Genomic DNA, 51,388 nt, shown 5'->3' on the forward strand with positions numbered 1-51,388 from the left:
TGGGAAGGTTGATAACCAAATCATCTGCTTGCTATTTTGCACAGATTCTTTCTTATAAAAATATTCCTGCACTAGATGGTAAAAGTTTTACAATATCAGATGATAAGTGTTTTGTTTTCTGACAAAGTAGATAGCCTTATATTTTAACTGAAAAGTTGTCAGCACTGTGTTTGCCTTGTTAACAGAAGGAAGCTAAAATACCAGCGATGTCTCAAATTAGCTCATGGCTTTACGGAAATATGTAAAAACAGATCTGCACAGAAAAGGTATTTGAATAAATTCCATTAACTTGAACCATTTTGCTCAGATAAAAACACGAACGGTGGAAAGAGCAAAAAATGCAGTCTATTAGACAGCAGAAAATATTTCAACATAAGCCTTTTCTGATGTACCCGACATTTCATCTGGCTGGGGTCATCTCACTCCAGCGCCCTTTCCTGCCTAGGCAGGGGGTCAGACTTGATGATCTGTTGAGGTCCCTTCCCACTCTAATGTCTATAAATCTATGAATTTCACCACCTGGAAACTGATGTAGTGATTTTTGCAAAATGCGAGTCTCAGTAGAGGCCATAAGAGAAACATCTGACATCTCCATCTTATTTTTGTTGCATAGCATGGCTACATTACACTTTACGGCACTTGATATGCAGAAATTGCTGTGTTTCTTAAAACATCTGCAACCCTGTGAAAAGGTGTAATATACAATATTATACAAAATTTAATATACAAAACCCAAAAAAACCCCACCCAACTTCTAGCTCACAGAACAGTGGTTTACAACCTTGTTAAGACTCAAGGCAACCCACAGAAAATGCCAGCCTGTTTTCACTAATTCGTTGACTGTAGAAAAACAACAGAGCTGTTCTTCTGTTGCAAAGAACTGAGAGATAACAGCAGCTGTTTTAATGCTAGGGATTTCCATTTGAAATCTCTGGGTTTATCTTGTGAGTCACGTTTGCGCAGCTATCAAGTGACACCGGGAGAAGATCTCAAGGCACCCTGAAAACCACCACCCACTGTAGACCAATAGGACATGACGGCTGGAAGGGATCTCAAGAGGGCACATAGGCCCCTGCTGTATTATGTATATCAGGCAATTAACTAATTAATCTCAACATAAATTTACGCTGACCACACCCACGAGACAATTGTCAAGCCATAACAATCTCCGTCCAGCTATACAAAGAGCCAACCAGCTTCAAAGTTAGTGCTTGCAAACTTTATAGCTGGTTTCTATCCAGTTTTCACTGGATGTGGAGTCCACGATCCCTGCCCAAAGCAACCGACCCAAGCGCAAATGCGCAGCAACCACCCGCTTCTGCAGCTGCTAAACCCTGGCCACAACCAGGACCTAAACAGGAAGTGCAGGAGGCAGCGAGGGGGCACTGTCTGTATGCTCCCCACACCAGGAGCCATCATTAGCTCCTCTCAGCCCCAAGCCCAGAAAGCGACGGGACCATCTACCGTTATCTTCGAGCTGACAGGCCTCAGCACCAGCGCGCATGCGCCCGCGTGAGGCCACGCGGCCGCTCCTGCCGCGAGATCTCGCGAGAGCGGGTGTTCTCGCGAGCGTTCATCGGCACGGCCTCCTGACTGGACTTGGCGGGAGCGGTTGCGGCGGTTGGAGGTATCGGCGGTTCCTGCTGCGTCGGGCCGGTGGAGGTGGGGGCCGGGCTCAGCCTCAGCACCCTTTGGGTCGCCCTAGGGGGTGGGGGGGGGGAGGGGATAGCGACTCTGCGGCTGCCTTTGCTGGGCGGTGCTCGCCCCTGCGTGACTGGAGGCCGTTTGGGCCTCGTCCATCCCCGCGCCTCGCTCGTTTTGGGGCTGTGGGGGGTGCCGGGCTTCACCGCAGCGGTGCTTAGCCGGGCCGGGAGCCTTTGAAAGATGCGAAGTGTGCTAGCTCCTGCCCAGGAGAAACCCAGAGGCTGCCCAGCGTGTCTGTGGTAGCCGTGGTGGTCCAAGACAGAAAGAAATGCAACAACCTTGAACTCTGGGTTCCAAAATGATACCTCTCATTATACCAACTGGGACGTGGCAAAAAATATCTTTTTCGGCAGTTTTGGAAGCTGCATTTTTGTCAAGCTTGAAAACTCATTAGACCACCTGAGAAAAGTAAAAAAAATATATATTTTTGAGGGTTTCCCCCAGAGGTGGTACAGTCACCCATCCTGCCGATCTTCAAAAAACATCTTGATGCCCGCTTTGCTGTGATCATCTGACCTCAGCGGTCTTTCCTGCCCAAGTGCAGGGGGGCTGGGTTGTTGGGTTTTTTTATTTGTTTGTTTAAACAGCAGTTGCAGGTTAATTGGCTCCATCATTGTTGAAACACAAGGAGTCATGTTAGAGATATTAGTGGGGGAAATATATATTTTCTCCAAAGGAAATGGTGATTTTTTTTTTTCTTTTGTCAAAACTTAAGTGTTTTCAGTTTTTGGTATTGTAACAGAGGGGGAGGCACGCCTCGTTAGCGTGGAACTAGTTAGGGGGCTTCTGGAGGGGCTGGACGTGTTCAAGTCAGCCGGCCCGGACGATCTCCATCCTAGAGTCCTAAAGGAATTGTCCGAGGTCATTGCAGGACCCCGGCACGGCTTTATGAGCACTCGTGGTGCTCTGATGTGGTCCCAGAGGACTGGAAGAGGGCCAACGTGGTTCCCATCTTCAAAAAGGGGAGGAAGGAGGACCCAGGAAACTATAGGCCAGTTAGTCTTACCTCGGTCCTAGGCAAGCTGAGAAAATTGTGCTGGCACACGTCCATGAGGGGCCAGCAGGGGACTGCATGCTTAGGGGCAACCAACACGGGTTAGGTCCTGTCAGACCAACCTGGTGGCCTTATATGATCAGATTACAAAGATCATTAGATGCAGGGGTAGCAGTGGACATAGTCTTCCTGGACTTCTGGAAGGCATGCGACACTGTCTCTCACCCTGTTCTCAATTAAGAAACTGGGGGACTATGGTGTCGATGCCCACACAGTCAATTGGGTCGCCAACTGGCTGGAGGGCTGCACCCAGAGGGTGGTAGTGGATGGGTCCTTCTCAACCTGGAAGGACGTGGGCAGTGGGGTTCTGCAGGGCTCGGTCCTTGGGCCTGCACTGTTCAATATCTTCATCAGTGATTTGGACGAGGGGGTAAAAAGCACCTTGTTCAAATTTGCTGATGACACTAAGATGTGGGAGCATGTTGGCACGCTAGAAGAAAGCATCAGGCTTCAATCAGACCTAGACAGGCTACAAGGGTGGGCGGATGTGAATAGAATGGGATTCAACACAGACAAGTGCAAGGTGATACACCTCAGGAGGAACAACCGGCACCATACCTACAGGCTGGGGAACTCCCCTCTTGTCAGCACAGAGGCGGAAAAGGATCTTGGAGTCATCATTGACTCCAAGATGAACATGGGCCGGCAGTGTGGGGAGGCAGTCAGGAAGGCCAACTGTACCTTGTCCTGCATCCACAGATGCATCTCGAGCAGGTCCAGGGAGGTTATCCTCCCCCTCTATGCGGCACTGGTCAGGCTGCAGCTGGAGTACTGCGTCCAGTTCTGGGCGCCGCACTTCAGGAGGGATGTGGACAGCATCGAGAGGGTCCAGAGGAGGGCCACTCACATGATCAGGGGACAGCAGGGCAGGCCCTATGAGGAGAGGCTACAGGACCTGAACCTGTTCAGCCTTCAAAAGAGAAGACTGAGGGAGGATCTAGTGGCCTGTTATAAATTAGTCAGGGGGGACCAGCAGGCATTGGGGGAGTCCCTGTTCCCCCGAGCACCGCCAGGAGTGACCAGGAATAACGGTCACAAGCTGGCAGAGGGCAGGTTTAGGCTAGATATCAGGAAGCGCTACTTCATGGTCAGGGCGACTAGGATCTGGAACCAACTTCCAAGAGTAGTGGTGCTGGCTCCTACCCTGGGGGGTTTTAAGAGGAGGTTGGATGAACATCTTGCTGGGGTCATTTGATCCCAGTATTATTTCCTGCCATGGCGGGGGGTCGGACTAGATGATCTACTCAGGTCCCTTCCGACCCTAGAAACTATGAAACAGTCCTCCATGGAAAGTAGCTTGTCTGCAAAAGCATTTGCTTGGAAATTAGTTCTTCAGTCTGTCTGTTCCCTGCCTCCTCTACTCCCCACCCCCCCAGTCCCTCATAAAAAAACTGAGCTGTAAAAAATGTTGACTAGCCTTTTGTATCAGCCTTTTGTATCTCAGTTTTAGACTACCTGGTGACATCTTGTAACCCACACACCCACTGGCAATATTCTCCATGAAAGCAGATATTTTCATGGCAAAATATGAGTAGCTTGTAATAGGCCATTTCCTGTATGACAGTCTCTTCTTCTTAGTACCCTTTCTTCTTCAGTGATTTGTAAGCTTGATATTCTCTTACAGGGGAAATAGCTGCGAAGATGGTAGATCCAGTAGAAGACAACAGGCTTGATCTTCCTGATTATGAGCATACAGAAGATGAAACATTTCCACCTCTTCCACCACCTGCCTCTCCAGGGAGACATTATGATGAAGGGGCCCTAGCAAATGAAGGTGTGTATTTACTAGAGTTACAGAAACCTTCCTCACAACATGGTTGGCTGTTTTTAAGATGCTTTTTTCTGTTGATTATTTCTTAACTCTCTTATGTACACATTCTTTGGTTTTCAAATTTTCCCTTTTTTGAACTAAGAGTAGAATGTTACTGACTAGAAAATACAGTGGTTTAGGTAAATGCAGAAACCTTTGTATGTGATAAGGAGCTTCCAACTTGATTTTCATAGACATTTGGGCTGGAAGGGACCCTGGAGGATCACTGAGTCCAGCCCTCTGCCCCATGGGCAGGAAGTCAGCAAGGATCATAAGATCCCAGCTTGATAGACATCCAAATGTGTTTTGAAGGTGTTCAAAGTGGGTGCTTAAACGCCTCTGGTGGCAGTCTATTCCAAACCTTGGGGGCTCAGACAGTAAAGAAGTTCTTCCTTATGTCCAGCCTGAATCGGTTGTGGTGGCATTTGCAACTGTTTGATCTATTCATCTGTTGGGGTGCTCTGGTGAACAGATGTGCCCCCAGATCTTGATGAGCACCCCTGATAAACTTATAGGTAGCCACTAGATCACCCCTGAGCCACACTTTTCTAGGCTGAAGAGCCCCATGGCTCTCAGCTTCTCATCATAAAGTCTGTTTTCCTCACCTCTGACCATGCGCACAGCTCTCCTCTGCACCCTCTCAAGCTCTTACACATCCTTTTTGAATTGTGGAGCCCAAAACTGGACGCAGTACTCCAGCTGCAGCCTCACCAAGACCAAGTACAAGGGGAGAACGACGTCCTGGGATTTGCTTGAGAAGCATCTATGGATGCAAGCCAGCGTTTTGCTCACTTTTCTAGCTACAGCATCACATTGAAGGCTCATTTTCATCTTGTGGTCAGTCATGACCCCCAAGTCCCTTTCATCTGTAGAGCTAACCAGCGTAGCACTGCCGAGCCTATAAGTATGCTGCAGATTTTTCCTCCCAAGGTGGAGAACCTTGCATTTTTCGGTGTTGAACCCCATCAGGTTCTCATCTGTCCATTTCATGAGCCTGTCAGGATCTGCCTGGATCACCCTCCTGTCCTCCAGTGTGGATGCTTTACCCCAGAGTTTGGTGTCGTCGGCAAACTTGGCCAGTCCGCTTCCGACACCAATGTCCACATCATTGATGTAGATGTTAAACAGTGTAGGCCCTAGCACAGAGCCTTGAGGGACCCCACTCATGACCATGCACCAAGACGATTGGCTTCCGTCAACCACCACCCTCTGGGTCCTACCACGGAGCCAATTCCCCAGCCAGTGAATTGTGGTGGACCCGAGGCCGCAGTTAGCCAGTTTTACCAAGAGGTGCTCATGGGATACCAGATCGAAGGCCTTTTTAAAGTCAAGATATATGCCATCAATCTCTTCCCCCATGTCCAGGTGGTAGGTCACCTGGTTGTAAAAGGAAATGAGATTGGTCAAGCAAGACCTACCCACAACAAACCCTTGCTGGGTATCCCTAAGGATCTTGCTGACAGCTAGTCTGTTAAGAATGGCCTCTTAGATAATCTTTTCCAAGACCTTGCCCAGGATAGAGGTCAGGCTGATGGGCCTGTAATTTGCCGGATCTACTTTCCTCCCTTGAAGATTGGCACGACATTGGCCTTCTTCCAATCTTTGGGCACTTCACCAGAGCACCAGGAGTTTTCAAAGATCCATGCCAGGGGCTGAGCTATGATGCTTGCCAGCTCCATGAGTACCCTTGGGTGTCAGCCATGGGGGCTGGCTGACTTGAAGGTATCCAGCCTGTCAAGGTGTTCCTTCACAAGGTCAGCTCGATGGAAGGTAATGAATCTCCCTGGTTCGGGCCTCCCTGACCCATAGTAGGCAGGAGCATACCATGGGACTGGTGAAAAACTGAAGCAAAGTACCCATTTAGCAAGTTTGCTTTTTCATGGGCATTGGTTGTCAGTTGTCCTGTCTGGGTTAGCAGGGGTCCAGTATTGCCCTTGCTTTTCCTCCGGCTCCCTGTGTATCTGTAAAAGGACTTATTTTATCCTAGATATTTGTAGCTAGCTGGAGTTCCATCGTAGCCTTGGCTTTCCTGGTTTGCTCTCTGCAGGTCCAGGCCAGAGCAGAGTATTTCTCTTTGATGGTGGTTCCAGTCCTCTATCCTTTGTAGGTTTCCTTTTAAGATGCAGGAGGTCCACCAGTTCCCTGGAGAGGCAAGGGGGCTGCTGTGCCCTTTTGCTGCCTTGCCTCCGAGATGGGATGGACTTTGCTTGAGCATCCAGGATTGCTCCTTTGAGGAGCAACCACTTGTCCTGAACTCCCCTCCATTGGGTTTTGGCCCTTTAGGGGCTGACTGACAAGCCTCCTTAGCTTGTCAAAGTCAGCTTTCCTGAAGTCATGGACTTCTGTATTATTGACTGACTTGCTAGCTTTACAGCAGATGGTAAAGGTAATCAGCTTGTGGTCACTGTCACCCAGCTTCCCTTCGATCATTAGGTCGCTGATTAGGTCGTTCCCAGTTGCCAGTGTGAGATTGAGCAGCGCTTTACCTCTTGTCAGCGCATAGACTTCCTGCATCAGATATAGAAGTCATCCACACACAAGAGAAAGCTTTGTGACTGCTGGGATTTGACTGAGTGCTGCTCCCACAAGATGTCTGGGTAGTTAAAGTCTCCCATGACAGTCATGCACTGGGAGCACACGGCCTCAGCCAATTCCCTAGCAAACTCTTAGTTAAGGTCTTGCCCTGTGTAGGGGGTCTGTAGTAGACTCCCCCCATAGTATCCTGTGCCATGTTCCCCCATGGATTTTAACCCAGAGGGACTCAAGTTGTCCATCCTAGGTGCCAGTGTCGGCTTGCTGGGACACGTAGCTTTCCTTGACATAGAGAGCTACACCTCCGCCTTTTTGGTCTGCTCGATCCCTCCTGTACAGGGTGTAGCCATCTATACCTGTGGCTCAGTGATGGGTGGAGTCCCACCAGGTCTTCGTTATCTCTACGACATCATAGTTATTTGCGTTTAGCAGAAGGACAAGTTCCTCCTGTTTATTCCCCAAGCTCCTGGCATTTGTGTATTGGCATGCAAATGTCCCCTTGGGGGCCCTTGCCTTGCCTACAGATTGTTTCAGGGCTGGGGCAGGGGTGGGATCCCTTAAATGCCTTGGCCTGCTGGCCTTGCAAGGGTTGCTCAGCGGGCCAGCAGTGGCAGTAGTCCCCGCATCCTCCGGTGGGCTTAGTTTAAAGCCCGGTGGAGCAGGTCAGGCAGTCTGGCCGAGAAGAACCTCCTCCCCAGCGGAGAGAGGTGGAGGCCATCCCTTCCCAGCAGGTTGCTGCCTCTCTTGCCAAAGAGCGGACTGTGGTCATGGAAGCCAAAGCCTCCCTGATGACACCAGTGCTGCAGTCTTTGGTTAACTACCTGAATCCTCCTCTCTCTCCTCAGCCTGTAGCCCAAGACAGGGAGGATCAAAGAAAACACCATCTGCGCCCCCAGACCCTTAAGCCCCGCTCCCAAATCCCTGAAGTGCCTCATGACCCAGCTGGGAGCGCTCCAAGCCATATCATTGGTACCCACATGGATAAGGAGCATGGGATAGTGGTCAGTGGGGTGGAGGAGTTTAGGGATCTTCTCCACAGTGTCTTGGATGTGGGCTTCTGGGAAGCAGCAAACTTCCCGGGTTAAGGGATTGGGGCAGCAGATTACCCCTTCAGTCCCCCTCAGGATGGAGTCTCCCATGACAAACGCTTTGCGTTTTGTCTTGGGGAGAGTGGGGGAGGTAGCTACAGTAGAGCCTGTGTTGCCTGCAGGAGCTGGCAACTCAGCAGGCTCTGCTGGGGCTGCAAGAGGTTCATACCTGTTGCTGAGCTCCAGCGGGGTGGGCGCCTTGGTGCAGCAGGCCTTGGGGTCCTTGACCACCTTGGTCCAATCTCGTGGCTGGACAGAATGGGAAGTCCCTGAGACCTCCCTTGTCCTGGAGGGAGACCGTGGTCTACCCTCTGTCTCCTGAGGGAGAAGGGCCTGGCAATAGGAGTCGATCTCCTGCTCACAGTCCCTGATGGCACACAGTCTCTGGACTGCAGCCTGGAGCTCCGTCTCCTTCAGCTTGCACACCAGAGACTCCAGTAGGAAGCAGACCTCACAAGGGGAGGTGGCCATGCTCACAGGCCCCAGAGCCTGAAAAAGCAACAGGCAGCCCCCGCAGCTGAGAGCCAGAGGCGTGGAGCTTGGAACCATGGGCTCTGTCTGGGTGGTGGTCTCTGAGGTACTAGAGGGGCACCGCAGAAAATGCCACATCTTTTGATATTCAAAAGACCAAAGCATGTAGTTAAAGAATTTGTGCATCAACTTTGCCCCCCATGCTGTGATGATGGCTGCTGTTCTTTATATTCAAGCCAAATAACTTACTGTTACTTGACACTTCTTCCTTTACTTACCCTCATGCCCACATGAATATTACGTTTAGAAATAGACTGCTGCTTTTTTTTTTTTTTTTACAATCCTTAATGACCTCTTCATATTGTAACATATCCAATTTCAGGCCTCCCTCATGTGAGTGTAATAGTAAATCCTATTATATAATTTCTGATATGTTATTTCCATATATATGGCTGTGTTCTTGTGCCTTTATTATTTTGGCTCCTATAAATCTCCTTAATAACTAACTGCAAATCTAGCAGATGCTGTCAATGTTCTTTGATAGTCCTAACATCTTTACCAGACTTTCATATTTAATTTCTCTTTTGGCTTTTATAAGTGTGTGAAAATGGGATATTTACAAATCTGTGCAAATTTAGAGTGAACACAAGGTGTACAGCCATACACTGGTGTAAGTCACTTTCTGCGCTGGGATAAAATTTCCCTTGGAAAGTCCTGAGTGACTGATGTACAGTGATGTAACTTACACAGGTGTGTTGGGCTTGCTTTCATAGCACTAGTTAATTTAATCTTAAGTAGGCTTTCTCAATGCCTGCATTGCTCTAAAGCTGCCCAGAGTAGGCATCATTCTGGAAAACTGGGATTTGCCGATGTAACTCCTCTTGGTGTACAAACCAGTATATGTTATGCTACTGTAAGCATGTTGTATGTTCACACTAACACCTATTAAGCAAATTCCTAAGGAATGTTTTAGTTTATTAATACAGTGCTTATTTTTTCACTAGATGAGATAAGTCTGTTAGTTTGTATTTTATTATCTCTTTTAGGAGACTTTAAAGAAAATGAGGACAAAAAATAATGAAAAATAACTTAAATTTGGCTTCTTGTGATCATATGAGAAGCCCTATGCTTACTTTAGAGCAGGAATACTGTCAGAATACTGTTGTGTTGGTTATACTAGCAAAACTCTGAATTTAAATGTCATGGTCATTTTTCAAGTGCTGATAAACACTTCCTGTTTTGCCACTTACTTTTTTGAATCATGCTCATCTCAGTATTGCACACTTGAGGAAGATTTCTCTCTAAATTGACAGCAACCTCATATGACTTAAATCAAAGAGCGCTTAACTTAGACTCCAGTCCCACAGGGTGAAAACAGAAGTTACATTTCTCCCAGGAGAAAGTCTTTTGTCTTGGGAACCTACACATGTAGAAACCTATTGTCTTACTTCAAATACTGGGAAGTATGCAAGATATAAAATGTGCTAACACTCCTCCCTGGACAATTGCAGCATATTTGAATTAGTTGCAGCTAATTTCAGGGGCAAGTTGCAAGCACAAGGGCTCTGCTGCTCTTCTTTGATCCATGTCAGAACCTGGCTGAAATCCGAACAGCCTTAAATGCAATGTCTGTTTTTACCCACAAAATTGTATTCATGCTCCAAATTGTACAGGTTAGTCTTAATTGCTTTTAGCTTTTTTGGTAATACAGCTACTTCCTCCCCTCTTCCTAAGGCTTCTACAGAATTCCTGGTACCATAATTGTAATTGATAGCTTTCAATTTTGCTGCTAATGTACACTCAAAATATCTTTTTTTTAAATTGAGTTCAAGATACCAATTGAGAAACTAATGGATTTTTTTTTAAAGAAGGAAGTCATTCTTAAAGTACCAGGAATATTCCTTTCTTATTTTATGCTGTTATAAAAGTAGATTTTTGGAGGTAGAAAGACAAAGCACAGGCATCAGTTATTCACAGTAATACATATACAATTCATTAGTAGAGCTAGATTGGAAAACTGGCAATGGGTAGAATCAAGGAGATATTGGGAGGTCATATGTCAAGATACACAAGTTTCATGTTTTATATTTTTGTAATGCTAGTTGGTATCAGATAGATTATGGATTGTATAATGTGTTTTATTTTTCAGAGGCAGATGGAAATGCTCCATCAGAAATAAAGGATACTTCTGTGACTGCCCAGAAGACGGTTAAAAGGCCAAAGCCTAAACTAGATGCACAAAGGTACTGGTTGCAGAATATTCATCTTTTTGTGATGCTTTGGTGTTCTAACAGAAATGAATTGGGGTGTGGCTGCCTGGGAGAGAGTTGTCCAAGGTATTTACTTCACCATTATCCATCTGGGACTTGTATTCCAAGTTGTAAGGTTTGGATTTTGAAGGTAAATACTTAGCTCTGTGTAGGCTTGTCTTCTTGCATTCATTTGTGTAATATTACTATCATATTCATTGTATTAATTTAGTTTGTTTGTTTAGTTTGGAAATGCTTCAAATTGAATTTGAAGCTACAGATCTCTTCCTCACTTTATTCCCAATCTCTTAAAGGACAGTAAAATGTTACTTTGGTTTTTTTAAAGGATTATATAAACTATTCTTATTTTAGTATAGCTAAGGTGTGCTCTTGAAAGGGATCATTTCCCACTGAAGTCAAAGCAACTCCTAAAACACACAAGGACATATCGTGTTAAGATATGTGTTTTACCTCTTCCAAATCAATTATTCCAGGATTTCACTTGTTTTCCTTCCTTGTAAGCATTTAATAATAAGAGCCCTTTCTTATGTGTGGATTTGAACTGCGCTTTCCTTTTCTGTTTCATGTAGCTTGTGAAGTAGAGCAGAGATGTTTGTATGATGTATATCAGGAGGGAGGGGAGCAACCTTTTAGGAAAGGAAAGCTGCAAATTAGCCCTGCACCTTTCCAGAGTGCCACTGATCCCCATTCCTTTGCCTCATCTGCTGCTCTTTGTGCTCCTACTCTGTTCTCCCGGCACACAGGTTGGCTACCCTAAAGTATAGTGCCTAACAGTGTTGCCGTGGTCTTGGTTGGAGGATGTTGGAATTTGACCACATCAGTAATTAAGCTTTTATTAAATCCAAAGGCTACATTACTTTAAGTGAGCATTCTAAAATACTGCAACAAATCCCGAGTAGCTGTCCTGTACTGGTTCACTCCAGTCAATCAGCTAACATTTAACAAAGAACCCCTCTCTTACTCTGTTTTAGGTCTAGATTTCTCATTGCATCATTTTCTTTTGCATTCTAAAATGTAATTAGATTTAGCCCAAAACTTCATATATACTTAACTCATTTCCCCCAAAACAGTGATATTTTCTTTATTAATTCTTGGTGAGTTTTATTGTAGACCTCTGAAAGCTAACATTTGGGATGCTAATCTGTCACTAGTTTACCCATCTATCCTGCATTAGCCTGTGAATATCTTCTTTCACTCCTTCCTGGAAAAAAAAAAAAAAGATAATCTTGCCTGTCTCTTAATTGCCTGCCTGTCCTCTATCTCTCTCAAATCATGGGTTCCCAGAATTGTCACACTTACACTTGATATGATAAAACATCCCATCGTGTATTGCGTAATTATATTACTTTTCATAATTCCTACAAATGTTTTATGTTCTACAGTGATTGGGAGGGGGGAAAAGCACACGCATGTTTCAAACAGCAATATTATTTGTAGTTTACGTTGCATCTTCTGGAAGAACTATTCTTAAAAACCATATGATTTGCAAATAATTTGCAGTGCTTTCTATTCACAGGTTAATTTCAGAAAGAGGACTTCCAGCCTTACGCCATTTATTTGACAGTGTAAAATTCAAAGGTAAAGGGCATGAGGTAAGATGTACTAAAAATTCTCATTCTGTTTCATAGGGACGTAGTTTGGACTGATGTTTTATTCATCCTATTTACTTGGAAGGAGTAGAGCAAAGCCACAGAACAAAATGTATTAGGTAACATTTGAAGGCTAAAACACAGCTAGGTAGTGTTACTAAAATGTGTCTGATGGGACTTTGACTGTACCTGAAGTCAGTTGACAGATATGATCTGAAGGATATATCTTGATATTAAATTACCTCCCTCAAGCTAACAGATAAAGAACCATTGTGCCTGAAATTTCTCACATGTAGTTGTTGACCACAGAGGGATTGTTCTTGAAATTTGTGAGGGTGTTAAGGCAGGCATAACAGTTTACTTTGTTCTCAAGAAGTACAGAAATTATCTTTGAAAAATTTGGTGAATTAGCTTCATAATGTTGTAGTTTAGACTAGAGATTACATGTACAGCAGGAAATTCACTTATGGTTTCCATAGTAGCTATGACACAAGACTTAACATTAAGCTATCATGCGACTAGAATATAACTTACTACATGTGCAAATAGAGTTATGGTTGCTATGGGAACAGTCAGGTTCCTTGACTCTACTGTTTAAGGTCTCAAAAATATTACATAAGCTTTGGGTTTTTTGGGAGCCATTTTAAATTGAATTGGAACATTTACAAGGGAATTGGGGAATTGACCAAAGTGGTTTGCTCCAGTCTCACCCCGGTGCATCTTTCATGTTATATGCTGACGCTTGAAGTGGTAAAAAAAGCGTGTAGTACTTGGTGGATGAAGTCCAGTTGAAATTCCCATTGCGTTAGTGGAGCAAATGATCTTCAGCAAAACCGATAATCTGACCTGAAATGTTTATAGGAAGGAGTTATTTCAGGTGAAAACATAGCTGCCTACTTAATAGTATGTAATGGAGCTAATGGTGCATGCAGCAATTTTTTCACAATTCTGGTTTAGTTTTCTGTTCTCTCTTTGGAAATTTTTTTACAAAGAACCCTTATCATTAGTTTGCAGACTTCTGAAAAGTGCTCTCATATCCATGCAAATGTGTTTCCAAATGTTGTTCACCATTCTTATTATGCATGGCCTACCCCTACACTCTGACCATAGTTACAGTTGAAGCTGGTAGGTTGCTGCTGTGCAGTTTTGCCAAGAAACTTACCTTTGCAACTTGCTAATGCTGCTTGTGTTTCTGAAATTACTTCTCCCTCTAAAATTTGATGACTTACCCAGCTGTTGAATAGAATGTCTTGATTTTTTGGTCCAGGTAGAGGACTTAGACACACTTATGAGACGCATGGAACACTGGGCTCATAGATTGTATCCAAAACTGCCATTTGATGATTTTATTGACAAGGTAGAATCTTTAGGAAATAAAAAGGAAGTTCAAGTAAGTGCTGGTCTATTCTAATACTGTAAATGCCTAAGTCTGTCTGTAATGCTTTATTCACACTCTGATTGGCTGATGGAAACAGCCAATCAGAATGGTCCAACCATGGGGGAGTCCCGCAATGATTCTGAAGCCGCACCAAGGACTTGAGGCAGACTGAAAGTATTAAGCAATGGGACAGAACAGTGGTGGCACTCCATCCCAGGCCCCTAACACCCCCCCCCCCCAGTCATTTGAGATGGGCAGCCTGGCTAGTTTTCTAATAATACTATATGTTCTCAGGTACAGGTCTGGGAGGAGAAGACTTAAGTTATAATTAGGGACCTACCCAGATCACAGTTTGATGGAATTTACAAAATTGGCCGATCTCTGCAAAATCTGCGAGGGGGAAGAAGACATACCAAAAATAAAGTGCCGATTCCTTAGTGGAAGCCAGCTGTTCTCCCGGCCATGCAGACACTCGGGGAGGAGGCGGGGGCAACTGCTGGCATGAAGGTCAGCAGGCAAGATGGCTGCTGCCCCTCTCTGCTAATTGGCTGAGAGGGCTGCATGTTGTTTGGCCCTGCCCCTTTCCACCAATCAGCATCAAGAGGCCGCAAGACAGAGCTTTGTCCACCAATCAGAGGTGGGGTGGGGTGGGGCCACTGCCCCTTCAGCAAATGGAGGCATTGGGGAGAAGGGGGAAGCAGCCATGATAAGCCCTCAGAAATGGTGGCTAGCCTCCTGTAAAATGAGCCGGCTGCTGCCTCCAAGTTGGGTAGACTTCTAGTTATATAATGCACTTCTAAATAATTTAATGCAAGTGTTTAAGTGAGCTATCACTCACTGTTGAGTTAATTATTTAGGATGGCAATATATGTTGTGCTTTATGTGAAACAGTGCTTCAGACAATCTGTTGTGACTAGTAATTAAGATATGACCAGAAAAATTAGTTATGTTGGAATCTTTTTACACATCCATGTGCTGTTTACTGTGTCTGTTTACTGTGTGCTGTTTCCTCATTGTCAAAATCAGAAACTTACCAGTTACGTTTTAAGGTTTTGCATTAATAGCTTTAAGAAACTTGCTTTCAGTGAGGTATCGCAAAGATGCTCTGGTGAATACATGATCTTGTAATACACAGCATCTCTTCTCATTTTCAGACCTGCTTAAAACGAATTAGACTTGATCTTCCCATTTTATCTGAAGATTTTACAAGTAATGAAGGCATGTATGCTTTTGTGCAGTTCATCACAATAGTTAGCTCTTCAGAACTTTCACTTTCTCTCGCCTTTCTTTCTCTGACAGTTAAGGATAATGGGAACATAACAAATGCATCCTTGTAAGAATTAGGCTCATCAAGTTCTATTTTTAAAACACTGTTACTAAAGATTTATGCAAATAAAGAACATTTGATCAGAAGTGTACTGATAACACTAAACTGCATTCTGATCAGGCTATATAAATCCCTAGATTTGGTATGAGTGGTTTTCAGGAGTGGAATTGTTTCTTAGCACAATAGTATCCATTCTTTCCTGGAAAACAGGTATATATGTAAGTTAATACTGAAGCAAGGCAGTCATAGTAAAAGGCTTTTAAGAAACTCATCTGTAGAGGCAAGAACCTTTGATTTTTTGCAAACTGACTCATCTGATTGGGAACTGAAAATGTATTTAGTATGCCCAAATGATTTGTTTAAGTTGTATTGTTAAAATGAGAAGTCAGATTCTTGTCACCACTGTGTTTTATTTATCTTGCATATACATTATTACCTTTTTGTTCCATTATCTCAAAGTCCATATCTTTCTCCTTCTCCCTCCTTGTGCACACTTAATTCCGTCAGTTGTTTCAATCAGTGTTTTCAAGTGAGTCAGATATTAGTCTGGCATATACTCTGTACATAACTTCTGTTTAGCAAAAGGAAACAGGATTCGGTTAGAATTACTTTCACAGTACTTCCTAATACTCCAGAAGAGAGGATCCAGACCATAATTTCCCGTGGGGTTCTTGTTACTGATGAAGAAGATGACTCATTTGATGTCTTCCCTATTTCTCTTTGGTAGTTTGCTGAAGAACTGGCACAGCAAGTTACAAGCTTCTTTGGTTGCTTCTTTCATTGAGGTTACAACTTGATTATGCTAGAAGGAGTCTCTAGCAGAAACCCTGTAGCTACTTTTATCACTTCTGAAGTATCTAGATTGTTTTGAGTTCCACACAGATTTGTTTGAATTGCACTGATCAGTGACTGGTGCCCTCATATCTCTTACTGTAAACAAGGCAAATCCCCAGTCTAGGCAGTGCTGTAGTGCCATGCAACAAAAATACATCACTAGAAAGCTGTGATCGTTTTCTGCTTCGTAGTGAACTAACGTTTCCTTCTTCCTCTCCTTTCCTTAAGTTTGCTGGTTTTATTCTGGCCTCCTATCTTCTGCCTCCCAACTGCATCACTCTGGATCAGCTTGAGGGGAAGATACTACCATTGAGGCATGTCCTTAGCTAAGCTCCACCTGCCCCTTTTTGGGAAGGGTATGTTGTTGATATTGAGTAGTGTGTTCTCCACCTGAAAATGGAACAGAGTTAAAATATATTAAGGAGGGAAACAAACTTGAAAAAAAAAGCTAGAAAACACTGACAAATTAATGTTAATAGTCTGTTCTGCATTAGTTTTTTACACCATGCTTATGATTATAGATTTGAGTGCTTTCCAGTAGCATTAGCCATGGGACTAACATGAGTTGTGGTGGTGGTCTCTGAGTCTTCTTCCAGGGAAAGAAGCATATGCTTTGGAGCACCTTGTTTTGGCAGAGTTTTATAAATATGTATGTTAGAGAAGGCAAGATCAAGTAATAAGGTTTGCACTTGGAAAGGAAAATAGTGAGGTTTGTAGTGGTCCTGAGTTAATGGAGGAATTTATTCCCTTGATTCAGATCAGTACTTAAAGTTCCCTCTCTCACAGAACACTTCATTGTTGGCCTTACAGAAATTTCTTAATCAGGGATGCAAGATTGTCAAGCACTGTCTTTAATGCTGGAGAGTTAGGTGGCCTCTTACGTATCTTTAACCCCAACTAGGAAGAGTCCTTAAAATTAGCCAAGCAGCAACTTGTTTGATCATGTCCCCAAATGGTATATTTAATTTAGAAGCATAACCAAAAAAATTCTGCCTGTGGGCTGTTTTGTGATCTAAATCAGAAATATAGAGGGGAAAAAAAGACATTGATGTAGAGACTATCTTGGGTTTTTTGTTTATGTGTTTGTGTTTTTTGTTGCAAGTCATGCATTCACATCCAGCCTTTTCAAAAAGAAAAGACAATAGGACAGTGTGTAAATTACTTTGTACCTTAGTTATTCAGATGACTTGGCATGCAAAATAGTTCAGGGAACAAGCTGGATAGCTTAATACAGATGTTGGCAACCTATGGCCTGCAGAGCCATTTGATACAGCCCACAAAGCCAGGGGGTTTTGGTAGGGTTCCAGCAGTTAGGGGGCTTTCTGGGCCATTCTGGCCTGCAGCTGCTAACAAAAAAGGAAAAAAAAAAGGGGATTGCCACCTTCTAGTCTAGTGGTTAGAGAATATCCTTTCATGCAGGGCACAAGCACAAAACCTGTATGCCAGTGTACTAATTGGTGTGGCTGGATTAAGTATCGGTTGCATTTATCAGTAACGTAATGCAACCTTAATCAACCACATACAGTAAAACAAATGGTTCCTGCCGACAGGGTCTGTCTAGTTATCAGACTTCCTGTGCGATGGCTCCATACACTCTTATTTAAAACCATGTTAGGTGTATTTGAGAGACTCCAACTTTGGCACTGTAGACCTCTGTGATAAATGCCTCAATTTGTAAAACTAGTATTAAAAAGGAAAAGAGTAATTTTAGTTTGTAACCTTAGTTTCAAAAGTCTTTTGTAAGTTTACTTTTTGTTTACAGGAGTGATGCTTACAGTTTTGGTTCTATGGGCCAGACAAATGGCCTTGTGCTGCCCCTGCTGGGCCAGCATTAGGCCCTGTGTACCTAATCTAGTGCAGAGGACCAGGGCCCACAGGTGTCCCCATAGATCTGCGAGAAGGAGCCCCCTGGGCTGAAAGATATGGCACCAGGGGCCAGACCTGGCCTGTAGGCTGGGGGTTGAGCAACCCTCATTTAGTGCTGTGGAGATCCAAACATACTTGACCCATCATTTTGGAAATGCATCCAATTTTCCCCCTGCTAGAGGCAGGAGAGTTTGTCTGTAATGGAACATGGTGCTTCTGAATTTTAACTCTTTGTGCCTTTGGGCAAGTAAGTCCCTGACCATCTCTGCTTCTGCCCTGAATATCTATAAAATATGGCAGTTGTGGCTTTCTAATTATTAGTTTGTTCAATAGGACACAGATTCAGTTAGAGTTGAAATGTTCCCAGACGGCCATTTTTTGGGGTTTTTTTTACATGCACCAAAGGGAAAATCAGTATGGCAAGTCAGTGCGACAAGAAATTTATTTCTCTCTTTAGTTTTTTCTTCTCCTAACCTTCAAGTGTAGCTTATGGATATTGGTTTAGTGCAGCCAAAAAAAAAGGTATGTTACACTCAGAACTCCTTTAATGTTGCATTGTATACATTTTGATTCTCTGGTCAACACTAGCTTTGACTATCATCTACAAAGATCTAGAAAAGCTGCTGGCTAGCTACAGTTTAAAGCAGTGAACAACTTTCAGTTACCAATACCATTTTCAAATCTATTTCCTAACACATTTTTTACAATCTTAGATGTATATTAAAACTTTTTGCCTTTCTAGGTGTGCTAATAGCAAATTATGGGGTTCAAAAGTGCTGATAAATTTTACTTGTTAAAACAGATGGCAGAGGGGAAAGTAACAGGCTCAGTATGGTTGCTGAAGATTTAGACATTTTTTCTGAAAATGCAAAGGAAGAATTTGATTCTCGCTCAAGTAGCACTCTAACGGAGGAGCAACAACAGCGAATGGAGAGAAACCGTCGACTGGCCTTGGAACGCAGACAGGCAAAGATACAGTTTACCAGCCTTTCACAGCATGATGGTAAGTAGGGAATGCTTAAATGCTGACACATTGCACTGATAGCTCAGAAATCTCAAAATGCATATCATCCAAATGAAAAAAATGTGCTTCCAAATGCCATACAAACCAGTTCAGTTCCTGGTGGGGCGAGTTTTAAAATGCTTGTTCTTGGCAGTCGCTCATTCTTTGGTATATGGAAGAAATATATTGAGCAGTTCTTCTGTTGCAAAGAACTCAGAATGTTTTTGACACTATGGATTCTTATTTGAAATCTCTATGCTTATCCTGTAATGGCTTTATTGTGTGTAAGTGTTCACAGACGTAGTAGTACTAATATGTATGGCAGCCTGGTTGAGAATCACTGCTGTTCTTTGTCTATTTTATCCTATGCTGACATGGTATGTTTCCAGAGGTTTCTGGGCACATGGGCGACAACCTGAGGAGGAAAATCCTAGCTTTGTGGTTCCAAAGATAACCCTCTAAATACTGTCTGTTATGACACGGGTTGTTTTCTCCACCCACCCCCTCCCCCAACCTGATACAGTGGAGAGGCAAATGATTAGCTTTACTCTTAAATTCCTACTAAAGCTCAAAGCACCTTTGGAACTAGTCTGCCTAAAAGCAATTCCATCTCTTCTATTCTGGAGCCATGTTTTTTCCACTGTCATGTAGGAAGGAGTTGAATTCTCCTTAAGATATGCTCTGCCTCCTTTTCACCTAATTTGCATATTAAATCAGCTTTAAAGACAGAAAACTAAAGTGCATATCTGCACTTTGCACACAGCTGCATAAAAACTTTTAAATAGTGATTAAGTATTTTTCATAATTTTTCACATTAAATGGTGGCATTTTTGTTTATTTCAGAAGTGACTATTCAAACCTCATAGTACAACTTTACTCTTTGCAGTACTCTCTTGCCTCAGGAATCATAGTCAGCACTTCTTTCTACAAATTCAAGCTTGTATAAAAAGAAACTTGAGATTGGAATATCTTTATTCCCTCTCCCCACCCCATATAATCATTATTCCATAAATACGTTTATCATCCTGCAGATGATCGTTTTGACCATAATGACTGTCCTGAGGCTGGCTACTGAGGTGATCCCAAGCCACAGAAGCATGGCTGATTAAGTACTGTTACACTACCGGGGTGTCATAGGTAATAACGATCTATATCTGTGATCTGTTTTTTGTTTTTTTTTTTAATAGACCAATCTGCAGGCCACTCAGATGAAGAGTTTAACAGCACTGGGACTCAGAATCCTGACAATCTGATAAAATTAAAAGACACTCTAGCTGCTGAAGCTGGAGTTGCTGAGAGAGAAGCCATGGGCAAAGATACACAATTGGAACCTGTTGAAGAAGAGATCCAATAACTTTTGACAATATCTGGGTACAAATAATCAAAAAAAAAAAAAGAGACCAGGCATACTGTAGTACTAGCAATATCTCTTTATAAGTATTGCTGTCTTTTTTCTACTTTCCTTTTTAAACTGCAAGGTTTACGGAAATCTTAATTAAAAGTGTAGATGGCCAAAATTTTCCCTGTGGGGGGGAAAAAAGAGCAGGTGTATATGTTGTTTTACAACAGAGTATCTGGTAAAAGGAGACACCATTTTGCCTTTTCCCTATACTTGAACCTTACTTTTGTCACTGTTGAAAAAGCATTGCTGATACTAGGTTTTCTGAATTATATACAAGAGTGATGGGGTTCTTTTAATCCCCCCCCCTTTTTTTTTTTTCAAACTTAAATTTTGAAAGTCACTTGGAATCCTGTTTTAGGAAAGGTTTTTTTATAGGGAATAAGTGATAGTGAAATGTCAGAAATGTCGTCTTGTATGTGAACAGGTATCTCAATTTAACTGTTCAGAAACATTTTGTAACCATACTAATTTCTTATGAAATGTTTGTATTTCATTATTATACAAAAGTTACTAAATTTTGAAAATAAAGTATGAAACGTATGTAACAGCCTTACCTAATGGACAACAGGCATCACTGAAGCAAGTTGCTACCTTTTCTGAACTGCAGCTCAATTTAATCATGCGTTGAGACAGTACTATGCAGATTCCTTTGACAACACTTGAGGTAACACAAGTAAGTAGCTCAGGGTTGTGAAAGCAGCCTGAAGAGATGATATTCGTAGAATCATAGAAGTCGGGTCGGAAGGGACCTCGTAGATCTTCAAGTCCAACCCCCCTGCCTGGGCAGGAGAAAATGCTGGGATCATCTGAGCCCAGCTAAGTAGGCATCAAGCCTCCTCTTAAAGACCCCCAGGGTAGGAGCCAACACCACTTCCCTTGCAAGCTGGTTCCAGATCCCAGCTGCCCTGACCGTGAAGTAGTTCTTACGGATGTCTAATCTAAACCTACTGTCTGACAACTTGTGGCCGTTATTCCCTGTTATGCCAGGGGGCGCGAGGGGAAACAAGGTCTCCCCCAAACCCTTCTGGTTCCCCCTAGTGAGTTTACAGACGGTCACCAGGTCCCCCTCAGCCTTCTTTTGTGAAGGCTGAACAGGCTCACCCTGCTGCCCCCGATCATGTGAGTGGCCTCCTCTGGACCCTCTCCATGCTGTCCACATCCCTCCTGAAGTGCGGTGCCCAGAACTGGATGCAGTACTCCAGCTGTGGCCTGACCAGTGTTGCAGTAGGCCCGTTCAGAAGCTGAACTACACTTGATTTAAGGATTGATTGGAAAGGCTCCTGCCTTTCACAGCAACTATTTACTTTCTGTTCTGCCCTCCTGTACTTTTGAAACTGTCCCATGTTTCTGTTCAAAAGGTAATAGCAGGTTCTTTGAATGTCTCATTTTAGGAAGAGAATCAGTTCAACAATTGAGTAATTCTTACAGTATGGTAGTACTGCAGAAGTTAATGAAATGAACATTACATACAGCAGTTAAACAACACCTGTAAGCAGACAGTCTCTTCCCAACTTACTGACGTTCATTTGTGACATCTTTTCATATTGATAGTGGACCCAGGCTTCCTAAACCTGCCCTTTGCTAGCATGTTGTAAATAAATGGGTTTCGGCTAAATACATGAATGTTCTTTAAGGCTATGTTTATCAGTTACAGTGTTTTATTGGATAACTGACCTAGGTAAAACAATTAAAAGCCACTGCGCAATCTGCAGAAACCTTACATGGACAAGTAGCATCTGTACTAATACGTTCATCACTGGATATCGTTATTTATAAACAAATACAAAACTGACTTAGATTCCTTTTAAAAATCTAGTTAGAAAAATAAATTCCAAGTAGCTCTTAAATCAGAATCATGAGTTTTTCAGTAAGATGAATCTCTGACGAGGTCATTTAAGTCTTGAATGCGACAGTTCATTGTGCATCTAAAACACAAATTCAAGTTTGTTTTCATCAGGTAGAAATATTACCTTTTATCTAAAATAAATACCAAAAGTTTCTCAATTTCCTAAAACATCAGTTTTAAAGATCAGTACCTCCTTTTTTTAAAAAACAGGATTTAAAATCGAGTGAAGCTGCTGAAGTGGAATACAGCAGCATGCAACAAGACCATGTTACACTTCATGCTCTGTTACCAGCTGATACATCTAACAGATCCAGGTCTCTGATTTCCTCCAGTAGTTGATACAGGCTAGTTCCCTTTGTTTGGCAATATTCCTGATATTCTTCCTGAATTATTTCAGCCCTGGCTCTTTCTTGGGCAAGCTGAGCTTCTTCTGCAGACTTGGTTACTTCTTTCACTAAGTCACTTTTCATTACATGGGAATTCTGAGAAACGTCAGCGTCCGTTGTCTCGTACGGTGTGTTGCTAACTATCTCGAGCTTGAGGGTGTCAGCGTGGCATCGGGAAGACTGCCCAAGTATTTTTACCTTAGAAAGAGAGTACAGAATGTTATTTCCTCCCCACAAGTTGTGCACTTAGTAATTCCTTTAATTTTCTTCTAAATGAAGACACTTACTGTGATGTGTTCAAACAGACTCAGTGTAACAGATTCTCCAGCAGTTGTAGTGGAGGTAATTCTGTTTTGGAAGTGCTGGAGAAAACCGGGCTTCCATTCACAACTCCCATCAGACTGACAAGAGATGACTAAACCCTCCTTATTTTTCAGATATGCAGGAGCTTTAATTCCATACCTATAGGATAGAGAAAGTGAAAGTAAGAATTATGATTTTTCATACAAGGAATCAGATCAGCAAACTAATCTTATTCATAAGTTTATTCTAACTATACAGACCAGGGATTTGGAAAGGGAAAGATACAAAACTGAAATAGGTAACCACACTTGCAGAATTTTTTTTGAAGTGGAGTTTATTCTTGCTTCAATATCTCTTTGTCGTCTTACCTTCCCCTAGTTAACCAATGTGGAAGTCTACCTCACCACCTCTATAACCCACAATCAGGGAGCAAGGAAAATCATCAGCTAATCAAACCTAATTTTCCAGTTGAGAGAGGAAGAGACCAAGTTATCCCTGCAATTCCAGCAGCTCCTGGTCCTTTGGGGTGTTTATACAAGCACTCTGGGAATGGCAAGGGGGCTCTTTAATTGAAGTGGCTCTGAGACCTGCTCTAAAAGCACCCAGAGTGTCCCCGTGCTGAAAAATGGTGGTAGAGGTGCTTTAACTAAAGCTCATTGAACAAGTTTTAGTTAAAGTGCCCCTGCTGCCATTTTTCAGCATGGGGGCAGTGATACGTGAGAAGCAGAGTCAACTGAGTCTACTCCAATGCTCTGTAATTACAGCACATCAGAGCATCCTCGCTGCTCGTGTACAGACACCATTTGGGGCTGGGAAAAGCTCTTCTAACAGTGAAAGGCAGAGCTGTCTACTGCATAACAGCAATTCTTATTCCTACTCATGCAATTCAGTACAGCTGAATTATGCTAAAAGCAGAACATTTAATAGATTAACTTAAAAATCTTGATGTAGTGCAAAAAGCTTAAAAACAGTTTCATATAAGGACTGCTCCACAGCACATGAGAGACTGCTGCTAATTACAAGCTGAAGGGTTGACACAGATAAGTGCCTGTCTATATTTGTTTCTCTATTCTGGTTGCTCTCACAGGATCTGTTCTATGACTAGCTGTTGGTCCACATAAAATGAGCCACAAATGCTTTCAACTGATATATGCTGGATTTTTGCTTGTAGCCATGTTAGTCTAAGGACATAGGCCAGCAGTGTTCTTTGGGTGAATCTGATATCTTTTACTACACCAACTGAGTAGTTGGAAACAAGTTCTTTACAAGCTTTTGGGCACAATCACCCTATATGTACTATGCTTTCTCTACCCAGAAATACAGATGAGACATTGCAAGAAAGGCACAATTGCCATCCTCACTAAGAACATAAGAACTGGGTATCAGCTACATGAAACAGCTTTAAGGAAATGAATTGGGTGCAAAGTAAGAGACAGCTAAGGAGGGTGCAGCTTTAAACTGTTTCCTTCCCTGAATACAGACCTGCCTTTTGTTCGATTCCCTTTCTGCTGCTCAAAAATATACTTGGAGTGAAACACTTCAATTCTTTTCTTTTCCTGGGAGAAAGTGAGCTGAAAGGGGTTGCTATGACACAAATTGCTCTGGCAGTTGCAAGGATAGCGAGGCAATGGAAGGCAGTCTGACCGCTCTTTTAAGTTAGACTTTTAAGTATTCAGAATAGGTAAATACTATATTCTGTAGCCTGAATTAATGGATAGAAAGTATTGCTTCCAACCAGAAACAGCTGAAAGTGAAACCTAAGCTTGCTGCAGTTGGAAAAGGGCTGTGCGAGGTAGTTCAGCCTCTCAACCAGCAGTGTCCCTCCAAAACCCCAGTGACCCCATGTTATTTCTAGACTAATTATAAACTCTAATCAACTTACCTCGGTACAAAAACAAGCACACCATTTGTTCGAATTGAGTAAATAACACCATCTGCTACACAGCGCTCATCAGCTTCAGCAACTTTGTCTTTGAAATACATACACTGGAAAAGCTCAGTAGATTGCTTCTGGGCACGTTGTGCAGCCTGTGAGAAGGGAGAACCCCCATGAAGAGTTTATGATCATAATAAATCAATGTTGCAGAAGATGATTTGGCTTTCAAGTTATAAATTTCTAGAAGGGTCATTTCATTATTGTATTTTTATAAAAATAGACTTATCTACTCCAAAAGCTGGCAACCTTTTGCTGCAGCAAGCTGCTGCTGGCAACCCAGCTCCCTCCTGTGGGCCACAAACCTAAGCATCCCCCCTGGAGTCAGCAGATGGTGCAGAGGGAATCCAGCGTGACCCTGGGGGTACCTCTGCTGCTCTGGCCACAGGGGGAAGAGCGGGCCGTACACCCTAAGGACTCCTGCCCAGCTGCACCATGGGGCTGATTCCCTGAGCTACTGTTGGCCATATCCCGTCTCTTCCACAGGCTGCCATCCATGTCCCTGCCCCAAGGTGGGAAGTACTACATGTAAAAAAATGCGTGGTCTTCAGCTGCAGCTGTCTTAAGGAGCCTGTTACGTAAATACCACGTTCCTGGTGCAACTAAACCCTATCTAAGGAGCAGCCAATCTGTTTAACAGTTACATTGAGAAACAGAAGCAACAGAAGTGTTGCAAGTCCACTGGGTTAAGAAGCAAGACTCCTTGGATCTATTCCCACCCATGCTGCCTACTGATATTTGCCTCATGTTTTATCTCTGTAAAGCCAAAAAGACAGATACGCTTTCATGTTTGTATAATAGTACTACTCGGATATAACGTGCATTGTTGACTCGGATATAACTGAATATGCTGGTAGGGTCAGGTTGACAAGTGGTTAATTCTGCTTGGTTTCAGGGAAATCTATAACAGATCCTTTTCCTTTCTGTTTGCAAAAGGAAGTCTTTATTTCCAACTCCATTCCCAGGGGAGAAGCTGGACTAGGTGAATCTAGCTGGAGCAGAGGATCAGGATTGACTCCACTATAATCAATCTACAAAGCTCCTCAGGAGTCCCTCCTTCAGGAAGGCCGTTTCTGCCCCTGCTTCCACCCTGACCAGGTTCCTTTTCTCAAGCTCTGTATCTTAGACTGAGACTGGTTTATGCATCAGCCTATTTTTAGCTAGAGTCTGCTGCAGGACCCAGCCCCTGCTGCTGATACAGAAAAATCACTGGAGGAATAAAAGGGCTTCTTGCCAACAGAAAGACAGCCAGTCCCTGCAAGACATCCCCCCCAAAAACCCCCACTCAATTTATATTCCCCTTTACCATCCCTTTTCAAAAGTGATGCAAATTCAGCTACCCTTTAAATCTAAATTACCTATTTGTCCCTTACAGATCTTATCACACTATGTCCCCACAGATTTACAACTTCATTAGTTGCTCTGTTAAAAGCTCAAGAACAGGAAAATTTGCTTATATCAGCAGAACTTGCCTGACCTAACTTAGACTCTGAACTGGCAAAATGAAACTTTCATTTCATTTGAAGAAGTCGAGCATGTACATATAGGCAGGGGCACTGAAAGGTGTTTTTTGAAGGTTCGTTTTTCAATTATTTAACCCAAGGTTGGGAGAAGGCAACCTATTCTAAGAATCAAGGTGTACATATTTTTTAAAATTCTTAATACTTCAAATGCTGAGAGCTCTCAAGTTTTAGAAATGAAAGTTTTCAGTTCTGGTAAAATAGTCGAGAACAGATGGAAGAATAAAGTTGTTTCATCAGAGGAAATGAAGCATCTTTAACCCTCTCATAATGGAAATAATTAGTAGTGCAACAGCTAAGGAAAGGAAACAAAGTAATTAATAAAAAGCCAGTCTCTCCTCAAATACATGCATGGCCCAAGCCAGAAATACCGGTGTTTACTAGACTGGAACATGGACTCCAGACAGAAAGTTCCTGGCTTCTTAGCACATCAATATACAGAAAAATACAGGGAAAGAAAACATGTTGGTATTTTTAGTCTGGCTTTAAGTGTCTCTTGCCACTGATGCTGCTTGCAGTGCACAATCAGCTTGCGCACTGCTACTGCACTGTCAAAATACTGAAGAGCTCAGACAACAAGAGAGTGCCAAGCTGTGCTGTGGGCTTTTCAAGCCCTTCTGACTCCAGAGCCTTCGATAAAAGAAACATATTTAAACAATGATAGGAGATTTTTAATTAAGCATGTTCAAACCTAATTACTTCTTAAACTATTGGAGAGGTCCCAGGCAGCATGCAGACGTATTAAATGGCTGTTCTGTACAGGTGCAGGAAGTAATGTCTTTGTTCCCATGCTTCCATCTGCACTCAAGTGGGCTCAACATCTGCATGCCTGGTTATGCATCATTTTTGTGTTTTATGGCCCAACCAGAGTGACAATTTCAAGTTTTACTTGTATTCATTTGATTCCTATCTAATTTTGTATTGAATTAAATTATTTTAATTAGAGGGTAACATGAGTGTATGTAACTGTTGCCTGCAGGGGCCCCAGTCAGGATCATCACCCCACAGGAGATACTGTACAAAACCCTGCCACAAAACCCCATTTGCCCATCTTACCCTGTTTCTGTTATTAATATAGCTGCACAACTCATCAAGATCTTTGTTGCTGAACAAACTGTCCTTAATATTTTCTTTTGTGTCCTTTAAAGTGGCTGCTACTAACAGTCTGTGGACAGCAATATCAGCATATCTTCTAATTGGAGAAGTGAAATGGGTGTATTTATCTAGGGCAAGTCCTATGACAAAAGACAGCAATGATGAGAAAAAAGGAGCCATTAGAAACTCAGCATTTAAAAACTACATGGAAATGTAAAAAAGGGACAAGCAATAGGTACCATAGTGATGAAATTCTTCTTCAGAACAAGAGCCAGTGGAAAAGTAGAGTGCATTGGACATAGCCTGAGTAGCCATCGATCGCAGCAGTTTGTTCACAATTGGATCTAAGGGATCATTTGCTCTATCCAGAGAATCAGCCAGGGCTTTATTAGACCTACCAAAAAGAGTTAATTCTGAATAAAATAATGCCATTGTTGAATATTAGACCATACAATTAAAAGCAGCAAGGCAACATGCCATTTATGTAGCATTAACCAGATGGCATTCTGCATCATTATTAAAACTTCTCTACAAAAAAAAAGTTCAGGAGCAGCTTTGGGAAGCCAGACTTCATTTCAACATTTCCTCTCTGCGCCTCGTGTGCATAATATGAGGAGAGGAAGGAGTGGAACACAGGGGCTGCTCCACTCCTACTTTGACAACAGCCTGTCACAAACAAAGGCAGTTTCATGCACTCTCAAGACAGTGCATCCCCCATAACATTCACTTGGCAGCACCCTGGTTGAGAACCACTGGTGTGCTGCTTCAGCTGACCTCACTGGTTCTCAGCTGGGGTGCTGCTGCCACCACCGCATCCACGTGAAACAGCCCACGTGCATTGTTCACAGGCAGGTATGTCTAAGATAGGCAGAAGCACCCACTCTTGCTGAAGCCCTTCCTGGTCTGCCCCCACTTCCCTCCCACACTCCTCCTGGAAACAGACGTGTGGGACAGTTCCCACTTGCCTCTTTCCACAAGGAGCATGGGGGAGCAGACCAGGAAGTGCCGCAGCAATAGCAGGCGCCCCTGCCTGCTTTATGCTTATCTGGCTAGGCACAATGTGAACGGGGCAGTTGCAAGGGCTGCCACAGGGGTGGCACCTGTACCACAGCACCCCTAAAAGGGTCTCACAGCACCCCAGTTGAGAACCACTGCCGCACACCTGTCTGTAGATGGCGAGGGATAAGCTACAGTGCCACTAAAAGGAGGCAGCTATGGATGCATAGCCTCTGCTCCTGCGAGTTCTGGAAGAGATGACATACACAGCTCTGTATTTCCTCCTGTAAGTTAGACGTAAATTAAATCTGCTTAAATACTTATATTCCACTGAAAATTCTTTACTCAAAGGAGGACAGACTTTCGGACCAGCACTGGAGGAACCAGGGTGCAAATGAGGCTCAAATACAGTTTTAAATTTCAGTATAAACTAGTCTGGCTCTTTCACACTGACTGGATGAATAATGTTTGACAATTAAAATGCTTCTGTACCATTTTGGTCTGACCCATCATTCATCACCAGACTGGCAATCCCAAACTGCTGAAAAGCTATGTTAAAAAAGCTACAACTATTTTTAAAAAGCATTATAAAATACCTATTAAAATTCTAATTTGAATTTAATCATTGTATATATCCAGCTCTGGAGTTAAAATAACTAATCACTGGAATTTTTCTTCAAGCACTTAAATTAAGAGAAGTAAACGGTACCATGTGTCTATGACAAAGCCTTTAGCACTGGCACATTCTCGAAGTTCAGAAAAAAACTCTTGTCGTGGAGGAGGGTGCTGACGTAACAAGGCTTGTTGCGGAAATTTCTCCCAAATCTTCTTTGCCACCCAGTGGTTGGCAAGAATCATGCATTCAGCAACAGTCTCATGCACCTCCAGTGGCTGCTTAGGGATGAGGTCGTGAATGTTCTTCTTATCATCCAGCAGCACTCTGATTTCCACTCCTTCCAATTCCAGCGCACCACAGCTGTCACGTTTAGCCCGAACATGTCGAGCTATATCAGTCAGCTTCCCTATTGCCCACACCAGTTCATTCAGCTTCTGCTGTCTAGTTCTCTCATCCAGTTCTTTGAGTTCTAGGATCTCATCAACACCACTTAGGTCTCCATCTAATAATCCTTGGGCTGCCTCATAGTGCAGTTTGTATGCAGATCGAATAATGGTTCTGTTGTACCAGACCCTCTGTATTTCATAAGAAGTTTTATCCAGTTCCCACATGACACTTACAGCATACCTGAAAAATAAAATCACAATGTATTTATTTAACAGTACTTAGTTTTTACTCAACTTGAACTTGAAACATATCCAAGTCTGCAGATTCTTTTACATTTCTTGTACCAAAAATTCTCTTTGACTTAATAAAGCAAACGGGGCATCAGCAGTGTCTTTGTTTAATGCATTTGCCTTTCACCCTTCAAGATGGTGTGTAAAATAAATGAAGAGCAAGCATATTTAGTATTCTATTACTCAGCTACAGCACTCTGGTGTAAGGCAGAGCTCTCCAGCTTCTGGCCTGCAAGCTGTGTTTAGCTGCTGTTTCCTGCCACTGCTCTGCCAGGGTCTCTGGGTCCCCTGCTCCTTCCTCCAGCTTGTGCTTTTTGTTCCTAAGCCCCTGGAGGCAGGGCAGCATAGCCTGGGAAGCCCACAGAGCCCGCAGCCCCCAGCTGCTCAGAAATTGGACAGCTTGCAGTAAGGCATCTTAGTGAAATGTGCAAAACATCTTATTCTTTGTCACTTTTAAACAGGAACAAAGAAAGAAATCTATGCTCTTACAATAACAGCTTTGTCAGCATTAAACATATCCAAAAAATCTTTTTTTTTTTTTTTTAAACGGAGAGAGGTGGGAATTACAGGAATTCTCCAAAGAAGATTCTTAGGTACCAACAACTGTTTATTTCAGGAATAAACTTTGACAACATAATGTTGCAGTTTGACTGAATGCTAAGCCTCATTTCTTCCAAAGACTTGTGTACGTGCTCAACTGGTTAAAAGGATTACTATTAGAAAATAAACTATTTCACTACATATATAATTCTTTGAGGATCAGGGCATGGACCAATATTTCCACAAATGAAAAGGTGACTTTTTCAAATGCATGCAACTCTGCAATTTTGTTATTTAGACAAGTGTCTACACATGCATTAACATGCTTTAATAAATGCACATTAAATCTAGTACCTCTGTTGTGAGGTATACTAAGAAAATGAGCATTAGCCTATCTTAATGCGCATTAACTACACAGTATTCAAGTGATGCTTAACGAGCATTAGCCTATTTTAATGCATATTAACTAAATAGCACATTTTTATTGATGTTTTAATGTACATTAAAATAGACTAATGCACATTAAGGCACACCTGTGGATGTGCCCATTAAGTACTAAACCATATGCAATAAAAATACATCTTAAAAACAACCAACCAACCAACAAAAACCTAAGGAAGAATTCCTTACTGGTTTCACAAAATTACTTGTACTCTGCTTGTGATCTTTATGTGTGTGCTCTCAGAAACGTTATTCTTGGAGGTCTGTACAAGGGATTTACTCAGGTAACTACTGGTAACAATAATGAAGTTACTCGTATAAATCCCACATTAGTCATAAATATTATGAAAGTCTTACCTATCAACTCCACTAAGAAGAGAGCATATGTCAGCACTCAGGACAGAGGGTAGCATGTCATAACGACGATCGGCTAAGTAATAAGTTGTCGCCCTGAGGATAAAGCACATTTATTGTTCTCTTCAAAGGGACTCATTGGTGTACATCTCTCAAGCAGTCTGCAGCATAAGCACAGCTTCAGCAAAACAAGATACAAATCTCAGCATGATTTTAACAGGTTAGTTTTACACAATACACACAAGAGCAGCAATGTACTCAGGTTATTTAAATATTCATTTACAAAATATGGGGCAAATCCTACTTCCCTCATGCACCATCAACTTTCATTATATTTTCAGGAATGAAGCGATAAGGCCTAAGCAGTCACATAAAACAAACTATTCAGAGGCTCTATCTAATGCACTTCTGCCAATTATCAACTACCTTACTACTCTGCAGCTGCATAAAGCAGTCTATTTAAAAAAATTAGTTCCAAAACTAAAAAAGGACTGCCGTATGTGGGAAATGAAAATCCAGTCTCAATATCCTCAGTTGCAAATTTTTCAACTAGGACAGAGACTTTACTGTATTCATGTAATGGGGGCTTTTTTCTACCTTCTGTAAAGATACATTCCTTCAAAAATAAACAAGGGCTTTCTAATTATATCTAAATCTTGATAATTGAAACAGAACAATGACCAAGACTTAATCATATCAAATACTGCTAATTAAGGATATATGATTTCAGGAAATGAGAAAGAAGCATTTCATGCATAAAGAAGCAGCTAAGCCCACCAGAAGATATTTATTTCCACAACAAATCCTTTCTTCCCCCGAGGCAAGCACCAGGTCCCTATTGGCCAGTTCTTTGTAGGGAAGCCTACCGTACTACTTCATCTATTTATTTTGAGGAAGCTATTTTTATAGTCACCAACTCTTTAAGAAGAGCAACAAGCTTCTTATTCTCAGTAATCTTTTTACATGATTTAGGACAGCCTCAATATAAGCTTCCAAGTTCCCCTCCTGCAGTATGCTCTGCACTTCACAGTAAATAAGTTACCTTGCTCTAGCCTCAAGATCAGTGTAAGAATTTACTGGCACAAAATGGGTTACATCTGCAATATGGACACCTAGCTCTAGGTTCTCATTGGCTAATGTTCTAACGGAGAGTGTATCATCCACATCTTCACAGCCTTTTGGGTCAATGCTAAATACTAAATGCGTATCCCTCAAGTCAACACGTTTCAGTTCCTCCTCTGGATTCACCCTCCACGGATTCTCCAAGGTGCTGACTGGCATCTCCGACATCTGCACAAATAGGATATTGGCAATTTGTAAACGTATTACAGATAAAGGTTACACTATATTTAAAATGAGCTTTTTCAGTGACACAACAGTAGCTGCATTTATGAAGTTGTTGTAATTTTTCATCCAAGAAAGGCAACTCTTATAAACATGTTTTCACTGCATTCTCCAAGTCCGCCCATCATGTTTATCTTATAGAATGCATCAATTTCCTTGTGCTTTAAAATAGTGTTCCTGCACAGTGATTTTTGGAGACAAGTACCTAAGTATTAATGCAGTTCTGGTAAATATGAATGAATTTGGTCTTTTGCATCTGTCTACTGTGCTTAGTTTTAAACTACTATAAATATCAAAAGCGAATCAAAACTTCACAGGGCATTAACCCCTTCCCTAATAATGTAACTTGGAAGTTTTGACAGTTTTTAAAGCACAGATGTATAACATGCAGCCCACCACAGCAATCCCAATGGCCCTCCATATTTCTGCATTAACCACTGTATTAAACAAAAGAAATTTTAAAAGTAAAACAGCAAGTCCTGTGTCCTCATCACATGGCAATTCATCAGTCTGTGCATAGATGATCCACTTTCCCACACCCTGCTAACGTGCTGAGGACCTGCATCAGGTCAGAGCCAATCCTGTAAGTGGTAGCTCTCGACTGGAAAGTGCACCTTGCAAGCAGCCCTCAGAATTTGATTTGTCCACCCCTACCCTGAGGAGTCCTCAGATCAAAAGACAGTACTATTTCAACATTCCACCTAGTATGAAGATCCTAAACCAGAGGTGCTCGTATTTACAGTGCAAAGTACATTTTAACACAGAGATTATCTCAAATCACTTCACTGCGATTTCCAAATCCATTGTTTCCTTGGGACAAACACAGTGATTACATACTTGGAAAACTGACATTAGAAAAGTATCCCATTTAATTTTTAGAAACTGGAAACAGGTAAATAAAAAGGCACTACGTTGGCAGCTAACTCTTCAAACCATCAGTAGGTCCCCTCTCCTTAAAGAGCAACAATTTGAGAACCAGTGTTAAAGAATCCAGTTAACCACAAAGTCTAACCTGTACTTCAGAGAAAGGAGCAACAGAAATGCCGTTCTCCACCAGAATAGCTGCTATTTCCCCTTCGAGATCGCCTATTCGTCCTAGAACTCGTACAAAATGTCCATTTGGATATACAGAAGTTGACTCCCAGGCATCAATGCGCACAATAACCCTACAATCCTGTAGGGAAGCAATAATTCTTATGTTAGAACAGCAATTCATTATTAAAAAGCAATCAACATAAATGCTAATCAAGGGGCAACCTGTGAAATCCAAAGATTAGCAACTCTAAAAATAATTTTACAGACAGAAGAAAATATTTGGGGAACTATGCAAATAGACACTGAAGGACATTTGTTTCTCCTTATGAAAGACCATTCAGAAGCATTTAACAAAACCACAGCTTTAAATGAAAAACCAAAATACATATACACTGCATTTATGCACACCCTAGACTCTAACCTGTACAGGGAAAGAGAATCTGTGAACCTAAGCTGCTTTGTGAAGGCACGCATTCTGCCCCTAAAACACCTCTGCTGCAGCAAAGTATCTGGGCCACGTTGTTTTAACTTGAAGTGTGCAGCATCAGTCAAACTATACTACACATACACCTGTGCACTTCTATCACAGTAATCAGAAGGAAGGAGACTCGTGTGGTTTAAATTACATGAGGTATGTGTGTGGTCATTGCTATACTGCAGTGATTCTCAACCAAGATGCTGCAGCTGCTGTGACAATCTTTTAAAGGTGGTGCATAACAGTAGCACTGTTAGGTATGCCAACACCTACACAGGATTCATAAGATAAACACAGCGATTTTAAATAGGAATTTATAGTGTCAGAAACAATCTGACCTTGGGCTTTCCAAGTTCTTTGCCACAGAAGAATTGTTCTATTATTTTTTCATAAGCAAAAGACAAACGAAAGCTAAGAGCTGGCATTTTTCCCAAGGGGTGCCTTGAATCTAATGAGGTTTAGCACCACTTATATAAATACATAAGCTGTATGACAGCATGCCAGGTGTTCATTATACCCTCCCTGCTTCTGGATTATTAATAGCTTTTTCTTTCTTTTACCGCCGTTGGTATTATTATTGTCTTAAATAAAACATGCACTGGAATATACAGTGTACAAATAGTCGCATCTTTCTACCTGTAGTGCTTCAGCTTGCTGTGTACTGATCCTGATCTTGGGAATTCTGTAGTCCCATGGCGTAACAAGAATTTTCTGAACATTTTTGCCTTGGGTCTGGCTCTCTTCTTTGGATGGAAAAGTGACCACATAATCCCTCCAGTTCTTCTGAATGATTCCAACAACTCTACCTTTGAACAAGAAACACTGTTGGCTAATGAGTGGTTAGGTAGGAAGTACAAAGTAGTTTGTGGAAGTAATGAATCTTCCAATCTTCTGTTGTATGAACAGGCGTGCCATAAGTCTACACTAGGACTCATAACAAAATGTGACATACAACAGGGGTCTAATAAGCTGTATATTGCAGTTATGTGAGCACTGTACTATTCTGAAAGTTATGAATATGTTCTAAGCAAAATCAAAAATACTCCTGTTCAAAGACAAGTTTGTAATAAATTGACATTTCTGCAACTATATTTTGATGAACCTGAATTTAAAAAGGGTTCTTTATTTTAAGAGACACTAATTTGCTTTGCAGATTTGGACCCATATTCCATATAGCAAGTGGTGCTCGCAGGGCAAATGAATGGCATGGGACAAGTCCACATACTGGATTGGACCCTGCTCACCTGGATTGGGCCCCAGGGTCTGCACTGCCTCTTACCCACCTAGATCAGGCCCTGCACCACCCGATTTATTTAGTTTGGAGAAAAGAAGACAAAGAGGATTTAACAGCAGCCTTCAACTACCTGCAGGGGGGTTCCAAAGAGGATGGAGCTGGACTGTTCTCACTGGTGACAGATGACAGAACAAGGAGCAATGGTTTCAAGTTGCAGCAAGGGAGGTTTAGGTTGGATATTAGGGAAAACTTTCTCACTAGGAAGGTGGTGAAGCACTGGAACAAGTTACCTAGAGAGATGGTGGAATCTCCATCCTGGGAGGGTTTTAAGGCTCATTTTGAAAGAGCCCTGACTGGAATGATCTAGTTGGGGATGGTCTTGCTTTGAGCAGGAGGTTGGACTAGATGATCTCCTAAGGTCCCTTCCAACTCTAATCTTCTATGATTCTTCTTCTTCTTCTTCTATGATCTAGTGCCCTGGACCATGGACCCAAGGGCAGCCCCGCAGGCTGGATGACATGGTGCTAGGGGCTGGATCTGGCCCACAGGTTGAACACCTCAACTATACAATCTATGCAGAACGTTTCTTAATTCACAACTGAACTGCAGCTAACAGTGGGGTAGAATCTGGCAACTGCTTACAAGGCTAAAATCATTCAGCATTTTATGGCAGGAAGAAAACTGGTCTCCTAAAGCCTTAACTCTGATCTGAGCAAAAGGACTAGAGTGGTTCCCAAATTACGACAAATTGTGCACCGCCAATTTAAAACCATACAACCTGAAGTACCACCAGCAAATTTTTATCATATAAAGTAATTATAATAAAACCCTTAACGCGTACCACTGACAGGTTGTCTATGTACCACTGGTGGTACCTGTGCCACAGATTGGTAACGGCTGGACTAGAATAAGGACTCCAGAGGGATGAAATTAGGACTTTCTGGTGAAAGAAATTAAGAAAAGAAGCCTGAGAAGTAGAGACAGGATCTGGCTAAGTGAGGAGGACAAGACTGAGATGAGGAGCCAGGAGTCAGGAAGAAACAGGATTGAAAGGACAGGTTAGAGACGGCAACTTGGGGGAAGACAGACTGTTGGTCTCTGCCCAGTAGGTTACACTCCCCTCCAGAGCTTTGAATAGAACCCAGGATTGATGAGTCACACCATTCCTCTGCTAAAAGCTATGATACCTGTAGATCCCTGTAATCTTCTATCACTTACTTCATTTGCTTAAATGGCACATGTCTGTGCAGTGGACCTAAAGGTCCCAAACCCTGGTGATGACCATAGGGGCATCAATGTAATAGAATTTCAGGGGAGGGGCACTGTAAAGAGAGCTAGAACGCTACTCACAAGAAAATATATTAGGAGAACACAATAGTTGCAAAGTCAAATAATCAGAAGTTTAGAAGTATCAGAATTAAAGTTGCACAGGCAACTATAATTTGCCCCTCTGTGTGTATGCATTATACCATCCTTAATTACATGAGCCCACACTGTTTTTTCCACATGACTCCTGCCTCTTTCAGTGCACAGAATGGATGATGGTCTCTTAATGAACAATTATTTGATATTTTGTGTTCTCCTTGCTGTTCAATGCATATCCCATGCTTTGTTTACTGTCCATCTTTCAATCTTGCTCTAAAAAAAGAATTATTAATTTTCCTTGTGGATTTTCTATGGTCCTCAGCACAATAGCATCCAAGTGCTTCACAAACATTAATGAATTTATTTTCACAATACCCCCATGACATGAGCAAGTATTATCATCTCCATTTTCCCAAGGCATTGAGTGATTAAGGTCAAAAGCATTCACTAAATTTGGGCACCAATTTGCAATAACTAGGACCTGACACAAAGAATGAACCATTATATAAAATGCTCCCATTAGTATCAAACCAGAGCCCAGGGTCTCAAGGGAGGCACCCAGATAATGAGAAAAACATAACTGGCAACCACTTTTGAAAGTTCGAAGTGATCTGTCTAACAGTACATAGGAACGCTGTACCACTGGTGGGACAGAATCCAGTTCTCCATGGAAACTGCCTTAACCACAAAACCATCACTTCTCTTCCTACTGTCCCCTGCTTCCTTCATTATGCGTACACCAGGTTCTGCAATAAATTAACACAGGAGTTCAACAAACAACTGTCTCCTTTGTTGCACAGCCCTGATTCATCTCCAGAGGAGGTCTACCCTGTGCACTGATGACGGCTGGAGTGCTACGGAAAAAGTTGTATATGATCCTGTAATTACAGGCTGTATGAAAATACTTCTGCTGGACAAGGCTGAAATAAGGTTGCACTGGCAACTTGAATCCTGACACTGCCTAACTTTTGACTGCTTCACTTGCAACTGTAATAACGTTCTTTTAATATGATTCTGTGTAATATCAATACCATACCATTATGGCATGGTATGTTAAACCTTGATGATAAACCAGGACATTTTGGAAGGGCAGGACGGGACAGTTCCTACCATTAAAACCACAATATAGTCCAGCAAGCTGAGGAAAGCAAATACTCCAAACCTACGTTGTATCATGATCCACTTTACCTGTAGGCATAGGTTCACTGGAGGTATCACCTGATGCTTTTTCATCAGCCTCATTCTCACAAAGAGCAACGGTTCTTCCTTTCCATTCATGCAGGGGCAATAACTCTACAGCTACCACATCACCATGGATTGCTCGGTTCCGAGCTTTGGTACCATAAATAAGTATATCACTCTGGAGATCTAAGTTTGAAGTAATAATAGTTAAATAAGATTATAAATCTGTTGCACACTGCCTCCTTCAGCAGTGTTTTGCTGAAATAACAGTTTGTAGCAAAATGGCTGTTCTTACATAGCTGCACCCAAAAGGATTACTAGTAAGTACCCAATGCCACAAGAAGATGAGAAATCTTCCTCCAGTTCTTGAAAGAATTATCGGGCAGTTTTATGTTTGGAGCCTTAGATAAAAAAATGTTGGATTCTATCACCAGCCCACATCATTTCCCTTTTCCTGTTTTCACTTCTGCACTTACTTAACTAACTTCAGCCATGTAAGTGGCTGCACTGACACCAAAACAAAGCACACAGGATAAGTATGTCCGCTAGGGTCCACTTGTGGAGAGGTCCAGATAAACCCTTTAGCAGGACACAGGAAGCCATCAGTTTAGGTGCAGGCAGTGGGAAAATGAGAAGCTAAATACAGATGATTATTTTTGAAGAGGTCTACACAGAACTGTTTTTGGATTCCAATTTTACACATCCTCATTTTTAAAATTCCCTTTCATCACTATCTTAATGACTGAGGGGCTGACATGGCTTCTTATAGAGAGCCTGGAAACTTTTGTTCCCAAGTAGGCTGGAAGGGGACACTATAATGTGAAATGGAAGCTTTTATTGTAAACTCTTTTATTGTACACATTTAACTGTAAACTTTTTCACCTTTTTTTTTCCTGCTGGCTCCCTGAAGTCGAACAAAAGCTTCCATTTGTGCTCTATGCTTATTGACATTCAGGATACCCTAAAATAAAGTAAAAGGCATTTAACAAATAGAAGTAGCTTTAAGGAAAGAAAATCTCCATGCCTCAATACAACTAGCTTGAAAAATAACTCAATTGTTAAAAATCCATTTTTAAAGAGACGTTTTCTGATCATTTTCACAAAATACTTTGAGTAAGATAATGCTGTTCTTTATAGGGAGAATATACAATGCAGAACCGACAATACTGAATTACTGAAAGAGCTAAGAATTCTTTCTAGATGTTTAATTCTATTTGGTGCTGATGAAAGCTCTGAAGACTACAGTTCTCTCTCTATTCAAACAGATATAACACAAGAATTACTTCAAGCCTGATTTATACTGCACTGCCACATGTGATCCTGAACCTAGAGGTAAAATTTAAATCTCTATGCTTATTTTATTCTTGCTTCTTTCCTATGTCTGCCAAAGGAAACAATGCTGGTCTCCTGTGGTAAGTTTAATTTTTCATGATATGGACACACATCACTAACAGTTAAACTTATGCCACCAAATACATAAGGGAGTAATATCTTATTTTTATACTAATGATCTGGGCTGGATTCAAGGGAAATCAGAGGCTCAGTATCTTTGCAATTTAGTCCTTTTACTTGCTGATCATACTCTAGCTTTTGTGCTTCTTTCCTGCAAGAGTTTTCCATTTTTTCTTTATTCCATATCACCTCCCCCACCCACCATATCCATTTTGTTGAACACTTCCAAAAAGAGTTCCTTCTCTCCAGCTTCATCTTACTTTTCTATGTACACTTTATAAATAATATATTACCTGTATGTATCTTCCAGATTTGATCCCAGCCTCCAGTACTTCCATAAGAAGATGTTCAGGATACTCCTTCCCATTATTTTCTTGGCTTTCACTCTCCCGTTCACGTCGAGATTGAAGTATGGAATCAAAGAGTTCATGGGCAGCATTTAAGTCCACCCAAAAGTTATCCAAGTAATTCTATACATAATTTATAAATGGAGGACAAAAGATTTAAGAGATTTATGTTTCAGTTAACAATGTTTCCTGCAAAAACAACAGAATTCTGTGTAATAACTGTCATTCCTACTACACTCTGTCTAAATACACAGTGCTTTTCTGTGGTAGCCAAGTGTCCGCTCCAAAGTAGCTTAAACACCAAAAGCCAATCGCAACACAAATATGCCACAGTAGAGAAAGGATATATTTTTTTAAAATAATAAACAACAAACTATTTTTAGGATAGCATCTTAGACTATTACAATGAAATTATTTTAAAAAAATCAAATTTCCTTTAAAGTACTTTAAAGATCTGAAAAAGATAATATTTTTAGAGGTGATTAGCTTGGCAACATTTTTTTTACAACCAGAGGTATTTCCCCTTTGCCCAGCAATCTCCCAGACACCAGGAACAAAATAAGTAATGGAAAATCAACTCCTTTTCACTACTATAGTGAATCCCAATTAGTCAAGACTACAATACACCAGTAAAGCAATGTGGATTACTCTTGTGCTGCTGGTGACTGTGCTTTAACTGCAGTGTAGACTTCAGTAATGTAGACTGTCAGTCTTTCGCTGTTCACTAACACTAAATTAAAGAATGAAAAAATGATGACAAGGCCTCTCTGAGCAAGGAACACCTTTTTTATGGAGCTGTTTTCTTCCAGGTTCTGTTTTAGCACCAATTCTGATAATATTCATAATATTGATTTCCTTGTGTTCATTTATGCACACAGAGTAACATTATTATTGTATTATTTTCCAAAAAAATCTTTGAGATGACATAAAATATACACTGGTCTTTAAAAGGGCTTGATTTGTTATGACGGTGAAGTGACACAAAGATGTCTTTTCTTCTATTTCTTTTGGTACTTTACCTTGAATGAAATCACAAACACTCCTTCTGTTTCATTTCCATATTGTCTGATAGCATCTTCATCTTCTGTTACCATAACAACTGGCATCTGACCCAAACAATGATTATAATACCAGACTGCTGCATTGTAAATACTCCTGGAAAAACAAAGTACGTGCTTTGTGTCAGATTACATTTATGATCATGTAACACATTTCCAGGACCTTTATACAAGTCATTACATTTCTAACGTGTGTATGTTTGAGTTCGGAAAACAGGTTAGCATGCACCTAATAGACAAACAAAATCCTAGCTCTCTCATCCTGGGTGCTCTCTGGAAGTTAATGGTAGAGAATGCACTGGGAGCCTTACACTGTCCCCAGCACATCCACATATATCCCCAATACAGCTTTGTATTCCTTTGAATGCAAGTCTGTGGAAAATAAACTGGAATGTGGTCACAGTTCCAACTCCTCTATACCTGCTACAGCATCTGACGGTAGGTATTAGTAGGAATATACCAGTTTCCAAGCAGAGAACAAAATTAGTCAATCATTTTTATAAAGCCTGCAATTTACTTTTATGTCAAAAAATGTGTGCACATGCCTGTGCTTCACATACAAATACAAATCAAGGAACTGCATATAAACATGGTGCTTTGGATATGCAAGCATAAAGTTGAGCAAGTATCGAAAGCAATTTTATATATGAAAGTAACACTCAACCTTTTGAAAGTCTAGCCTAATGTTTTCCAGACCACTGATGAAAATATTCAGATAAAATAAAAGGTTATTAACAATTATCTCATTTATAGACACACGCTCTGTTCAGAAGAGGCCTACATTTGTTCTGTGTGAACATTCTGAAGAGAACATATTCTATTTACTTTTGGTAAAGCTTTCCTGAGAACTCAGCTCCAATTTGACTTCAGTTCAATTTAATTTTTTTTTAAGTATAATTAAACAGGGATTACATTAAAAAAAGAGACACAAAAATGTCTAAAAACAATATAGAACACTTTCTTAATCACAAAAGGACAATCTAAAACTTCAATTATTATGTATTCCTGCAGTGGTTCTCAAACTTTTTGGACTCAAGGCCCCCCTCATTCCCAACCTGCAGCCCCCTGGCCCTGCCAGTCCCCTGCCTCCCAACCCAAAGCCTCCTGGCCTTGCTGGTGCCCCTCACTCCTGGCCTGCAGCCCCCCACACCCCCAGCTCTGCTGGCGCCCCTTATGCCTGACCCACAACAGGGGGGGATGTGTGGGGCAGATGACACTGCCACTCCTTTCAGGCTGCCCGCGCTGCCTCCCACCCCACCTCCCCTCCGGCAATAAGAGCTCCTCACAACACTAGTCGAATTCTCCTCCTGCTGCTGGCTGCATGGCTGGCGCAGAGGTCCTGGCAGTGGCAGCAAGTCTCACTGCCCACTCCACCAGGTCCCACTGGCCAGTCCAGCCATTCTGCAGCCCTGTGCCCGCTGTGAGCGCAGAAATCAGGGGGTGAGCACATGCTCCTCTCCCACCCCCCTGACATGTTGCCCATGCCCCCCTTACTCCCTCACACATCTCATCTGTGGGGAGCTGCTCTCCATCACTGCCTGGTTCCCACATGCATGTGTGCACAAACACATACACATGATGCTGCCGGCTGTATCAGACTCCTCCCGCACCTGCCAGCCCCACGCAGCCTCTTGCAGGCTGGAACACTGCGAGCTTGCAAGGGGAAACCTGGAGCTTCCTACATTTTTCTCCTTTAAAAGAGAAAATCCATGTTCTTCTTTGAACCAGGCAGTTGCAGCCCCTATGTGCCCCTTGAAACCTGCTTGCAGTCCCTCAAGGGGCCACGGACCCCTGGTTGAGAGCCACTATATTTCTGTATGGCCAAGCAAACAACAGCATTACATTTTATATATCCAGTGCCTTACATTTTTAGACATAAATTATCCATACCTTCATATGTTTATGTCCAATGCAACATATGGTTATTAGTTAAAACAAACCTGGTCTGCCATTTCTCCATAGATTCTCCCCTCTCTCTTGGCAGATAGCAATGCTGCTGGAATTCATTAGCAAACAGAATACAGTCATGACGGGCATCCTTCATAAGATTTCGCAGTTTGTTGTACTGTCTGGAACAAAAACAAAACAAATGTAGCCAGGTGCCTTCTTAACATTGCTATTTCAGCTCCAGGTGGAAACAGAACCAGAAAATTCAATGCAAACTACAATAATACAAGGCCAAATTCTGTTGGTAAGAGCGGGGAGTTGAGTCACAACACCGAGGCTCTACTCTCTATCACAATGCATTACGTGACATCAGGCAAGCTTCCATTTCTGCATGTCTCATTATCTTTATTCTACAAATGGAGAAACACACATTTTTCAGCATCACAGTGCTGTAATAAGAGTTAATTAGAATCACAGACAGTTAGGACTAGAAGAAACCTCAGGAGCCATCTGCACTGTATCATCTCAGCCAAGGCTTTGTCTACCCAAGTCTTAAAAACCTCCATGAACGGAGATTCCATAACTTCTCTGGGTAACCTGTTCCAGTGCTTTAATACTCTTCTCGTGAGAAAATTCTTCCTAATATCTAACCTCAATTTCTCTTGCTGCAACTTGAAACCATTGCTCCTTGTTTTGTCATCTGCCACCACTCAGAACAGTCTCACTCCATCCTCTTTGTAGCCACCCTTCAGGGAGTTGAAGGCTGCTATTAAATTCCACTTCAGCCTTCTCTTCTCCAGGCTAAATATGTCCAGTTACCTCAGCCTCTCCTCGTAAGTCATGTTCCCTAGCCCTCTAACCATTTTTGTTGCCCTCTGCTGGACCCCCTCCAATTTGTCTACACCCATTCTGTAGCGGGACACAGTATTCCAAAGGTGGCCTCATTAGTGCCAAATAGAGGGGAAGAATCACTTCTCTTGACCTGCTGGCAATACTCCTATTACTGCAGCCCAGGTTGCCATCGGCCTTCGTGGCAACATTCAAAATATGTGCACATTATCTTTATTCTACAAGAATAAAGCCTTTGTGGCAACAAGGCCCACAAAAGCCATTAGCATACTGCTGGCTCATATTCAAGTTTATTGTCCACTATAACCCCCAGGTCCTTTTCTGCAAAGCTGCTGCTTAGCCAGTGAGTTCCTAACCTGTGGGACGGTTCTGTCAAAAGTGCAGGACTTTGGACTTGTACTTACTGAACTTTGCAACACTGATTCAACATCAAGTTACAATTAAAAAGAAAAAAAAAAACCTTACCTCTGTAACGTAGTTCCACATCACAATGCAACTCTCTGCCCCTCTTGAGACTGAATCACAGCTAGGTGTACAGTCCATCTGCTTGAGCTATAGATCTTTTAGCCCAAACCAGGGGTCAGCAACATATGGCCCATGGGCTGGATTCAGCCCACCAAGCAATTTAATCCAGCCCATGAAGCCAGGGCATCAGCAACAACTCAGCAGCAGGGAAACTTGGTGGTGGTGGTGGCAGTTAGGTTGCAAAGGGTAGTCTGTCTTTGGATCAAGATTTGGTATTTCAGCTCACCGCTAAGGTCATGTCCAGACGTGTGTGGACATTTGGTTTCCCTGGGACAACTAGTGGTGGTGCACCCTGTGCTGTCACTAGTTGTCCCCGCAGAATGCCTATGCCACGTATGCTCTGGCATTCAGCAAGTTACCCCAGGTGGGGTAGGAGAGGCTGAGGTCAGCACTAGGCTGGCCCCATCAGCCTTACTGGGGTCCTGGGGGCCTCCCAGGGCTGCAGCTGTGTTGCTCCTGCCACGCAGAGCTAGCCAGCAGTGGAGTACAGCTCTGGCCAGCCAGGCTCCAGCTTTAAGAGGCATACACTGCCGGTGTATGCTCCACTCCACTTTTTTTCAGTGCGGGTTTTTCTGATCCCTGGATATCTAGGGGTCAAAAAATCCCCTCTACACTGCTCCCTTGCAGCATGAAGGACAGCTGAACATATGGTATGTGGCACCACGTGGTGGCATTCATCTGGACCCAGCCTAAAAGGCTACTGACCCCTGGCTCAGACAGTAGAGAATCATGGTTTTAGATCAAGAAGTTTAACTCCTGTAGCTCATGATTAACCTGTGTTACAGCAACACCTAGTATAATTCTTAGAGTTTTTCTTTTAGTATTTAGGTATTTTTTGTATTTTATTCTGCTGCACAATGAATGCACTTTTTAGCCTTACTTCATTAAACATGAGAAACAAGGATTTTTTAGGGTGGTATCTTTTAGAGGTGGCCTTGCATAATGCCTGGACCATCACGGCTACAACATCACTCTCATACTTACTTAAATGTCTAATTCAGGCTTCCATCTATACCTTTGTTTAATTAAATTAAACCAGAACTGACTCAAAAAAAATCAACATCTGTGGCCTCCACATCCTTTAGGGGTGCACCGATAAAGATTTCTTGGCCAATACCGAAGGACAATTATTAGCCAGTCATATCCGCCAATACTGATCCAATAGCTGATTTATGGGAATGCAGCCCAGCAGCTTGGAAAGCAGTATCTGGCTAGTAAGTCTGTGGGGGAGGAGGCAGATCGAGGCCTCCACGGTGAGGAAATGGGGCAGGGACAGGAGCTGCTCATACAGGGGAGTGAATGTGACCTTGCTGAGAGCAGAACAGAGATGTGGGTGGTTTGTCCATGGGGACATGGGATAGGGAGAGACAGCGACTCCCTGCTGTTGAGTGCACCACTGGGGAAGGCATAGGGGGCATGTACCTTCACCCCCCCCACCCCCCGATTTGTGAGCAGGGTGAGGGCAGGCTGCCCACTGCAGGCTCAGAGCCAGATGCTGCACCAGCCTCTTCCCAGTGTGGGGGCTGGGCCAGGGCTGCGCTCACAGAGGTGGGGCAGGCAGTGGTGGTGCTGGGAGGGGTGGCTACAGTGAATTTTGGGATGGCCATATCCCACCCCATAGCCACCCCTCCTAGCGCCACTGCCACCCACCCTGCCCCTGCCCACTTGGAACCCAGCCCCAGCCCAGACCCCTGCCAGAAAAAGGCCATTGTAGCCCTGGCCCTGAATCCATAGCAGACAGCTTGCCCTCCCCCCCACGCGCAAGTCCAGGTAGGGCACATGTCTCCCTTGGGGTAACACTCTGGCCAGGCAGTGCCTGCCCCACTCCCTCCTCACTGTGCGGGCCTCAATCTGCTCCTCCCCCCAGACTTACCAGCCAGATGCTGCTCTCCAAGCTTACAGGCTGCACTCCTGGCTGCGTGCATGATTCTGCTGCATGCATGCATGCAGCATTTATCGGTGGCATTAGTGGCTACACTGGCCAAAAACAGCCGATTGCTGATAATGTTAATTTTCCTTTTATTGGTGCTATTCCAGCATGCGACTAACATCGGTGCACCTCTAACTCCTTTAGTTGTAAAGTTCACTTGCAGGCAAACTTTATTAAAAAATTTAAAAGTTACTGTGTTTCTTAAAATAAACCACAGTTTTCATTGCAGTATCTTTGGTGTAGGGATATTGTTTTATTTGACTGTAAAGTGGCATAAACATTTAGGCTGCTGTTTAAATGATGGATACCTTTCCACTAAAGACTTTTGATTATTTTAAGCATCCATTTTTTCTACTGAGCTGAGATTTAATCTTTTCCAAGAATATAGACTCATAACAGCATAAAACCTCTTTTGCTCAGGCTCTCTTTTCTGTGAATTAGAAACCCATATTTCCCTTCAAGGGAGGATTTGAAACACAATTTTAGAGATTGGTAGGAAGCATTAAAAACTTCAAATTACTATCCATTATTTTAAGGAGTTATTCCAAATAAAGCTAAACACAATTTTTACTGTTATTGGAAAACTGATTACCATCTTAATAATTAAAACATAATATTAATACTGCTGGTTCAAATGTCAATACCTCCAGCTACTCAGCAGATGCTTTTTCCTCGCTGTATTTATTTTAGTATTTTTATATATCACTTGGAAGCAAGTCATGTCATCATGACTTATTACCATTTTAATCCAAAAGAATGTCAGCTTTAACTTCTGTAATGAATGTCCCAATTAATAAATACACTGCATTTCTCTCTCTCTCTCTATATATATATATATGGCAACTTTTTTTCAATAGGGTACAGTAAGTACAAAGCACATAAATTATAGCTTGATCAAGGCTTTAAGTTGCCTCCTTTTTGGGACAGAAACCTCATCTTCAGATGTATCTGTACAATATCAGTGAGTGCCAACTGCAGCCCCTGTGTGCTATGGTAATATAAACATTAAATTGTAATATGATAACTGTTCCTCTTAAAGAAAAGTTGCAACAGCATAGTACCCATGCAAAGTACTCATTTTACTAAATTACTGTGCTAGGGTTAAACCAATCCCATTAGTAACCTTACATATACAGTGGGTCCAATGACAGACATGAAAAATTCTTGCCCCTCTATCCTGACATACACATTTACAGCCTGGAAACTGCAGAAAAAAGATTATGCCACATGGGTATAGTGTCTTTAGCTATTGCCATGAGGTCATTAGATTACATATTAATAACAGTAATCATACTGCTCCTGTCTTGTGAAAACAGAATAGGAAATGATGCCTCTGGATATCAAGTCAGTCACAATTTCTTCCCTCTAAAATTACGTTACAACTCTTGAAAGATTTATTCAAAAAATAAAAGAGGGTCTTCTATCAAGTTCAGATTGCTATGCTGAAACACTTATACATCTTCCCACTTTAATACCTGCACATTTTAAAAATCTGAAGGAGTAGTAAATTATTATCGGATAAATACCTGCGACCTCTCTGATGCTGCACGGCTTGACATGCTGTTTGCATGAAAATAATACCCTTCAATTCTGGAAATTCAAGAATCTCAAGGTAATCTTGAACAACCTTCCAGTCAGGGACAACATAGTGAGTCACATCATCTGACAACAATTTCCCATCTGAAACATAATTCAAATTTTAGATGTGTAAATAACATTTGCAACACTGGTTTATTAATAAATGTCTGCCATGCTAGGAAATCCTAGTTGTACAAAATAAAAATATATACGCATCTTTAACCTCCTATTTTTCTAAGGTCTCATATGGTACAACCTTGCTTCATTTTGCTTTCTGGGATTAAGGGCTTCTATATATTGACATAATCTTATGAAAATAACTGAAAGGGAACAAAGGTCTGATTTCATTATACAACTTAGCGTGCAGACACATTTTCTCAGCTATTGTGGAAAAAAAATTTTAAAAAAGATTTGATACAAAATCTCCTATGGATTTATGCAATGGGGTGTATTCTTTCCAGGAATTGCTTCCACAGATGTTGTTACCAGCCAACAACCCACTTACTGCTGGCAGGCTTGCCTAGAGCCCTTTTCCCATATTAACAATATGCACATAAGCATATGCATTTGGAAAAAAGACACTTCTCCAAAATGGGAAAGTTTTCAAATCTAATTTATCCTAAAGGAAGGTGTCACATGCATTCTGTTGGACTAAATCATCTGAAATGTTGGAAAAAACAGTTAGGGCAGAAATCAGAAAATATACACAAGCATGAACTGTTTTAAGTTTATTGGCATTCCAGGTAACCTCAGCATAAGCAGTTTTTTTCTCTGGGTCTCAGCTATGTTTTTCCTCTGTATCCATTTGTTCCTAATGCCATTATTAACATTGAATCATTACACGCACAGCAGTGTAGGTGGATTATATTTATGCTATACATATCTTGACAAGTTAAGTGACTTTCATACGTTTCCTAGGAACCAATTCAATGCAATCTGTCTTGTTAACAGTGATCCTTGTAAGTTATTTAGTCACTGAGGCCAGTCATGCTTACAGTGACATGGCAACAACTACCATTGAACTCGGTATTATAACTGATGGCCAAACAGATATAATAAAGCTAATCTTTCAGCAACAGATTGGAAGGCAAATTCTTTGAAAAGTGAAATGTCACTTCAAGGTTTATATAGGCTGTGCATGTTAAGCCATCCTTACCTAACATCCAGACCTAGATTACACTAACTTTTGAGTAGGCACAGGATACCATTTAAAAATATCTGTATGCATGATTTATGCAGACAAGCTCTCCTAGTGCATGAAATATGTTTGCTCAGCACAGCATGTTGAGTCAGGAACAAAAACAAATGTCTGCCTTCCTCCTGAATTACCTAGAACAATTATATACAGGCACATACTGACACTGATCTATAGCACAATTTACGCTGAAGTCAGGAGGAAGGGAATCAGACATGAGAGAGGACAGCATTTGGTTTTGAGACTGTAATGTGACTCTTACTCTCTGGGGGTCCATAAGCAGTTGCATCATACATCTCTACGGCCACCAGACCTCTCAGGGAATGCTAAGCATAACCTTGCCCAACATGTTAGGCAACAAATATGTATCTACTGAGTCTCCATCTCATTAGCTGGCCAAAAATATAAAAAAGGTTTGTTCTGAAATGTAGGGAATTTAGGCAAACAATTTAGAAAACACTTCTATAGGCAGAGTGAGAAACTCAACTGAAAAATCATTATTTTTTTTGTCCTGAACCTGTTGTATCTGCTATGTTAATCACCTAGTATTGTTAATATGTTGCTGCAAAGAAATTAGTGGATTAACGCCCCCCCACACACACACACGCACATACACACACTAATAAAAGGTCAACTGAAGATAATCTATTGTGTACATCATAGCACTGTGCTATCCAAAACAACATCAAACTAGAAATCACAGGAGCTGGCAGTCTTCCCACATCTAAGATTGTCAGGTATAATACGGATAATTAAATTTAATTACTGAACAAAAACTGCTGCTCCTGCAGATTCAAAAAAGTTTCAATGTTAACCACTCAGTCACATTACAAGTATACTTAATGGATATCTATAGGATTTAACTCGTGATATAATCTTGCCAAAATTTGTATTAAAAAAAAAATCCTTTTAAACAGGGTGTAGTATGTAGTGGCTTGCCACATAACACTCAGAAAGTCCTTTAACAATTTATTGCGGTCCCTATATGCATATAAGCCATTTACAGGGAAGCCTCGCAACAACCGCTTTCCCTTTCCAATTCTCTCCTTTTCCTGTTTTTTCTATTTAAACCCTGCCCTTGGTTATTTGTGCACATTTCTGTTTTGGAAGCAGGGCTGTTGGCAGTCGCTGTGTCAGTCTAAGGACATGGGCAGACAAGATTCTTTGGGTAGGTGCAATATAAATAGGTGGAAAAATGTTCTTTGCAAGCTTTTGAGCACAAAGGCCCTTCTTCAGGCCTAGGGAGGCTCTGCTGGTGTTACGTGCTGGCATTACACCAGCAGAGTCCGTTTCAGAAGAGCATTTTATTATCCACTTGCTTCTCTTGGTCCTCCGAATATTTCCTGCTGCTGCATTTTTGTTGTTTCACAGCACCTCCCAAAACGATTCACCTGTGACATACAGCAGGGCCTGTTCCACTGGACAGGTTGGAGGCCCCTCCAAAACGGTCCGCTCTTCATTTTCACTGTTTTTTACTTGACTACAGAAAAATAACAGGTTTTTTCCGTGGCCAAAATGCTTCACCTACGGCAGCGTGGCCTGACCCTTTTAGACTTCCACTGGACAGGCTGGAGACCTCGCTGAAATGCCTGCTCTTCATTTTCACCTTTTACTGGACTACAGGAAAATAACTGTATTTTCCACCGTTGTTATATAACAACTCTGATGGACCACAGGGGCGAGTTTCCCTTCGGAAATCTCTGGGTCAGGAGCGCCGCGTGGTGAGCTCCCACAGGTGGCGGCGGTAAGCGGGGAGCTCCTGCAGGCGGCCGCGGCACTGTCGGCGGAGGGGTGGCAACCACCTGCAAATGCCGCCTGGCAACGTCGGTGATCATGGACGGCCTGCAGACGCTGCCAGTGGTGTTGGCAACACTGTCGTGATCATGGATCACGGCCCACCCGCAGACGCCGCCAGCGGTGGTGGCAGCACCTTCGTGCAGGGGGTGCACCCGCACCCACGTGCACCCCTACGTGTCGCCAACGCGATTCACGCTTGCTGCCAACGCCACGGGGCGGGTGACGCGGCCCCCCGTCACAACAGACCACGCCGAGGCCTAACGGTGCCCCGACCCATCCCCCGCGCGCCGCCCCCTCACCGCGGGCGCAGGCGGCCCGGCACAGGGCGCTGCGGCAGGGCACGTCGGGGCGCAGGTAGTGCTCTCGCACGACGCGCACCGCCCGGCCCGGCGGCCCCCGCAACTGCACCACCTTCTCGGCGCGCTGCATGGCGCCGGCTCCGCGCGCGGCCGGGCGGGGGGGGCGCTGACATGGCGGCCGGGGCGGGCCGGGCCGGGCCGGGGGCGGAGCTGCGGCTCCAGGGCCGGCACGCGCCGCCTCGGGACAGCGGCTCCGGCATTTTTCTACAAACAAACAAAAACAACGACAAAGAAGTGGGGGGGGGGGGGGGGCGGAGTGCGTGCGGGGCGCGGGGCGCCGAAGGCCGAGTTGTGCCCGGATCAAAATGGCGGCGCCGGCTCCTGTCAGCGAGGGGAGGCTGTCACTGCGCTGCAGGCCTGCGGTTGTGTATTCCCGGTTGCTTCTTTCCAACATCATCTGGACCCACTGAAAGCGTGAATGGCACCTCCTAAAGAGGGAGGATGTTGTTAGCTAGGCGTATAGACAAATTCCTGTGGAAAATAATGTCCAGCCTCAAGTACGGAGCCCTACATGAGGGACAGATCCAGATGGGATGATGGAGCAAAGACTTCTCCACCTGCCCCACGCTTCCTGTCCCAAGGAGTCCTGCCGGCCCAAAGCATGGCGCGGAGGACGGTCCAGTTGTCCTCTGCAGATATGAGACCCAACGCCTTGATGTCCTCTTGAAGAGAAAAATGAAATACAGGCACAGTTCTCAACTGACAACATTTCGCACTTAAATAGACACCCGGTCTCAACTT

At 42.6% G+C, this 51,388-nt stretch overlaps 2 protein-coding genes and 1 non-coding gene across 4 annotated transcripts; 2 read left to right on the forward strand and 1 right to left on the reverse strand.

Annotated features, from left to right (window-relative positions):
- The first annotated feature begins 1,507 nt into the window (after nt 1-1,507).
- Nucleotides 1,508-20,881, forward strand: TIPIN (TIMELESS interacting protein). Of its 2 annotated transcripts, none has more exons than XM_090029949.1 (8): nt 1,508-1,627; nt 4,383-4,532; nt 10,809-10,902; nt 12,446-12,521; nt 13,786-13,908; nt 15,051-15,114; nt 18,726-18,926; nt 20,114-20,881. In XM_090029949.1, exons 2-8 carry the CDS (start codon nt 4,400-4,402, stop codon nt 20,278-20,280), a joined length of 858 nt encoding a protein of 285 aa, XP_089886075.1. In that variant the 5' UTR covers nt 1,508-1,627; nt 4,383-4,399; the 3' UTR covers nt 20,281-20,881. The 2 variants fall into 2 exon arrangements, with proteins under 2 accessions (XP_089886075.1, XP_089886073.1); XM_090029947.1 differs by having other exon boundaries at nt 1,579-1,662.
- LOC149852040 (small Cajal body-specific RNA 14) lies at nt 17,517-17,652 on the forward strand. The gene has a single exon (XR_016439490.1).
- A 139-nt stretch (nt 20,882-21,020) lies between the features above and the next one.
- DIS3L (DIS3 like exosome 3'-5' exoribonuclease) lies at nt 21,021-50,883 on the reverse strand. Its single transcript, XM_090029946.1, has 17 exons — nt 50,588-50,883; nt 47,245-47,398; nt 42,468-42,596; nt 40,489-40,624; nt 39,416-39,592; nt 38,553-38,631; nt 37,677-37,856; nt 34,526-34,695; nt 33,392-33,553; nt 32,078-32,325; nt 31,039-31,131; nt 29,117-29,650; nt 27,651-27,805; nt 27,373-27,551; nt 24,746-24,891; nt 22,848-23,022; nt 21,021-22,758 (listed from the first exon to the last, which is right to left on the reverse strand). The coding sequence occupies exons 1-17, from the start codon at nt 50,715-50,717 to the stop codon at nt 22,450-22,452; spliced, it is 3,156 nt and encodes a 1,051-aa protein (XP_089886072.1). The 5' UTR covers nt 50,718-50,883; the 3' UTR covers nt 21,021-22,449.
- Nucleotides 50,884-51,388: the final 505 nt, after the last annotated feature.

This window comes from Crocodylus siamensis, chromosome 15 (assembly GCF_052110815.1).
Source record: "Crocodylus siamensis isolate JL-2025a chromosome 15, ASM5211081v1, whole genome shotgun sequence".
Lineage (NCBI taxonomy): Eukaryota > Metazoa > Chordata > Crocodylia > Crocodylidae > Crocodylus > Crocodylus siamensis.

What these genes read in the sequence shown, in the direction of transcription:
- TIPIN (XM_090029949.1), top strand. Translation starts at nt 4,400, where the DNA reads ATGGTAGATCCAGTAGAAGACAACAGGCTTGATCTTCCTGATTATGAG. An exon ending in CCTAAACTAGATGCACAAAG is followed by an intron (nt 10,903 to 12,445) that starts GTACTGGTTGCA and finishes TTCTATTCACAG; the next exon opens with GTTAATTTCAGAAAGAGGAC. An exon ending in GAAATAAAAAGGAAGTTCAA is followed by an intron (nt 13,909 to 15,050) that starts GTAAGTGCTGGT and finishes TCTCATTTTCAG; the next exon opens with ACCTGCTTAAAACGAATTAG.
- DIS3L (XM_090029946.1), bottom strand. Translation starts at nt 50,717, where the DNA reads ATGCAGCGCGCCGAGAAGGTGGTGCAGTTGCGGGGGCCGCCGGGCCGG. An exon ending in AGCCAGCAGGAAAAAAAAAG is followed by an intron (nt 37,857 to 38,552) that starts GTGAAAAAGTTT and finishes CTTCAAACTTAG; the next exon opens with ATCTCCAGAGTGATATACTT. An exon ending in AGAAGAATTTCATCACTATG is followed by an intron (nt 27,552 to 27,650) that starts GTACCTATTGCT and finishes CTTTTGTCATAG; the next exon opens with GACTTGCCCTAGATAAATAC.